General features: G+C 45.4%; 3 protein-coding genes across 3 annotated transcripts in view; all 3 read left to right on the forward strand.

Annotated features, from left to right (window-relative positions):
• Positions 1-9,774: 9,774 nt before the first annotated feature.
• Positions 9,775-10,965, forward strand: socs4 (suppressor of cytokine signaling 4; the record flags this gene model as incomplete). The annotated part of the gene is made up of 1 exon (XM_080503451.1): positions 9,775-10,965. One exon carries the CDS (start codon positions 9,775-9,777, stop codon positions 10,963-10,965), a length of 1,191 nt encoding a protein of 396 aa, XP_080359577.1.
• A 7,958-nt stretch (positions 10,966-18,923) lies between these two features.
• On the forward strand, positions 18,924-59,469 carry wdhd1 (WD repeat and HMG-box DNA binding protein 1). The gene is given in 27 exon segments (XM_080498341.1): positions 18,924-18,975; positions 19,238-19,339; positions 21,464-21,575; positions 21,664-21,681; positions 21,683-21,816; positions 23,285-23,396; positions 24,124-24,174; positions 24,257-24,352; positions 24,516-24,608; positions 25,827-25,933; positions 25,997-26,129; positions 27,842-28,043; positions 29,290-29,465; positions 30,142-30,326; positions 31,805-32,046; positions 33,091-33,228; positions 33,316-33,472; positions 33,606-33,720; positions 48,634-48,765; positions 48,863-49,089; positions 49,164-49,303; positions 49,376-49,420; positions 52,159-52,190; positions 52,745-52,951; positions 53,191-53,297; positions 53,371-53,506; positions 59,209-59,469. Coding segments are annotated over 26 exon segments (3,384 nt in total). The 5' UTR covers positions 18,924-18,975; positions 19,238-19,262; the 3' UTR covers positions 59,419-59,469.
• A 1,821-nt stretch (positions 59,470-61,290) lies between these two features.
• Positions 61,291-72,089, forward strand: part of gch1 (GTP cyclohydrolase 1) — a 19,249-nt gene continuing 8,450 nt past the window's right edge. The window contains exons 1-2 of the mRNA XM_080494187.1: positions 61,291-61,675; positions 69,920-70,029. Coding sequence (XP_080350313.1) covers positions 61,315-61,675; positions 69,920-70,029 — 471 coding nt within the window. The 5' untranslated portion in view covers positions 61,291-61,314. The remainder of the gene's footprint in view (positions 61,676-69,919; positions 70,030-72,089) is intronic.

Below are 72,089 nucleotides of genomic sequence, written 5' to 3' on the forward strand. Positions count from 1 at the left end.
AGTTTCAGCACCACAGACACTCTACATTAGTAGTTTCAGCACCACAGACACTCTACATTAGTAGTTTCAGAACCACAGACACTCTACATTAGTAGTTTCAGCACCACAGACACTCTACATTAGTAGTTTCAGAACCACAGACACTCTACATTAGTAGTTTCAGCACCACAGACACTCTACATTAGTGGTTTCAGAACCACAGACACTCTACATTAGTGGTTTCAGCACCACAGACACTCTACATTAGTAGTTTCAGAACCACAGACACTCTACATTAGTAGTTTCAGCACCACAGACAGTTCATTAGTGGTTTCAGCACCACAGACACTCTACATTAGTAGTTTCAGAACCACAGACACTCTACATTAGTAGTTTCAGAACCACAGACAGTTCATTAGTAGTTTCAGCACCACAGACAGTTCATTAGTAGTTTCAGCACCACAGACAGTTCATTAGTGGTTTCAGCACCACAGACAGTTCATTAGTGGTTTCAGCAACACAGACACTCTACATTAGTAGTTTCAGAACCACAGACACTCTACATTAGTAGTTTCAGCACCACAGACAGTTCATTAGTGGTTTCAGCACCACAGACACTCTACATTAGTAGTTTCAGAACCACAGACACTCTACATTAGTAGTTTCAGAACCACAGACACTCTACATTAGTAGTTTCAGAACCACAGACAGTTCATTAGTAGTTTCAGCACCACAGACAGTTCATTAGTAGTTTCAGCACCACAGACAGTTCATTAGTGGTTTCAGCACCACAGACACTCTACATTAGTAGTTTCAGAACCACAGACACTCTACATTAGTAGTTTCAGCACCACAGACAGTTCATTAGTAGTTTCAGCACCACAGACAGTTCATTAGTGGTTTCAGCACCACAGACACTCTACATTAGTAGTTTCAGAACCACAGACACTCTACATTAGTAGTTTCAGAACCACAGACAGTTCATTAGTAGTTTCAGAACCACAGACAGTTCATTAGTAGTTTCAGCACCACAGACAGTTCATTAGTAGTTTCAGCACCACAGACAGTTCATTAGTGGTTTCAGCACCACAGACAGTTCATTAGTGGTTTCAGCAACACAGACACTCTACATTAGTAGTTTCAGAACCACAGACACTCTACATTAGTAGTTTCAGCACCACAGACAGTTCATTAGTGGTTTCAGCACCACAGACACTCTACATTAGTAGTTTCAGAACCACAGACACTCTACATTAGTAGTTTCAGAACCACAGACACTCTACATTAGTAGTTTCAGAACCACAGACAGTTCATTAGTAGTTTCAGCACCACAGACAGTTCATTAGTAGTTTCAGCACCACAGACAGTTCATTAGTGGTTTCAGCACCACAGACACTCTACATTAGTAGTTTCAGAACCACAGACACTCTACATTAGTAGTTTCAGAACCACAGACAGTTCATTAGTAGTTTCAGCACCACAGACAGTTCATTAGTGGTTTCAGCACCACAGACACTCTACATTAGTCGTTTCAGCACCACAGACACTCTACATTAGTAGTTTCAGAACCACAGACACGATGTTATTAGATTAAAAGACTTTTATACCTCTTAAGCAGTGAAAATTAAATTACTCTCGTGTTTCCAGACTGGATTTCTGTTTTCCAGAGTCTGAATGAAAATAATAATAATTTATTTCGTTTTTCATTCCTGTTGATTACAGAAGGTTTATATTGTTTTCTCAGTTTATAACTTGCAGCTCACAAATCTTTCAGTCAAAACTTAAACTGATATTTTTACACTGGTCAGGTTATTCTTAATAAAGTGTTTGGGATTTGTATTTAATTTGCTTGTTTATTATGTATATATTTGTCACATTCAATCTAATATATTAACGTTGCTTTTAATACGAACTTATACATTTTAGTTTTGATTTATGAGTTTATTTTAGAGAATCAACATTCAATATGGAAATGAAAACATTACAGGCTTCTGAAATGTGAATTTATGATTTATGATTCATCATTTGATGATAATTCTGCTTCGTATTTCGCATCAAACTTGCAGATAGTTTTGTGAAAAAAAGTTAATATTTGCAGAAGTAGTTTCATTTGATCTTGTTTCTCTGCTGCCGCCTGCTGGTCACTGGTGCAAAACACAACCTGCTCTGAGCGCAGACCAGTAAACGTTACTGACCAGTAATCCCTTTTAACTTCTCTTTTCACTTTCCTTTCAACATTTTTCTGAAGCACTTTGAGATTGTTTTAATATAAAGTGTCTTATGAATATTATTAATAATAATAATTATGATTGTTATTATCATTATTACTATTATTGTTGTTATTATATTGCTATTATTGTTATTATTATCATTATCATTACTATTATCATTATTACTACTATTTTTTTTATTGTTATTACTATTATCATTTTACTATTATTATTATCATTATTATTACTACTTTTTTATTATTACTATTATTGTTATCATTATTATACTTTTTTATTATTACTATTATTGTTATTATTACTATTATCATTATTATGATTATAGAGTGAGGAAGTGAGAGAGATAAACAGTATGAGATTAAATATAAAGTCTAAAGGAAGAGGATGAATAATTGATGATGTAACATTGAGCTCAGGATCATCAGGATGTTTCCTTTTAAGCTTTGATTGATCGCTTTCATCTCCAATACGTCTTCCTCTGCAAAGCCTTCGTCAGTCGCATGTTATTAATAGTTACTCAATAATTCAGATATAAAGCAGCACTACACTAAAATGCAGCAGTAACATCGTGGCTGCTGCCAGCTGATGATCAGGATGAATAATAATAATTATAATAATAATAATAAAGGATTGCCTGATCGTGAAACGCTGCGTTTTGGTGAGACGTCGTTCAATCTGCTCACAAGTCAGTTTCATCAGATGTCAGCTTTCAGATTGAAAGTTTTAAAAAACGACTGGAAAACATTAAAGGACACGTCTACTGTCATTAAAATAAAGACAGTTTCCTAAATATTACACAGTAAAGATATAATATGTAGTATGTAGGAGTCCACAATAAAGCAGGTGAGGCGACATGCAGCTGATCTGGAGTCAGCAGCCCGGCTGTGACTGGGATTTTCCATCAGGTCATAAGACGCTAGTTATTGTAGAAATGATCAAAGAGTGACGGAGGTGAACTGAGCTGAAGCAGCTTCATCCTGACAGTCGTCTCCGTTTCCTCCTCCTCCTCCTCCTCCTGCTCCTCCTCCTCCTCCTCCTCCTCCTCCTGCTCCTCCTCCTCCTCCTCCTCCTCCTCCTCCTCCTCCTCCTCCTCCTCCTCCTCCTCCTCCTCCTCCTCCTCCTAGTATTGATCCAGAACCATGATGAAGTGTCAAACTGGGCTGACTCACATCCGGCTGCACCGCCTACTGAGATCATAGATCATAGATCATAGAGAATAGATCATAGATCATAGTATAGATAATAGATAACAGATAATAGATAATTATCTAGAGGGACTGTTAGGAGATAGGAGGGACAGTTAGGAGACAGGAGGGACCGTTAGGAGACAGGAGGGTCCGTTAGGAGACAGGAGGGACTGTTAGGAGACAGGAGGGACCGTTAGGAGACAGGAGGGACCGTTAGGAGACAAGAGGGACCGCTAGGAGACAGGAGGGTCTGTTAGGAGACAGGAGGGACTGTTAGGAGACAAGATGGTCTGTTAGGAGACAGGAGGGACCGCTAGGAGACAGGAGGGACCGCTAGGAGACAGGAGGGACCGTTAGGAGACAGGAGGGACTGTTAGGAGACAAGATGGTCTGTTAGGAGACAGGAGGGACCGTTAGGAGACAGGAGAGACCGTTAGGAGATAGGAGGGACCGTTAGGAGACAGGAGGGACTGTTAGGAGACAGGAAGGACTGTTAGGAGACAGGAGGGACCGTTAGGAGACAAGAGGGACCGCTAGGAGACAGGAGGGTCTGTTAGGAGACAGGAGGGACTGTTAGGAGACAAGATGGTCTGTTAGGAGACAGGAGGGACCGTTAGGAGACAGGAGAGACCGTTAGGAGACAGGAGGGACCGTTAGGAGACAGGAGGGACTGTTAGGAGACAGGAGGGACCGTTAGGAGACAGGAGGGACAGTTAGGACGCAGCCATGGAGTCTGGTTCAGAACAGTTGGAGGAAATCGAGACGACAACCTTCAAACCATGTTTCTCTTTATCTGCCACTGCAGGAACATACGGACACACACGTGTGTGTGTGTGTGTGTGGATCTTAGGTTACACTCTTCCCAGCGTTCCGGGGGGGGGGGGGGGTGAGGAGGCTCTCCGGCTGCACCTTGCTTGCGGGAAGCGAAGCGGCCGCGGGAATAAATAACCCTCCCCTGAGGAAAGTAGATCCGGCGGCTCGCGTGTCGGCGGCGGATCTCCGTCCAGGAGCGTCTGCGTCTTAATGGCTGCGACGCAGCGAACATCTGATAGCAGAAACATCCCATCGCTGTACATGAAGGAGCCACTCGGAGGAAAACAGCAGTGGAGCCGCGGCGGAAGCTGGACGAATAAAACGGATTAATTTTTAATTCATTTCTGTGATTCTGTTTCTCTCCACTGATCGTTTGGCTTCACATGAGAAAATGGAAGAATCACATGAAGGAAGAACAAGATAAGAGAAGACACATAGTCGGGATCAACTCATTTTTACTATTAAACATGAATAAAGTACTCAAATAAATGTAAATAAATAAATCAAATTGTGGTAACTATTCAAAAAAGTACCAAAAATAAAAATAAATGTGTGATTCATGTATTTTATTTACAAGTTCACTTTGTTTTGGAGGATTTTTGAGTTTAAAGTCGTTATATTGAACCGTTTGACACGATATATTGGAAAGAAACTGTTTTTAAACACCCGTCAGAAACGGAACACTATTTTCAATCGACACTTTTTTTTAATCTCTCGTAAGACAACAAACAAACCAAAGTATTGCTGAACATGAGGACATGAGACAGACTTTGTCTCATCTGATCACAAATCAATGCTGAAAACTGAATAAATGACTGAAGATTTATTCTTCTGATCGACATCAAGACAAATAAACGTTAATGACGGTTGAAGCTTAAGATTAAAACTTAAAGATCGAATTACTGTTACAGACTTTATTATTTACGTTCACGTCTTTTACCACGCGGCCTGAAAATATTATTATTCATTTTACTGTAAACAACGGAAGCTTAACTTTAAACTGAGCTTGTGTTTGTGATGTGCTGGTGAGAAGAACTGGAACTGTTGGACGATGAACCGGAAACACGTTCAAACATAAATCAATTTAAAAGCAAATGTAAACGAAAAATGATGAAGTTCTTTGTAAAGTGAAAGAAAAAGGAAGAGAATTGTGTCGTAATCTGCAGTCAACTGACATAAAGCATCTCTGTCTGTTCATTTACTGTTTGTGAGGTTAAATAAGACGTCGTCTTCACCCTGTGTGTGTTATATGTTCTATAAAAGAATGAATAGAATGAACGAGTGAATAAATGAATGAATGAAATCATTAATTACAGCTTAATAAACCAGCATCTCCTCAAACATTTCAAAATAAACAGGATTCAGTTACGGAATGGCCAGAAACCAACATAAAGCTTGAATTCACACACACACACACACACACACACACACACACACACACACACACACACACACACACACACACACACACACACACACACACACACACACACACACACACACACACACACACACACACACACACACACACACACACACACACACACACACACACACAAGTTCCACCTGTACAATAAAATAAAGGTCCGTTCCTCATGTCGATACTCAAACTTCAAAGAGTAACTCTGGAATCGCTTGTCAAAGAAAATGTCTTTCATCTCCTTTCATCACCACTTCCTGTCCTGAAGCCTCGTGTTGATCCGTGTTCATGGTGACGTGTTGATGGAGGTTTTTTGAGTACCTGAGTATCTGAAACGACGTGATTGGATCTAAAGGCAGGTGGGCGGACATCCTGGTTTCTTTTCCAGGATTGTGATTGGCTCTCACGGCTCCATGCTTCTGGCCACACTGCCCCCTACAGGCTCGTCAGGCTCACAGCAGCTCTGCATCGGTGTAAATAACGATGTTGTTTTATAACATAGAGAGGGAAATGTCCGTTCTTTTTAAAAACTGGTGTAAGCGTGTCCTCAGTTGTCTCAGCGTGTCCATCCGTCCCACTCTGGACGGCAACACGTCAATGAAAACTGTTTTAGCCTCCGAACAGAAATACAGGCGAGGACCAGCGTCTCCGCTCATCCAGACCTCGTCTATTATTCATGAGCGCTGCTGTGGACTGTGCTGCTCCGCCGATCGATGTCTCTGGGACGTCTCTGGAACTTTTCTATAGCGTCTCCGGAACGTCTCTGGGATGTCTCTATAGCGTCTCCGTAACATCTCTATAGCGTCTCCGTAACGTCTATATAGCGTCTCCGTAATGTCTCTATAGCGTCTCTGAAACGTCTATATACCGTCTCTGTAACGTCTCTATAGCGTCTCCGTAACGTCTATATAGCGTCTCTGAAACGTCTATATACCGTCTCTGTAACGTCTCCGTAACATCTCTATAGCGTCTCCGTAACGTCTATATAGCGTCTCTGTAACGTCTATATAGCGTCTCTGTAACGTCTCCGTAACATCTCTATAGCGTCTCCGTAACGTCTATATAGCGTCTCTGAAACGTCTATATAGCGTCTCTGTAACGTCTCCGTAACATCTCTATAGCGTCTCCGTAACGTCTCTATAGCGTCTCCGTAACGTCTCTATAGCGTCTCTGTAACGTCTCTATAGCGTCTCTGTAACGTCTCTATAGCGTCTCCGTAACGTCTCTATAGCGTCTCCGTAACGTCTCTATAGCGTCTCTGTAACGTCTCTATAGCGTCTCCGTAACGTCTCTATAGCGTCTCCGTAACGTCTATATAGCGTCTCTGTAACGTCTATATAGCATCTCTGGGATGTCTCTATAGCGTCTCTATAACATCTATATAGCGTCTCTGGGATGTCTCTATAGCGTAGTTTTATTTTGAAGAGTTCTCATCCTCATACTAAAGGTTCATTTCTCCACATATACAAGACTGTTTTTTTTTGGCTTGGTCAGCTTTTCCAGAAGCTGCGTGTTCTTGGTTGAGTAATGTGATTACATAATAATACTTATACTTAAGGGCGACTCCTCCAGAGCAACAGTTTCCTCCTGTCAATCATCGATTCTCAGAAACTCCTCGTTTACCGCAAACAATCAGCCTCTTCATTCAATAGTGGAGCCGATTGACCCGACGCAATAATGGACCGAGGACACACACACACACACACACACACACACACACACACACACACACACACACACACACACACACACACACACACACACACACACACACACACACACACACACACACACACACACACACACACACACACACACACACACACACACACAGGTCATGAGCTCCCCCAGACGTTTTCATTGGCCGACACTCGTTTCCTGCAGATTCACTCGACCACACTGACCCCAGTCGCGCCATAAAACTCGTCTTAAACGACTCTGACAAACGACAACTGAAACACACACACACACACACTTCTAAAATAATTTCCTCCAGCGTCTCCAAACTTTTGACTCTTGGGAGAAAAAACCCAAAAAGAGTGTTTGATACTTGTTAGGAGTCAAATGACTTGATCTTTGTTGAACATGTTATCGTCCCGCTGGCTGTGTGATAATGTGGAGATCATTAAATATTCAGTTGAGAGGAAGCAGAGCGTCACTATATTATCTGGGATGTCGGTCGTTTATTGACGACTCGCCTCCGTCTGCTGGAGAACAAAAGGACACAGAGAAACACTCTGCTGGGACTAATATTGTTTTGTTTCATGAATTATAGATCTTCTAAAATGTCCAAGTCTCTCGCATGACTTCATACTGGTGATGACTCCTCCCACTCACAGGTTTTAACTGGAATCTTAAAGCTTCTGGCTTTTTAACAGACCCATGGACTTTGATGTTTCATCATCAAAGAACTTTTTTCTCTCTCAAAGGGGAAAAAGTGTGGAACCACGTGGACGACATACAGCACATTTGTAAAAATGTCCCACTGGGCAGTTACTTCTGTTGTCGTCTGTCAGATTTGCTTCATGTCACAATATGGGTAAAATAATTGTTTGTTTTTTTTAAACATCCTGTGTTCGGGGGAAGCTTGGGGCAGCAGGAGGAAGATATTGTGTAACGTTCAGCTCTAAATGCCTCCTGAAGTTCAAATAACTCACATCAGCTCCTCAGAAATAGAATTAGCAGCCGGAATAATCCACTTTGTGAATGAAGAAGCACTTTGGCTGCTCTGCTTCTCCTCCATCTATTTATCTATTTTCCTAAAGACATGGACTGTGTCAGTCGATGTGTAAAAGGGGGATGTGGAGCGGAGAAGAGGATGTGTGACTCCGCCCTCCCCTCACTGCCTGGTTCATGCATACATTCATTCATTCATTCATTCATCCTGGGGTTGAGAGGAAGCCACTGCCCTCCTCAGGGACGAGGCACCATAACGATCTGGGAAGCAGAGGAGTCGGTCGTCTGGCGGAGGAAAGGAAGGCTGGAGGCTAGAGGGTGGAGGCTGGAGGCTAGAGGGTGGAGGCTGGAGGCTAGAGGGTGGAGGCTGGAAGTGCATGAGGAGCAGCCGACGACCGGCCGTCACGTCCACATGCTGCTTTTCCTGACAATGTTTAGGAGGTAAGATTCTATTTTATATATACATTTATAACAAGACTCTGTTCCAGCTGTGATCTTCAGCTTCCTGCTGCTTATTTTGAACTGTTTTTTTTTTTATTGTTAATTAGACTTTATTAGATTTGGGGACGAAGAGTGAATAAAACCTGTTTGAGAGCTGCTTTTTGAGCTTTTGCTCTTTGAAGATCAAAGTGAATCTGACACTTTGGTGAATTATTGTGCATCTGATGACTTGAAGCTCAAAAGGGAAACAGTGAATTTCAAGACGAGGTTTGTTACAAAAATGTAGAAATTAGATTAAGTCATGTTTTGTTTTTTTTACCTTACAACTTAAGAAAACCTCATATAATAAGAAAACCCAAGAGGAAAGAAGAGTATTAAAAAAACATCAAGATTTACAAGCAGTAAAACTAATTTACATGGACATTTAAAGATTTTTTTCATTATTGTTAGTGTTAATTTTATTTATTTACTTTTTTAATGAAATAAGTCTTATTTGTGACTTTTTTGTCACGCATGTCATCAAAATGATTAATATATATTTGTACGTTCTATTTTGTTTCATTCATTCATGCAAAGGTTCTTCCTGTTCGAGGGAGTTTTTCTTTTCCAGTCACAAATAAATCTGCTGCTCATGTGGATTCGTTGTTTTTCTCCGTTATAAAAGCACCGAGAGACGACTGTGTTGTATTTGGTGCTTTATAAATAAAGTTGAATTGTATTGAATTGAAATGGATCTCATAATGCTTGTGGAGGTGTCTAATTGCTGAAACTCCATGACAAAAATTTACTACGGTGGCTTGGAAGATTTAAAAAAAAAATTAAAAATAGCAAGCCACCAAATAGTTTTCTCTATTTGTAAGTATTTTCTCTATTCGGGATCGTTTTCTGTAGTTTCTAGTGTTTTGCCCTTCCAGGCCACCGTAGTTTAACTGTAAGTCTGACATAAAGTACGTCAGACTTCCTCCCGCGACCCTGAGACGGACTCATGCGTTTGCTTTGATCGTGTTGCAGGTAAAACCCGGACGCCGTGATGTCAGAGCAGAAACCCCGCGGCGCCGACACCCGACCCAAGAGCGGCCTCCGCAGCTGGAGCGCGGACAGCTACGTCTGGCGGGGCAAGAAACGCTCCCGCAGCGCCCGCGACGCCTCGAGCCCCGGCGGGCCGGAGGCGGACGGGGCGGAGGAGCCGGGCGTGCGCTCCACTTCCTGTCCGAGGCGGCGCAGGGACAGGAAGTGCAGCTGCGGCGCCCTGGGCGACGCGTTGACGGCGGCCGACGTGGTCGACGCGGCGTGCCGGAAGGCCTTGTCCCGCCGCTCCCTGCGGCAGAAGTTCCAGGACGCCGTGGGCCAGTGTTTGCCGCTGCGCTCCCCCCACCACCACCACCACCACCACCACCCCCATCACCACCCGGCCGGCTCCTCGCGGCCCTTCTCCGTGCTCTTCTGGTCCAAACGCAAGATCCACGTGTCGGAGCTCATGCAGGACAAGTGTCCGTTCTCGCCCAAGTCTGAGCTGGCCCGATGCTGGCACCTCATCAGGGACCAGACCGCCGAACCAGGAGCCCTCAGGGACGTTGAGGCGCCCCTCAAGCCCAGCGTTTCTTCTTCTACCTCCACGCCACTCTCCTGGGACGACGTCTGCTGCTCCCCCGGGGCCGGGAGCTCCAGCCTGGAGGACTGGGACCCGTCCGGTCCCCGCGGGGGACGAGGGGAGGGCCCCTGCAGCCACACCGACTACATCCTGGTGCCGGACCTGCTCCAGATCAACAACAGCTCCTGCTACTGGGGCGTGTTGAACCGCTTTGAGGCCGAGGAGCTGCTGGAGGGTCAGCCCGAGGGCACCTTCCTGCTCCGGGACTCCGCCCAGGACGAGTTCCTCTTCTCCGTCAGCTTCCGCCGCTACAGCCGCTCGCTGCACGCGCGCATCGAGCAGAACGGCAAGCGCTTCAGCTTCGACGTGCGCGACCCGTGCATGTACCGGGACGCTAGCGTGACGGGCCTGCTGAGGCACTACAGCGACCCGGAAACCTGCCTCTTCTTCGAGCCCCTGCTTTCGCGGCCGCTCGCCAGGAACTTCCCCTTTTCGCTGCAGCACCTGTGCAGGGCTGTGATCTGCAGCTGCACCACCTACCGGGGCGTCGACGCCCTGCCGCTGCCCCCCCAGCTCAGAGACTACCTCCAGCGGTACCACGTCAAGTGTGAAGGGGCCTGCGCTGTGTGACCGGACTGGACCGGACTGGATCGGACAGGATCGAACTGAGCCAGATTGGACCAAACCAGACTGGATGGATCGGACTGGAATCAGCCAGACAGGACCGGACCGGACCGGACTGGATTAGACTGGACAAAGCCAGAAGGGACAAGGACCGGATCGGACTGAGCCGGATTGGACCGAACCAAACTGGATGGATCGGACTGGGCTCAGCCAGACAGGACCGGACCGGAATATACCGGACTGAGCCGAGCCGAGCCGGACCGGACCACACTGCACACTCAAGAACTGCTTCTTACCACAAAGAGGCAAGAATACTGTGGTTATTTGGACGCGGCTTCCTGTTTCCCACCTTCCAGTGTAAAAGAGACAGGATGAGACTGAAGATTTTAAAGACTGAATAATAACCAGATGCATTTCCTGCAGCAAATGCGAGTGTGAATGCTGCAGTGGCCTGGACTCAGATCAAAGTGCGGTCAAAGCTTTGATTTCCCTATCTGCACTGAGATCAAAGTCTGATCGAAGTGAAAGTAGTTGCACAAAAGGCAAAATATCTCAAAAAGTTAGCTCGAATAGTTAGAACAGACCCACCATCTCCCGAAGAAGCTGCAAGTTTTGATATTTGAACGGTCAAGATCAGTCAAGGATTGAAGGAGGAGACGCGTGCCAAAGAAGTGGCCAGAATAATAAAGTTTTGAATCTCGAGTGTGAATGTCGTCGCATTCACACTAATAATAGTGTCATAATGTAATGATACAATACATTTTCTACTCATTATGTGATAAAGCCGCATTTTCTGACAAACTCTGCCGCATTTTGCAATAACTTGTTATATATTGTGACATTTAACCCGAAAGAAAATGTGATTATTTGGTGCGTTACGTAATAAATGTTGTCTTTTATTTGTATATATGGTTCTATGTTTGATAATGAGAGCAACATGAACATAATCCATTGCAATATGTCACAAGTTATTACAAAATGCATTCAAAGAATTTTATTACAAAATGCGACATTATTACATAATGAGTTGAAAATGCGTTATTGTTACATGTTGCACCGTTATTAAATAATATGGTGCAGCACAGACTGAAATGAAATTCAGTTTTCGACACTCCAGTTTCGCAAAATGCAAAGTCATTGGACTTTTTGTCTGACAGCATCGTAGCCAACGGAAAATAAGATTCCTGTAAAAACAAACGCTCTTCAGCCGTCCGATATATTCTCCTCTGGAAGTATTTAAAAGGAAATGAACACGGCCATCAAACTGCCCAATGCTTTTATTTTGAAGCCATTTGTCGGTTTAATGTCTCTGAACTTGGAGGTGTCCAACTTTTTTTTTTTTTTTTTTAAAGAGAATTAGAGGAAGTATCGATAGTTGATGGTGTTTTTTGTTTAATATATATAAAATGCACACATGATGATACGACCAAGAAAAAGAAAGGTGTTTAATAACTGGCCTTCCGCCTTGGAGAACTTTTATTTTGTAATAATAAACGAGACATCCTCTGTATTGCACTTGTTTTTTTTTTATACATGAGTTTGTATTCATCCGCTGCACTTTTATTATTTTCTCTTGGGATTTTCAATTAAATGTAATTTTTTCCCCTCATTTAATTCGAGTCGTATTTGTGAATCAGTTGCGTAGAAACAAGGTTCCTTCATCAGTTCAGAAGCCAGAGGCTGTTATTCCACTATAATAATAACAACAACAACAATAATGAACTATAATTCTTCTCTCTTTCACTTCTCTGTTTTACATTCAAACAAGTGAGCAGGGAGTTCCCAGGGTCACCTCTGACAAGTGTCACTCAACATGTATATATATAAATAAATAATTATTTAAATAAATAAATTAAATAAATACACCTATTGATAGATAAATAGATCTAATTAATTTTAGAATAAATAATAATAAATAAAAATAAATTGATAGATAAATAAGTTATATATATATATAATATATTGATCCGATACTGGGTGAAAACCGGCCAATACCGATCATTTTCTCTTGGAAAAGCCGCTCATCCTACTTTGGTGCAGGAAAAGAGCAACACGTCGTCATTTATGATGTGAATCCATCGTCGATATGCACATTTTAAGATTATGACCACAATAAACTGCAGGACGAAGCTTGTAGGCAAATGGAAGTTCTACATTTTAAATTTAAAACTAGTCATGTTTTTTGTTCATGAATGATAAAACACCAACAACAGAACCATCAAAGTCAAACTCTCACTGCCACAGTTTGTGCAGAATAAAGACATGGACTCCTCCTCTGGTGGACCTGCAGTGACCTGCAGTGACCTGCAGCCGCCGCTTGGGGCGCAGTGGGCAGATTCCCCGAGGCAACGTGAGACTGCAGCTGTTCAGGACGTTTCTCTGTGCGGCCAGCAGGGGGCGACACCACACCGTCACGTTTACAGAGGAATCCACGTGGAGCCTTTTTGCAGGGAGTGTCTGAAGGGAGGCAACTGGTTTCCTCCTCCTCCTCTCTCTATCTCTTCCTCCTCTCTATCTCTTCCTCCTCTCTCTATCTCTTCCTCCTCCCTCCTTCTCTTCCTCCACCTCCTCCTCCCTCCTTCTCCACCTTCCTCTCCTCCTCCCTCCTTCCTCTCCTCCTCCCTCCTTCTCTTCCTCCACCTCCTCCTCCCCCTTCCTCTCCTCCTCCCTCCTTCTCTTCCTCCCGCTCCTTCTCCTCTCTCCACCTCTTCCTCCCCCTCCTTCTCTTCCTCTCCCTCCTCCTCCCTCTCCTCCTCCTGCTCCCCTTGTCCCTCCTTTTCCTCCCTCCCCCTCCCTCTCCTCATCCTCCCTCCACCTCCCCCGTCCTCTCCTCCTCCTCCTCCCTCCCCCTTCTCCTCCCTCCTGCTCCTTCTCCTCCCTCTCCTCCTCCTGCGTCTGGAGTATGAGACGCAGTGAGACACAGTACGAGACAGTGTGAGAGACGGAGTGTGAGACAGTGTGAGACACAGTGTGAGACACAGTGAGAGACACAGTGAGAGACACAGTGAGAGACGGAGTGTGAGACGGAGTGTGAGACACAGTGTGAGACACAGTGAGAGACACAGTGAGAGACACAGTGAGAGACACAGTGAGAGACGGAGTGTGAGACGGAGTGTGAGACACAGTGAGAGACACAGTGAGAGACACAGTGAGAGACGGAGTGTGAGACAGTGTGAGACACAGTGTGAGACGGAGTGAGAGACACAGTGAGAGACACAGTGTGAGAGACACAGTGAGAGACGCAGTTTGAGACGGAGTGTGAGACACAGTGAGACGTGTCATACCGAGACGGCCTAATGATGTGGAAAAAGGCGCTTTTGAAGAATTTCCCCTGAAATCGTCTCGTCACGGAGCCGAAGGACGGAAATGTCACGAGGACAGATAAGGACATGAAAACACCGTTTCTCTGCTTTGACTGATTTGTTTTGTTCTTTCGCCCTTCAGGGTTTATCTGGTGAACAAAGTGAAGAAACGTGACGGAGGAAGAGAATTTCAGCTGCACAACTTTGACACAAATATATACATATATACATATATATGTATAGTCGTGAGACAGGTTAGTTTTACCCTACTGATGATGCGTTGTTGCAATAGTTATATATATATATATACACACATCCATCCATCTATTTATAAGAGAGGTCAACCGACTTGTGTCAGATGTTTATTAATTAATTAATGTTTTATTATTTTGCTGATCTTGGAGAAAACGATTCACCAAAAACTAACAGAAAGTCACAAAAATAGTCTTTTAATTTAAATAAAGTCCATTAATTCTGTGGTTTTCCCTCAATAAACATCATCACAAGCTTCAGGAGAAAAAAAACCCACTGTGATTAATCACGATTAATCACAGGCTATTGGGGAGTTAATGAGTTAATTAATCGTTATTCTGAAATAGATTTAAAGGGAATATTTCCTGGAACCGGTCCAGAAGTGTGGATCCTCACCTGAGAGCCCAGCTGTTCACAGGAGCTCCGCCCCAACATCGAGGAGGAGGAGGAGCAGCGAGGAGGAGGAGGAGCAGCGAGGAGGAGGAGGAGCGACGAGGAGGAGGAGGAGCAGCGAGGAGCGGCGGTGAGGAGGAAGAGGAAGAAAAGGAGGATGAGAAAGAGGAGGAGGAAGAAGAGGAGGGAAATAAGGAGGAAGAGGAGGAAGAGAAAGAGGAGGGAAAAAAGGAGGAAGAGAAAGAGGAGGAGGAAGAGGAGGGAAAAAAGGAGGAAGAGGAAGGGGAGGGAAAGAAGGAGGAAGAGGAGGGAATGAAGGAGGAGGAAGAAAAGGAGGAAGAGAAACAGGAGGAAGAAAAGGGAAAGGAGGAAGAGAAAGGAAGAGGAAGAGGAGGAAGGAAGAGAAAGAGGAGGGAAAGAAGGAGGAAGAGGAGGGAAAGGTGGAAGAGGAGGGAAAGAAGGAGTTAGAGAAAGAGGAAGAGGAGGGAACGGAGGAGGAAGAGAAAGAGGAGGAAGAGGAAGAGAAAGAGGAGGAAGAGGAAGAGAAAGAGGAGGGGAAAAAGGGGAGGGAAAGAAGGAGGAGGAAGAAAAGGAGGAAGAGAAAGAGGAGGAAGAGGAGGGAAAGAAGGAGGAAGAGAAAGTGGAGGAGGAAGAGGAGGGAAAGGAGGAAGAGGTAGGGGAGGGAAAGAAGGAGGAAGAGGAGGGGAAGAAGGAGGAAGAGGAGGGAATGAAGGAGGGAAAGGAGGAAGAGGGAAAAAAGGAGGAAGAGGAGGGAAAGAAGGAGGAAGAGAAAGAGGCGGAAGAGAAGGGGGAAGAGGAAGAGAAAGAGGAGGGAAAAAAGGAGGAAGAGGAAGGGGAGGGAAAGAAGGAGGAAGAGAAAGTGGAGGAGGAAGAGGAGGGAAAGGAGGAAGAGGAGGGGGGAAGAGGAAGAGAAAGAGGGAAAAAAGGAGGAAGAGGAGGGAGGGAAAAAGGAGGAAGAGGAGGGAAAGAAGGAGGAAGAGAAAGAGGAGGAAGAGGAGGGAAAGAAAGAGGAAGAGGAGGAGGAGAGGAGGGAAAGAAAGAGGAGAGGAGGAGGAGGAAGAGGAGGGAAAGAAGGAGGAAGAGAAAGGAAGAGGAAGGATGATATTGAATGTACTTTAAACGACCAGCCTGAGGCTCCTCCCACCTGGACGCGGCGGCGACCCTGGACCCGCTGAGGTCAAAGGTCAGGAGGGTGGGGTTGGTGGTGAAGCGGGTGACGACGCCGTCCAGCTCTCCGTCAGGGAAGGGGGGAAATGGTCGTTTTTCACAAATGTACCTTCGTGTTTCACAATAAAAGAACCTTGTTCTTCTCTCAGAACCTCACCTGTGATTCTACTAGTATTTATTCCTTTTGACACATAAAAACACAAAAATCAGAAAATGAAAGTTAGATTTTTTTTTACTCCGACAACCATAAACATGAATTTCTCATTTTCACACTAGTTACACACAAAAAACAAGCGTTTTTCTGGAACTATTTAAAGAACCACTCAGGACATTTATTTACGTGGCCTCGTTTATTAAAAAATTAAAATAAAAAGGAACCGTCTGGCAGCATAATTCGCTCCTTTGATCTATTTGATCTCCAAAAGCAGCAGAACAGTTGATGCCAGAAGTGAAAACAATCGAGGAAAAAACGGTCTTTGATTATTTTTCACAAGTTAAAGTAAAAGTATCAGAGAAAAACAAAAGAAGAAAGTTGAAGGTCACATGAATAGAAGCTTAAAAAAAAAAAAAAAGTAAAGTTCGGAGTTACGTGATGCCCCTGAACGCATCACCAGACTCTAGAAATACAGTAGAACCTGATGATTGAAGAATTACAGTGAAGATATGAGACGATAAAGAAACATCACTATTCTTTGGAAGTTCAAAACCCGAAGCACAAAAATATAAATTATTTAAATGTGTATTTCGGGGGAGGGGATCAGATCACGATAGTAATATTCAACAAAAAACCTATACGACTCCTTCAAACATCTGTGGTACTTTTTAAAGCAGCTTCTTCACAGAAAACAAAATGATCGACTGGATTTTGCTGGAACATCAGTTTTGACTCGTTTTCTAACATATATTCCTCGTGTTTCAGTCTATTTTTCGACGTGGGAGAATTTATTCCTTATAAATAACTACCGGTTACAGTAAACAATATGCAGCCTTAGTTCGTCACACAAACAGAGAGAACTTCTTGTGATTCAGTACAAACGTACGATTTATTTCAGCCGGACAGAGAACATGTTCATGTTGACATTTTTAATGAAAGTCATTGTTGTTTTGGCCTGGATTGGCTGCACTTTACCACCAATATCAACACAACTTGATGATAAAAGAATCGGTACTCATAAAACCTCGTTGTAGTGTAAACACAACATTTTGCCAGAGTTTCAGTAAATATATTTAATTGCGCCAAAGTTTAAAGAGGACACCACAAAACGTGATTAAAGGTAGATTTTTTTTAATGATTGTTAATATTAAAAGTTATCTTATTATGATTATCTCACATCGTCGGCTGCAAAATCGCACATTTATTTAAAGGTTTAATACAATGGAAAGAGTTAACTGCGCTTTTATTAGCGCCTTTACGGTAAAACACAAGCCAGCGTATGGCTGGAACAGTCTGTTTACAATTTGTCATGAAACACAAGTGTTCATAGGTTTACACCCATTTTTACTTCAGTGTGATACCAGACATACTCCTTTATTACTACAAGAAATATGAAAGAACATTACTGTAGAAATTCGGAGTAAAGTACTCTTAAACTCGTTGTGTTTTTGCCGTAAAGGCGGTAATAAAAGCGCAGTTGAAATCAAGTGCAGTCACATTTAACAGGAATGATTCTGCTCGTCAGGAAATCATTGGATGAGACCGAAAATACACCAAGAAGAGCCCGAAACGCTTCAGGTCAGCCTTCTTAACACACCAGCTTGAGGATAAATCAGATTATGTTAAATGATAAACTCACTTTCCCGTGTCGTCGAAGCAGACCTCGGTGTGTCCCTCCGAGTGGCCGTAGCGCATCGGCCTCCTCTCGCACGGCATTTTCACGAACCTCCAAACTGTCGAGCTGGAAAACACGAACTTATTTAATCATTTCAGGAGAGGAAAACTTGTTTCTCACAAAGTTCCCGTCTCGTCTCGTCATATTCCACCGAGCTAAGCTAGCAGCTAGCAGCGCTAACGGAAAACAGCCGTTTCACCTCCGCGTCTGCAAACTTCACATTTCGAGGATGAAACTCGACACAACCGGGTCTTGGTCGACAGAAGAAACGATGCGGCGGCGATGCGTCGCGAAAGGGAGTTAAAAAAACAAACAAAAGACAACTTACTTCTAACTTCTCCGCAGATTCGTCTCCCTCCCGGAGCGTCTCCTCGATTTCCCGCGCTGCGTTGAAAACAAGGAAGTCGCGTCATGAAGAACTTCCGCCAGTGACGTCAGGACGCACTGACGCAAACCCCGCCCTCGTTACAGTCCCGTTCGGAAATGACTGGAAATAAATGCATGAATGAATGAATAAATAAATACAGGAATGGCTGTATAAATAAATAAATAAATATTTAAAAAAATAGGCAAATAAACAGATGGATGGATATATATCTATATATATATATATATATATATATATATACTTATATCTATATATATCCATCCATCCATCTATCTATTTACCTAGTTATTTAAATATATGCACATATATACATACACACACATATATATATATCCATCCATCTGTTTATTTACCTACTTATTTAAATATTTATTTATATATTTATATATTTATGCAACCATTCATGTATTTATTTATTCATTCATTCATTCATTTATTTCTTTAGTTATGAGTGTGTTCATTGATGTATACATTAAAAATACAAATTGCTTGCATTTATTACCAGTCATTTCCGAACGGGACTGTAACGAGGGCGGGGTTTGCGTCAGTGCCTCATGACGTTTCTGGCGGAAGTTCTTCGTGACGCGACTTCCTTGTTTTCAACGCAGCGCGGGAAATCGAGGAGACGCTCCGGGAGGGAGACGAATCTGCGGAGAAGTTAGAAGTAAGTTGTCTTTTGTTTGTTTTTTTAACTCCCTTTCGCGACGCAGCGCCGCCGCATCGTTTCTTCTGTCGATCAAGACCCGGTTGTGTCGAGTTTCATCCTCGAAATGTGAAGTTTGGAGACGCGGAGGTGAAACGGCTGTTTTCCGTTAGCGCTGCTAGCTGCTAGCTTAGCTCGGTGGAATATGACGAGACGAGACGGGAACTTTGTGAGAAACAAGTTTTCCTCTCCTGAAATGATGCAATAAGTTCGTGTTTTCCAGCTCGACAGTTTGGAGGTTCGTGAAAATGCCGTGCGAGAGGAGGCCGATGCGCTACGGCCACTCGGAGGGACACACCGAGGTCTGCTTCGACGACACGGGAAAGTGAGTTTATCATTTAACATAATCTGATTTATCCTCAAGCTGGTGTGTTAAGAAGGCTGACCTGAAGCGTTTCGGCCTGACAGGAACTCTTCTTGGTGTATTTTCGGTCTCATCCAATGATTTCCTGACGAGCAGAATCATTCCTGTTAAATGTGACTGCACTTGATTTCAACTACGCTTTTATTAGCGCCTTTACGGTAAAAACACAAGACAGTTTAAGAGTACTATACTCCACATTTCTACAGTAATATTATTTCATATTTCTTGTGGTAATAAAGGAGTGTGTCTGCTATTGCACTGAAGTAAAAATGGGTGTAAACCTATGAATACCTGTGTTTCATGACAAATTGTAAACAGACTGTTGCGGCCGTACACTGTCTTGTGTTTTACCGTAAGGGCGCTAATAAAAGCGCAGTTAACTCTTTCCATTGTATTAAACCTTTAAATAAATGTGCGGTTTTGCAGCCGACGATGTGAGATAATCATAACAACATAACGTTTAATATTAACAGTCATAAAAAAAATCCGTTTTTAATCACGTTAATTAAATATATTTACTGGAACTCTGGCAAAATGTTGTGTTTACACTATAATGAGGTTTTATAAGTACCGATTCTTTTATCATCAAGTTGTGTTGATATTAGTGGTAAAGTTCCTCTTCCTCCTTCTCCCCCCCTCCTCTTCCTCCTCCTCCTCTTTCTCTTCCTCCCTTCCCTCCTCCCTTCTTCCTCCCTCCTCAACCCTCCTCTTCCTCCTCTTCAGAACAGAAACATTAAACTTTAGTTAAAGTGACAGATTCACAAGTTGTTTCTCTAAAAGTCACAACATCTGGAATGAAGAAAGAGAAGAAATGTAGAAATAATGACGCTGCATGTTTCATCGCTGTGATTTTCTGATTTTTCTGTTTTTATGTGTCAAAGGAATAAACACTAGTAGAATCATAGGTGAGGTTCTGAGAGAGGAAAACAAGGTTCTTTTATTGTGAAGGAGGACCTCCTCCTTCTCTTCCTCCTCCTCTTCCTCCTTCTCCTCTTCTCCTCCTCTCTTCCTCTCTTCTCCTCCTTCTCCTCTCCTTCTCCCTCTTCCGCCTCCTCTTCTCCTCTTCGCTCGCTCTTCCCTCCTCCTTCTCCTCTTCCTCCTTCTCCTCTTCCTCCTCCTCCTTCTCCTCTTCCTCCTCCTTCTCCTCCTTCTCTTCCTCCTCCTCCTCCTCCTCTTCTCCTCCTCCTCCCTCTTCCTCCCTCCTTTCTCCCTTCCCTCTTCTTCCTCTTTCCCCTTCTCCTCTTCCTCCTCCTCCTCTCCTCTCTCTCCTCCTCTCCTCCTTCCCTCCTCCTCCCTTCTTCTCCTCCTCAACTCTCCTCCTCCTCCTTCTCCCCCTCCTCTTCTTCCTCTTCCTCCTCCTTCTCTTCCTCCTCCTCTTCCTCCTCCTCCTCCTCTTCCTCCTCCTTCTCCCCCTCCTCTTCTCCTCTTCCTCTCCTCTTCCTCTCCTCTTCCTTCTCCTCTTCTCTCCTCTCCTCCTCCTTTCCTCTCCTCCTTCCTCCTCCTCTCCTCAACCCTCCTCTTCCTCCTTCTCCTCTTCCTCCTCCTTCCTCCTCCCCTCTTCTTCCTCTTTTCCTCCTCTCCCCCTCTTCTTCTCTTTCTCCTTCTCCTCTTCCTCCTCTTCCTCCTCCTTCTCCCCCTCCTTCTTCCTCTTTCCCTCCTTCTCCCTTCTTCCCTCTTCCTTCTCCTCTTCCTTCTCCTCTTCCTTCTCCTCTTCCTTCTCCTCTTCTCCTTTCCCTCCTCCTTTCCCTCCTCCCTTCTTCCTCCCTCCTCAACCCTCTTCCTCCTTCTCCTCTTCTCTTCTCCTCCTTCTTCTCCCCCTCTTCTTCCTCTTTTTCCTCCTTCTCCCCCTCTTCTTCCTCTTTCTCCTTCTCCTCTTCCTCCTCCTCCTCTTTCTCTCCCTCCTTTACCTTCTTCCTCCCTCCTCTTCCTCCTCACTTCAGAACAGAAACATTAAACTTTAAGTTTAAGTAGAATCACACAGGTGAGGTTTCTGAGAGGAAAACAAGGTTCTTTTATTGTGAAAAACGTCCATTTCCCCCCAAGATGCTGAGAAGCGAAGCTGTAGAAGTGTATTTCCTCCCTCAGGTTGCTGGTGACGTGCGGGAGTGACGGAGACGTCCGGATCTGGGCGGGTCTGGACGACGACGACCCCAAGTCCTTCTCGGTGGGGGAGAAGGCCTTCTCCCTGGCGGTCAAGGTTCGCTCGCCGCTCTCTCGCCTTCTTCTTTCCCCCGCCGTCGTCGGGGGCGACGGCGGGGGACTGACCGGTCGGCTGTGGTCCTCAGGGCGCCAGGCTGGTCACCCGCCGCCTCCAACAACACGGTGCAGATACACACCTTCCCTGACGGAGAGCCGGACGGAGTCGTCACCCGCTTCACCACCAACCCCACCCACGTGACCTTTGACCTCAGCGGGTCCAGGGTCGCCGCCGCGTCCAGGTGGGAGGAGCCTCAGGCTGGTCGTTTACTTTGAAGTACATTCAATATCATCCTTCCTCCTCTTCCTCTTCCTCCTTCCTCCTTCCTCCTCTTCCTCCTTCTTTCCCTCCTCTTCTTCCTCTTTCTCTTCCTCCTCCTCCTCTTCCTCCTCTTTCTCTTCCTCCTCCTCCTCTTCCTCCTCTTTCTCTTCCTCCTCCTCCTCTTCCTCCTCTTCCTCTTCCTCCTTCTTTCCCTCCTCTTCTTCCTCTTTCTCTTCCTCCTCTCCTCTTCCTCTTCCTCCTTCTTTCCCTCCTCTTCTTCCTCTTTCTCTTCCTCTTCCTCCTCTTTCTCTTCCTCTTCCTCCTCTTCCTCTTCCTCCTTCTTTCCCTCCTCTTCTTCCTCTTTCTCTTCCTCCTCCTCCTCTTCCTCCCTCCTCTTTCTCTTCCTCCTTCTTTCCCTCCTCTTTCTCTTCCTCTTCCTCCTTCCTCCTCTTCCTCCTTCTTTCCCTCCTCTTCTTCCTCTTTCTCTTCCTCCTCCTCCTCTTCCTCTTCCTCCCTCCTCCTCTTTCTCTTCCTCCTTCTTTCCCTCCTCTTCCTCCCTCCTCCTCTTTCTCTTCCTCCTTCTTTCCCTCCTCTTCCTCTTCCTCCCTCCTCCTCTTTCTCTTCCTCTTCCTCCTTCCTCCTCTTCCTCCTTCTTTCCCCCTCTTCTTCCTCTTTCTCTTCCTCCTCTTCCTCTTCCTCCCTCCTCCTCTTTCTCTTCCTCCTTCTTTCCCTCCTCTTCTTCCTCTTTCTCTTCCTCCTCCTCCTCTTCCTCCTCTTCCTCTTCCTCCCTCCTCCTCTTTCTCTTCCTCCTTCTTTCCCTCCTCTTCCTCCTCTTTCTCTTCCTCCTTCTTTCCCTCCTCTTCCTCTTCCTCCTCCTCCTCTTCCTCCTTCTTTCCCTCCTCTTCCTCTTTCTCTTCATCCTCCTCTTCCTCCTCCTCCTCTTTTCCCTCCTCTTCCTCCTCTTCCTCCTCTTCCTCCCCCTTTCCCTCCTCTTCCTCCTCCTCTTTTCCCTCCTCTTCCTCCCTCCTCCTCTTCCTCCCTCCTCCTCTTCTTCCTCTTCCTCCTCCTCACTTGAGAACAGAAACATTAAACTTTAGTTAAAGTGACAGATTCACAAGTTGTTTCTCTAAAAGTCACAACATCTGGAATGAAGAAGAAGAAGAAATGTAGAAATAATGACGCTGCATGTTTCACAGCTGGATTTAGAAATATTTCATATTTTTATTAGATTTTTCCCCCAATTTCAGCAGTTTTTCCAGGTTTTCTCTCCACGTTCCTTCTGCTTCCATCAGTTTTCACTGTCGGCAATTTTAACCTTTTTCCAGCGTCTTTTAAATGAAACATTTAAGCTGTAGTTTAGTGGCGCTCACCGATTGGCCGCGTGGCGGCGGGGGGGCGGGGCTTGTTCTCCCCGGGTCGTGGCTGACGGGCTCTCCCCTCCCCCGCAGCGACTTCCTGGTGAAGGTGGTGGACGTGGAGGACAGCAGCCGGCAGAAGACGCTGCGGGGACACGAGGCGCCGGTCCTCAGCGTGACCTTTGACCCCAAAGACCAGTTCCTGGTGGGTGGAGGCGTTTCCTCACACGGTGTGGCGGGTGGAGTTCTGGTGGAGTTCTGGGTGGAGTTCTGGGTGGAGTTCTGGGTGGAGTTCTGATGGAGTTCTGATGGAGTTCTGGGTGGAGTTCTGATGGAGTTCTGGGTGGAGTTCTGATGGAGTTCTGCGTGGAGTTCTGATGGAGTTCGGGTGGAGTTCTGCGTGGAGTTCTGGGTGGAGTTCTGGTGGAGTTCTGGGTGGAGTTCTGGGTGGAGTTCTGGGTGGAGTTCTGGGTGGAGTTCTGGGTGGAGTTCTGGTGGAGTTCTGGTGGAGTTCTGGGTGGAGTTCTGATGGAGTTCTGGGTGGAGTTCTGCGTGGAGTTCTGCGTGGAGTTCTGGGTGGAGTTCTGATGGAGTTCTGGTGGAGTTCTGGTGGAGTTCTGCATGGAGTTCTGCGTGGAGTTCTGATGGAGTTCTGATGGAGTTCTGATGGAGTTCTGGGTGGAGTTCTGGGTGGAGTTCTGGGTGGAGTTCTGGTGGAGTTCTGGGTGGAGTTCTGCGTGGAGTTCTGGGTGGACTTCTGATGGAGTTCTGGTGGAGTTCTGGTGGGGTTCTAGTGGAGTTCTGGTGGAGTTCTGGTGGAGTTCTGGTGGAGTTCTAGCGTGGAGTTCTGGGTGTAGTTCTGGTGTAGTTCTAGCGTGGAACCAGGCTGAAGAGACTCCAGAACCAGCAGAATAAAGCGTTTCCTCCTCCAGGCCTCGTCCAGCTGCGACGGTTCCGTCGTCGTGTGGAACGTGGAGGATCAGGTAACGCCTCCGCCCCTCCGACCCTCCGCCCCTCTGAACCTCCGCCAAAGAAGTGATGACTGGACGTTTGTTCTCCACCCAGACCCGCGTGACCAGCTGGTCTCTGCTGCAGAAGACCAACGACGTGGACGCCGCCAAGTCCCTGTGCCGCCTGGCCTGGCAGCCGGGCGCCGCCCAGGTGAGCCTCGCCGCCGCCGCTCCTCGCCGCCGCCGCTCCTCGCCGCCGCGCGCTCCTCGCTGTCGCTGCTCCTCGCCGTTGCTGCTGCCACTCGTTTCCGCCGCCGCTCCTCGCCGCCGTCTCGGAGAACCCCCTGCTGACTGTCCGGCTTCCTGTCCCGCAGCTCCTGGCCGTTCCCGTGGAGACGGAGGTTCACCTGTACGGGCGGAGCTCCTGGGAACATCTGGGCACTCTGGCTGACGAGCGGCTCACTCAGGTGAGGATCCACACTTCTGGACCGGTTCCAGGAAATATTCCCTTTAAATCTATTTCAGAATAACGATTAATTAACTCATTAACTCCCCAATAGCCTGTGATTAATCGTGATTAATCACAGTGGGGTTTTTTTTCTCCTGAAGCTTGTGATGATGTTTATTGAGGGAAAACCACAGAATTAATGGACTTTATTTAAATTAAAAGACTATTTTTGTGACTTTCTGTTCGTTTTTGGTGAATCGTTTTCTCCAAGATCAGCAAAATAATAAAACATTAATTAATTAATAAACATCTGACACAAGTCTGTTGACCTCTCTCGCTCTCTCTCGCTCTCTCTCTCTCTCACTCTCTCGCTCTCTCACTCTCTCGCTCTCTCTCTCTCGCTCTCTCTCTCTCTCTCGCTCTCTCTCTCTCTCTCGCTCTGTCCCTCTGTCACTCTCCCTCTCTCTCTCTCTCGCTCTGTCCCTCTGTCGCTCTCTCTCTCTCTCTCTGTCTCTCTCTCTGTCTCTCTGTCTCTCTCTCTCTCTCTCTCTTTGTCCCTCTGTCACTCTCGCTCTCTCTCCCTCTCTCTCGCTCTGTCGCTCTCTCTCTCTCTCTCTCTCTCGCTCTGTCACTCTCGCTCTCTCTCTCTCTCTCTCTCGCTCTGTCGCTCTCTCTCTTTCTCTCTCTCTCTCTCTCTCTCTCTCTTTCTCTTTCTCTTTCTCTCTCTCTCTCTCTTTCTCTCTTTCTCTCTCTCTCTCTCTCTCTCTCAAATCGGTTTCAAATCAGTTAATGAAATTAGCATGTTATTTTTAACGGCACTAAAAATAACCATTAATGTATTAATGTATTGACTGGACCTTCGTGGATCTTCATGACATCATCATGACATCATGACATTTTTCTTTAACCTTCATGAGACTATTTTTACTTCCTTCTTTTCCAGCAGAACAAACTTTGTTCTAAATCGACGTCAACAAGCTCATTAAACAATAAGATGTTGTTGTAAACAATCTCGTAAGAAATTATTATATAACTATAAAAAATAGTTTTGCTCAGTTTCAAACAATGTGGTGTTTTTACATCGGTGAAATATTTGATGAAGAAAAAAGTTTTAAAATCAACTTTTCTTTTATTTCCACTTCATCAGAACCAGTTTGTTTATTTACAAGTGTGTCACTTCCTCCCTGCTCCTGATTGAAACTCCTCCCCCTCCTGGCCCCGCCCCCTCCCCCCACAGCCCCTGAACGTGGTGGCGTGGTCTCCGTGTGGACGCTTCCTGGCGGCGGCCAGCGTCGGAGGCTTCCTGACGGTGTGGGACGTGAGCAGCAGGCAGTGTGTCGAGAGGTGAGCGGCGCTTCCTGTCCCGAGCGCCGCCGCCGGTCTCCATGGTAACGGTTTCCTCCGCAGGCAGAAGCACGAGAAGGGCTTCACGGTGTGCTCGCTGGCCTGGCATCCCTCCGGCCGCCAGATCGCCTACACCGACACCGAGGGCTGCCTGGGCCTGCTGGACGGCCTCGGAGCGCCGCCCGCCGCCGCCAAGGTGAGGCCCGGGTCGCGCTCTCATACCGCCGTGTTGGACCGCCAGCCGCCATCTTGGCAGAACTTTAGCTTCTGCACGTCCTTTTCTGTGACGGTTTCCTGTTGGAGGAGTCATGTGACCTGGAACCTTCTGGTGTGGCTCTGCTGAGCCGACCTGTAATAACACTGTAATAGGATATAACACGTTTATAACTCGTCATGTAATAACACTGTAATAGGATGTAACCGGCCCATGTTACATATGAGTGTTATAGTGTAATAACACTGTAATATGGTGTGATACGTTTAAAACTCATTGTGTTGTAACACTAATATGTAGTAATGTAATACATTTTAAACTCGTGTAATAACACTAATATGTAATATATTTTAAACTCATTGTGTTATAACACTAATATGTAATAATGTAATACATTTTAAACTGGTTGTGTAATAACACTAATATGTAATATATTTTAAACTCATTGTGTTATAACACTAATATGTAGTAATGTAATACATTTTAAACTGGTTGTGTAATTAAACTAATATGTAATATACTTTAAACTCGTGTAATAACACTAATGCGTAATAATGTAATACATTTTAAACTCATGTAATAACACTAATATGTAACATGTTTTAAACTCATTGTGTTATAACACTAATATGTAGTAATGTAATAGTTTAAACTGGTTGTGTAATAACACTAATATGTAATAATGTAATACATTTTAAACTGGTTGTGTAATAACACTAATATGTAATAATGTAATATACTTTAAACTCGTGTAATAACACTAATATGTAATATATTTTAAACTCATTGTGTTATAACACTAATATGTAATAATGTAATACATTTTCAACTGGTTGTGTTATAACACTAATATGTAATAATGTAATACATTTTCAACTGGTTGTGTTATAACACTAATATGTAATAATGTAATACATTTTCAACTGGTTGTGTTATAACACTAATATGTAATAATGTAATACATTTTCAACTGGTTGTGTTATAACACTAATATGTAATAATGTAATACATTTTTAACTGGTTGTGTTATAACACTAATATGTAATGTAACACATTTTAAACTCATTGTGTTATAACACTAATATGTAGTAATGTAATACATTTTAAACTCATTGTGTTATAACACTAATATGTAGTAATGTAATACATTTTAAACTCATTGTGTTATAACACTAATATGTAGTAATGTAATACATTTTAAACTCATTGTGTTATAACACTAATATGTAATGTAACACATTTTAAACTCATTGTGTTATAACACTAATATGTAATAATGTAATATACTTTAAACTCGTGTAATAACACTAATATGTAATATATTTTAAACTCATTGTGTTATAACACTAATATGTAATAATGTAATACATTTTCAACTGGTTGTGTTATAACACTAATATGTAATAATGTAATACATTTTCAACTGGTTGTGTTATAACACTAATATGTAATAATGTAATACATTTTCAACTGGTTGTGTTATAACACTAATATGTAATAATGTAATACATTTTCAACTGGTTGTGTTATAACACTAATATGTAATAATGTAATACATTTTCAACTGGTTGTGTTATAACACTAATATGTAATGTAACACATTTTAAACTCATTGTGTTATAACACTAATATGTAGTAATGTAATACATTTTAAACTCATTGTGTAATAACACTAAAGACTGAACGTCTTCCAGGTCCCAGTGAAGGATTACGACTCCTTGTTTGACGATGACGATGACGACCGTGTTCTGGATGAAGGCCTGAGTGAGACGGCGTCGCCGGCGAAGAAAGTCTCCGCCGCCGTGGACGAGGAAGACGAGGACGAGGACTTCCTGGTTCCCGCCACCGGGCGGGTGAGGAACCGAGGAGCGTTCCTGGATGACGACAACTCCATGGGTGAGAGACGCTCAGAAGTTCAACGTAGACGGTCGTCACGGCGACGGTCGTCACGGCGACGGTCGTCTGTCTTTAGCGTCTCATTGGGGGTTTTGTTGTGAGACAAACTAGGGAAGCGCCGATCCGCCTGCTTGTTATCGATCCCGATGCCTGCATGTGGATTTCTTAGCAAACATTGCACGTTGCTGCGTTGCTTTACAAACATTGCACGTTGCTGTGTTGCTTTACAAAAGTTGCTGCATTGCTTTACAAACATTGCACGCTGCTGCGTTGCTTTGCAAACATTGCACGTTGCTGTGTTGCTTTACAAAAGTTGCTGCATTGCTTTACAAACATTGCACGTTGCTGCGTTGCTTTGCAAACATTGCACGTTGCTGTGTTGCTTTACAAAAGTTGCTGCGTTGCTTTACAAACGTTGCACGTTGCTGCGTTGCTTTACAGAAGTTGCTGCGTTGTTTTGGAAACATTGCACGTTGCTGTGTTGCTTTACAAAAGTTGCTGCGTTGCTTTACAAACATTGCACGTTGCTGCGTTGCTTTACAAAAGTTGCTGCGTTGTTTTGCAAACATTGCACGTTGCTGCGTTGCTTTACAAACATTGCACGTTGCTGCGTTGCTTTGCAAACATTGCATGTTGCTGTGTTGCTTTACAAAAGTTGCTGCATTGCTTTACAAACATTGCACGCTGTTGCGTTGCTTTGCAAACATTGCACGTTGCTGTGTTGCTTTACAAAAGTTGCTGCATTGCTTTACAAACATTGCACGTTGCTGCGTTGCTTTGCAAACATTGTACGTTGCTGTGTTGCTTTACAAAAGTTGCTGCGTTGCTTTACAAACGTTGCATCTTTCTGCGTTGCTTTACAGAAGTTGCTGCGTTGTTTTGGAAACATTGCACGTTGCTGTGTTGCTTTACAAAAGTTGCTGCGTTGCTTTACAAACATTGCACGTTGCTGCGTTGCTTTACAAAAGTTGCTGCGTTGTTTTGCAAACATTGCACGTTGCTGCGTTGCTTTACAAAAGTTGCTGCGTTGCTTTACAAACATTGCATGTTACTGCGTTGCTTTACAAACATTGCACGTTGCTGTGTTGCTTTACAAAAGTTTCTGCGTTGCTTTACAAAAGTTGCACGTTGCCGTTGCTTTGCAAACGTTGCCGACGGCGCCGTTGCTTCTGAGTCCAGTAGAAACGTTTCATGTGAAGCGAGGAAACGTCTGACGGAAGTTTAGCTAACGCCGCTCGTCACGCAGACACGGCGTCGCTGAAGCTGGGCCGGGACAACCTGCTGGACGAGGACGCCGGCAGCGCCGCCCCGGCCGCCCCTCCCCCGCCGCCACGCCCCGCCTACGACGGTCCGCTACCGACGCCGCCGCAGAAGGCCTTTCAGCCCGGCTCCACCCCCGCTCACCTCACACACCGCTTCATGGTAGGACCCAGCTTCCTGTTTAGTAAATACATGAATGAATGAAAAAATAAATAAATGAAAAAATGAATAAATGAATGAAAAAATGAATGAATGAAAAAATAAATAATTAATTGAAAATAATGAATGAAAAAATAAATAATTGAAAAACTAAATGAAAAAATGAATGAATGAATGAATGAAAAAATAAATAAATGAAAAAATGAATAAATGAATGAAAAAATTAATAATTGAAAAAATAAATGAAACAATGAATGAATGAAAAAATGAATGAATGAAAAAATTAATAATTAATTGAAAATAATGAATGAAAAAATAAATAATTGAAAAACTAAATGAATGAATGAATGAAAAAATAAATAAATGAAAAAATGAATAAATGAATGAAAAAATTAATAATTGAAAAAATAAATGAAACAATGAATGAATGAAAAAATTAATAATTAATTGAAAATAATGAATGAAAAAATAAATAATTGAAAAACTAAATGAATGAATGAAAAATAAATAAATAATTGAACAAATGAATGAATGAAATAAATAAATAATTGAAAAAATAAATAAATGAATAAATCAAATAATGAAAAAAAGAAACAGGAAAAAAAAATGATTTAAAAAAATTAAGAAAGAATAACTAAAAAAAGGAAGAGAGAAAGTGAAGAACTGGTCGGCGCTGCAGGTGTGGAACTCGGTGGGAATCGTGCGCGGCTACAACGACGAGCTGGACAACGCCATCGACGTGGAGTTCCACGACTCAGCCGTGCACCACGCCATGCACCTCACCAACTCGCTGGGCCACGCCGTCGCCGACCTTTCCCAGGAGGCCGTGCTGCTGGCCTGCCCGAGCACCGAGGAGCTGGCCAGGTGAGCTCATCCTCCTCTTCTTCCTTTGTCCCTCCTGTCTTCCTGTGTCCCTCCTGTCTTCCTTTGTCCCTCCTGTCTTCCTTTGTCCCTCCTGTCTTCCTGTGTCCCTCCTGTCTTCCTTTGTCCCTCCTGTCTTCCTTTGTCCCTCCTGTCTTCCTGTGTCCCTCCTGTCTTCCTTTGTCCCTCCTGTCTTCCTGTGTCCCTCCTGTCTTCCTTTGTCCCTCCTGTCTTCCTGTGTCCCTCCTGTCTTCCTTTGTCCCTCCGTCCTGCAGAGACGCAGCTCTAGAGCGTCTCTGCAGGACGTTGTCACGTTGCCACATGTTGTCATGAACAGTCTGATGGAAGCCGGCTGCAAACTGTGGAAAGGATTTCCTGACTCGTGACTCCGCGTCTCATTGAGATCCGGTCCACAGTTTGCAGCCGGAGCAGAAAACCTCCGCAGGTCGGATCAGGAATTTCTGATCCGTGGATTTTGTTTATATCAGAACCTGATACTGGATCGGATCCATCCGGTCCCTACTTTCAGTAACTCCTCCTCTTCCTCTTCCTCTTCCTCCTCTTCCTCTTCCTCTTCCTCTTCGTCCTCCTCCTGCTCCTCCTCATCTACCTCTTCCTCCTCCCTCCCTCCTCCTCCTCCCCCTCCTCCTCATCTTCCTCTTCCTCTTCCTTCCTCCCTCCCCCCTCTTCCTCTTCCTCTCCCTCCCCCCTCTTCCTCTTCCTCTCCCTCCCCCCTCTTCCTCTTCCTCTCCCTCCCCCCTCTTCCTCTTCCTCCTCCCTCCCCCCTCTTCCTCTTCCTCCTCCCTCCTCCCTCCCCCCTCTTCCTCTTCTTAATCCTCCTCTTCCTCTTCCTCCTCTTCCTCTTCTTAATCCTCCTCTTCCTCTTCCTCTTCCTCTTCCTCTTCCTCCTCCTCCTCCTCCTCTTCCTCTTCCCCCTCATCTTCCTCGTCCTCCTCTTATTCCTCGTCCTCCTCCTCCTCCTCTTCCTCTTCCTCTTCCTCCCTCTTCCTCGTCCTCCTCCTCCCCCTCTTCCTCTTCTTAATCCTCCTCTTCCTCTTTCTCTTCCTCCTCCTCCTCCTCCTCCTCCCTCCCCCCTCCTCTTCCTCTTCCTCTTCCTCTTCCTCCCCCTCCTCTTCCTCTTCCCCCTCATCTTCCTCCTCCTCCTCTTATTCCTCCTCCTCGTCCTCCTCCTCCCCCTCTTCCTCTTCTTAATCCTCCTCCTCGTCCTCCTCCTCCCCCTCTTCCTCTTCTTAATCCTCCCCCTCTTCCTCTTCTTAATCCTCCTCCTCTTCCTCTTCCTCCCCCTCCTCTTCCTCTTCCTCCTCCTCTTCCCCCTCATCTTCCTCCTCCTCTTATTCCTCCTCCTCGTCCTCCTCCTCTTCCTCTTCCTCCTCCTCCTCCTTACTCCTCCTCCTCCTCTTCCTCTTCCTCTTTCCCTCCCCCCTCCTCCTCTTCCTCCCCCCCCCCCCCCCCCCCCCCAGTAAGCTGCAGTGCCTCCACTTCTCCTCCTGGGACACCAACAAGGACTGGATGTTGGACCTGCCGGCGGGCGAGGACGCCCGGGCGTTGTGTCTGGGGCGTGGCTGGGCGGCCGTCGCCACCAGCTCGCTGATGCTCCGCCTCTTTTCCATCGGGGGGGTCCAGAGGGGGGTGTTCAGCCTGCCGGGGCCCGTGGTGTGTCTGGCGGGCCACGGGGAGCAGCTGCTCATCGTCTACCACCGAGGTGCACACACACACACACACACACACACACACACACACACACACACACACACACACACACACACACACACACACACACACACACACACCAGTTGTAAAGATAAGATCAGACCCTCACATGCTCATTTAATTCTTTGTCTTTCTGCGTCTTGGTTTTTCTTCCTTGTTTCTCCTCCTCTTCTTCTCTCCTTCACCTGTTTTTAAAACATTATATGATTTAAACGTTGTGCCGACTGAACGAATCACATTTAAAACATCCGACAGGCACATTTCTTCTGCTTCTTTTACATCATTTTTAAAAACATTTTTATTTATCCAATTCATATTTTTTTCATTCTTTCTTTCCATTCCACCCTTTCCTTTTCATTCACTGTTTTTCTTTTCTCTTTCTCTGAACTGTCATATTAATCTTTTTCTTTTTTGTCACTTCTCATTTTTCTTCTCATATTTTCCCACCTTTTCACATTTAAAAAATATTTTCTATTATTTTCTTTATTTTTTTATTTTTTTATTTAATATTTATTATTTCTGTATTTAATTTATTTTTTTATTGAATTAAATGTTGTATCATTTTATTATTGTACATGGTCTCTGGAAAAACAACTGATCTTAAACAAAAGATGCTTCGTACCAGATTTTAGCCGTCGCTAGTTTCCATCTGCAAGAACACAATATAATAATAATAATAATAACACAGAGAAAATGAAATGTATAACATAGCTTTCATAAAAACTCCTGCAGATATAAACAATCTCACGGAACACATTATGAATTAAAACACCCATTATAAATATAAGCAACAGTAAAATCAGTCACATTATTAACATCAACCATAACATTAAAATTTAACACCTGAGTTCCTAAAATGTGTCCAGAATATTAAAATACCTGTGAAAACAACAGTGGGCAGTTAAAATAGACGAATACGACGCCGCTGGTATTTCAAAATGCTGTTTTCTTTAACTTCATTGTTCTGATGACGATGTTAGTCCAGTGTTCGTGTCGCTCGTCTGACGAAGCCTCACTCGGCTTGTCGTTCCTCCAGCGACGGGCTTCGACGGCGACCAGGCGCTGGGCGTCCAGCTGCTGCAGCTCGGCCGGAGGAAGAGGCGGGTCCTGGGCGGCGAGCCCCTCCCCCTCTCGCTCAGAGCCCACCTGTCCTGGCTAGGCTTCACTGCAGAGGGTGGGTGTGTCCCCCCCCCCCCCCCCCCCCAAGTCCAGCTTCCCTATGTCAACCCGCCCGTTCTCACCTGTTGAACCCCGCCTGCAGGCACGCCGTGCTACGTGGACTCGGACGGCGTGGTGCGCCTGCTGAACCGCTCGCTGGGCAACAGCTGGACGCCGGTGTGCAACACCAGAGAGACGTGCAAGAGCCGGTCCGACCACTACTGGGTGGTCGGCGTGCACGAGAACCCCCAGCAGCTCCGGTAAAACACGGGATGGATTTAAATGGAGGCTGATCCGTCGTTGGTGGATTCCAGCTGCAGTCTGCATGCTGGACGTCCAGTTGTATGCTGTAAATGTTCTGTAGAGGTTAATCTCCTCCTCTTGCTCCTCCAGGTGTATCCCCTGCAAGGGCTCCCGCTACCCCCCCACCCTGCCCCGGCCGGCCGTGGCCATCCTGCCCTTCAAGCTGCCGCTCTGCCAGACGGCCACCGAGAAGGGCCAGATGGAGGTAGAGAAACACTCCAGCAACTTCTGGAAGTTAATGTGTTGGCAAGTACAGTAGCGGCAAAAGCAACACTGAAGCCGCAAAAGCAACACTGTCGCCATAAAAAGCAACTCTGTAGCAACACTTGAGCCGCAAAAGCAACACTGTAGCAACACTGGAGCCGCAAAAGCAACACTGTAGCAACACGGGAGCCGCAAAAGCAACACTGTAGCGGCAAAAGCAACACTGGAGCCGCAAAAGCAATTCTGTAGCAACACTGTAGCAACACTGGAGCCGCAAAAGCAACACTGTAGCAACACTGTAGCGGCAAAAGCAACACTGGAGCCGCAAAAGCAACACTGTAGCAACACTGTAGCGGCAAAAGCAACACTGGAGCCGCAAAAGCAACACTGTAGCAACACTGTAGCGGCAAAAGCAACACTGAAGCCGCAAAAGCAACACTGTAGCAACACTGTAGCGGCAAAAGCAACACTGGAGCCGAAAAGCAACACTGTAGACATAAAAAGCAACATTGTAGCAACACTGTAGCGGCAAAAGCAACACTGGAGCCGCAAAAGCAACACTGTCGCCATAAAAAGCAACTCTGTAGCAACACTTGAGCCGCAAAAGCAACACTGTAGCAACACTGTAGCAACACTGTAGCAACACTGGAGCCGCAAAAGCAACACTGTAGCAACACGGGAGCCGCAAAAGCAACACTGTAGCGGCAAAAGCAACACTGGAGCCGCAAAAGCAACACTGTAGCAACACTGTAGCGGCAAAAGCAACACTGGAGCCGCAAAAGCAACACTGTAGCAACACGGGAGCCGCAAAAGCAACACTGTAGCGGCAAAAGCAACACTGGAGCCGCAAAAGCAACACTGTAGCAACACTGTAGTGGCAAAAGCAACACTGGAGCCGCAAAAGCAATTCTGTAGCAACACTGTAGCAACACTGGAGCCGCAAAAGCAACACTGTAGCAACACTGTAGCGGCAAAAGCAACACTGGAGCCGCAAAAGCAACACTGTAGCGGCAAAAGCAACACTGGAGCCGCAAAAGCAACACTGTAGCAACACTGTAGCGGCAAAAGCAACACTGAAGCCGCAAAAGCAACACTGTAGCAACACTGTAGCGGCAAAAGCAACACTGGAGCCGAAAAGCAACACTGTAGACATAAAAAGCAACATTGTAGCAACACTGTAGCGGCAAAAGCAACACTGGAGCCGCAAAAGCAACACTGTAGCAACACTGTAGCGGCAAAAGCAACACTGGAGCCGCAAAAGCAACACTGTAGCAACACTGTAGCGGCAAAAGCAACACTGAAGCCGCAAAAGCATCACTGTACCAACACTGTAGCGGCAAAAGCAACACTGGAGCCGCAAAAGCAACACTGTAGCAACACTGTAGCGGCAAAAGCAACACTAAAGCCACAAAAGCAACACTGTAGCAACACTGTAGCGGCAAAAGCAACACTGGAGCCGAAAAGCAACACTGAAGCCGCAAAAGCAACACTGTAGCCATAAAAAGCAACATTGTAGCAACACTCTAGCGGCAAAAGCAACACTGAAGCCGCAAAAGCAACACTGTAGCCATAAAAAGCAACATTGTAGCAACACTGGAGCCGCAAAAGCAACACTGTAGCCATAAAAAGCAACATTGTAGCAACACTGGAGCCGCAAAAGCAACACTGTAGCCATAAAAAGCAACATTGTAGCAAACCTCTAGCGGCAAAAGCAACACTGAAGCCGCAAAAGCAACACTGTAGCAACACTGTAGCGGCAAAAGCAACACTGGAGCCGCAAAAGCAACACTGTACCAACACTGTAGCGGCAAAAGCAACACTGTAGCGGCAAAAGCAACACTGTAGCGGCAAAAGCAACACTGAAGCCGCAAAAGCAACACTGTCGCCATAAAAAGCAACTCTGTAGCAACACTGTACCAACACTGTAGCGGCAAAAGCAACACTGAAGCCGCAAAAGCAACACTGTAGCCATAAAAAGCAACATTGTAGCAACACTGTAGCGGCAAAGGCAACACTGAAGCCGCAAAAGCAACACTGTAGCAACACTGTAGCGGCAAAAGCAACACTGTACCAACACTGTAGCGGCAAAAGCAACACTGAAGCCGCAAAAGCAACACTGTAGCCATAAAAAGCAACATTGTAGCAACACTGTAGCGGCAAAGGCAACACTGAAGCCGCAAAAGCAACACTGTAGCAACACTGTAGCGGCAAAAGCAACACTGTACCAACACTGTAGCGGCAAAAGCAACACTGAAGCCGCAAAAGCAACACTGTCACCATAAAAAGCAACACTGGAGCCGCAAAAGCAACACTGAAGCCGCAAAAGCAACACTGTAGCAACACTGTAGCGGCAAAAGCAACACTGAAGCCGCAAAAGCAACACTGTAGCCATAAAAAGAAACATTGTAGCAACACTGTAGCGGCAAAAGCAACACTGGAGCCGCAAAAGGAACACTGTAGACATAAAAAGCAACATTTTAGCAACACTGTAGCGGCAAAAGCAACACTGGAGCCGCAAAAGCAACACTGTAGCCATAAAAAGATACATTGTAGCAACACTGTAGCGGCAAAAGCAACACTGGAGCCGCAAAAGCAACACTGTAGACATAAAAAGCAACATTTTAGCAACACTGTAGCGGCAAAAGCAACACTGAAGCCGCAAAAGCAACACTGAAGCCGCAAAAGCAACACCGTAGCCATAAAAAGTAACTCTGTAGCAACACTGTAGCGGCAAAAGCAACACTGAAGCCGCAAAATCAACACTGTAGCAACACTGTAGCGGCAAGAGCAACACTGAAGCCGCAAAAGCAACACTGTAGCAACACTGTAGCGGCAAAAGCAACACTGAAGCCGCAAAAGCAACACTGTAGCAGCACTGTAGCGGCAAAAGCAACACTGAAGCCGCAAAAGCAACACTGTAGCAACACTGTAGCAACACTGTAGCGGCAAAAGCAACACTGAAGCCGCAAAAGCAACACTGTAGCAACACTGTAGGGGCAAAAGCAACACTGGAGCCGCAAAAGCAACACTGGAGCCATAAAAAGCAACACTGTAGCGGCAAAAGCAACACTTGAGCCGCAAAAGCAACACTGTAGCAACACTGTAGCAACACTGTAGGGGCAAAAGCAACACTGGAGCCGCAAAAGCAACACTGGAGCCATAAAAAGCAACACTGTAGCGGCAAAAGCAACACTTGAGCCGCAAAAGCAACACTGTAGCAACACTGTAGCGGCAAAAGCAACACTGGAGCCGCAAAAGCAACACTGTACCAACACTGTAGCGGCAAAAGCAACACTGAAGCCGCAAAAGCAACACTGTAGCAACACTGTAGCGGCAAAAGCAACACTGGAGCCGCAAAAGCAACACTGTACCAATACTGTAGCGGCAAAAGCAACACTGAAGCCGCAAAAGCAACATTGTAGCAACACTGTAGCGGCAAAAGCAACACTTGAGCCGCAAAAGCAACACTGTAGCCATAAAAAGCAACATTGTAGCAACACTGTAGCGGCAAAAGCAACACTGAAGCCGCAAAAGCAACACTGTACCAACACTGTAGCGGCAAAAGCAACACTGGAGCCGAAAAGCAACACTGTACCAACACTGTAGCGGCAAAAGCAACACTGGAGCCGAAAAGCAACACTGTACCAACACTGTAGCGGCAAAAGCAACACTGGAGCCGAAAAGCAACACTGTACCAACACTGTAGCGGCAAAAGCAACACTGAAGCCGCAAAAGCAACACTGTAGCAACACTGTAGCGGCAAAAGCAACACTGAAGCCGCAAAAGCAACACTGTAGCAACACTGTAGCGGCAAAAGCAACACTGAAGCCGCAAAAGCAACATTGTAGCAACACTGTAGCGGCAAAAGCAACACTGGAGCCGAAAAGCAACACTGTAGACATAAAAAGCAACATTTTAGCAACACTGTAGCGGCAAAAGCAACACTTGAGCCGCAAAAGCAACACTGTAGCAACACTGTAGCGGCAAAAGCAACACTGAAGCCGCAAAAGCAACACTGTAGCAACACTGTAGCGGCAAAAGCAACACTGTAGCCATAAAAAGCAACATTGTAGCAACACTGTAGCGGCAAAAGCAACACTGAAGCCGCAAAAGCAACACTGTAGCAACACTGTAGCGGCAAAAGCAACACTGAAGCCGCAAAAGCAACACTGTAGCAACACTGTAGCAACACTGTAGCGGCAAAAGCAACACTGAAGCCGCAAAAGCAACACTGTAGCAACACTGTAGGGGCAAAAGCAACACTGGAGCCGCAAAAGCAACACTGGAGCCATAAAAAGCAACACTGTAGCGGCAAAAGCAACACTTGAGCCGCAAAAGCAACACTGTAGCAACACTGTAGCGGCAAAAGCAACACTGAAGCCGCAAAAGCAACACTGTAGCAACACTGTAGCGGCAAAAGCAACACTGGAGCCGCAAAAGCAACACTGTACCAACACTGTAGCGGCAAAAGCAACACTGGAGCCAAAAAGCAACACTGTAGACATAAAAAGCAACATTTTAGCAACACTGTAGCGGCAAAAGCAACACTTGAGCCGCAAAAGCAACACTGTAGCGGCAAAAGCAACACTGAAGCCGCAAAAGCAACACTGTAGCCATAAAAAGCAACATTGTAGCAACACTGTAGCGGCAAAAGCAACACTGAAGCCGCAAAAGCAACACTGTACCAACACTGTAGCGGCAAAAGCAACACTGAAGCCGCAAAAGCAACACTGTAGCAACACTGTAGCGGCAAAAGCAACACTGGAGCCGAAAAGCAACACTGTACCAACACTGTAGCGGCAAAAGCAACACTGAAGCCGCAAAAGCAACACTGTACCAACACTGTAGCGGCAAAAGCAACACTGGAGCCGAAAAGCAACACTGTACCAACACTGTAGCGGCAAAAGCAACACTGTAGCAACACTGTAGCGGCAAAAGCAACACTGTACCAACACTGTAGCGGCAAAAGCAACACTGTACCAACACTGTAGCGGCAAAAGCAACACTGTACCAACACTGTAGCGGCAAAAGCAACACTGGAGCCGCAAAAGCAACACTGTAGCAACACTGTAGCGGCAAAAGCAACACTGAAGCCGCAAAAGCAACATTGTAGCAACACTGTAGCGGCAAAAGCAACACTGGAGCCGAAAAGCAACACTGTAGACATAAAAAGCAACATTTTAGCAACACTGTAGCGGCAAAAGCAACACTTGAGCCGCAAAAGCAACACTGTAGCAACACTGTAGCGGCAAAAGCAACACTGAAGCCGCAAAAGCAACACTGTAGCAACACTGTAGCGGCAAAAGCAACACTGTAGCCATAAAAAGCAACATTGTAGCAACACTGTAGCGGCAAAAGCAACACTGAAGCCGCAAAAGCAACACTGTAGCAACACTGTAGCGGCAAAAGCAACACTGGAGCCGAAAAGCAACACTGTAGACATAAAAAGCAACATTTTAGCAACACTGTAGCGGCAAAAGCAACACTTGAGCCGCAAAAGCAACACTGTAGCAACACTGTAGCGGCAAAAGCAACACTGAAGCCGCAAAAGCAACACTGTAGCAACACTGTAGCGGCAAAAGCAACACTGGAGCCGAAAAGCAACACTGTAGACATAAAAAGCAACATTTTAGCAACACTGTAGCGGCAAAAGCAACACTTGAGCCGCAAAAGCAACACTGTAGCCATAAAAAGCAACATTTTAGCAACACTGTAGCGGCAAAAGCAACACTGAAGCCGCAAAAGCATCACTGTACCAACACTGTAGCGGCAAAAGCAACACTGGAGCCGCAAAAGCAACACTGTAGCAACACTGTAGCGGCAAAAGCAACACTAAAGCCACAAAAGCAACACTGTAGCAACACTGTAGCGGCAAAAGCAACACTGGAGCCGAAAAGCAACACTGAAGCCGCAAAAGCAACACTGTAGCCATAAAAAGCAACATTGTAGCAACACTCTAGCGGCAAAAGCAACACTGAAGCCGCAAAAGCAACACTGTAGCCATAAAAAGCAACATTGTAGCAACACTCTAGCGGCAAAAGCAACACTGAAGCCGCAAAAGCAACACTGTAGCCATAAAAAGCAACATTGTAGCAACACTGGAGCCGCAAAAGCAACACTGTAGCCATAAAAAGCAACATTGTAGCAACACTGGAGCCGCAAAAGCAACACTGTAGCCATAAAAAGCAACATTGTAGCAACACTCTAGCGGCAAAAGCAACACTGAAGCCGCAAAAGCAACACTGTAGCAACACTGTAGCGGCAAAAGCAACACTGGAGCCGCAAAAGCAACACTGTACCAACACTGTAGCGGCAAAAGCAACACTGTAGCGGCAAAAGCAACACTGTAGCGGCAAAAGCAACACTGTAGCAGCAAAAGCAACACTGAAGCCGCAAAAGCAACACTGTCGCCATAAAAAGCAACTCTGTAGCAACACTGTACCAACACTGTAGCGGCAAAAGCAACACTGTAGCGGCAAAAGCAACACTGTAGCCATAAAAAGCAACATTGTAGCAACACTGTAGCGGCAAAGGCAACACTGAAGCCGCAAAAGCAACACTGTAGCAACACTGTAGCGGCAAAAGCAACACTGTACCAACACTGTAGCGGCAAAAGCAACACTGTAGCGGCAAAAGCAACACTGAAGCCGCAAAAGCAACACTGGAGCCGAAAAGCAACACTGTACCAACACTGTAGCGGCAAAAGCAACACTGTAGCAACACTGTAGCGGCAAAAGCAACACTGTACCAACACTGTAGCGGCAAAAGCAACACTGTACCAACACTGTAGCGGCAAAAGCAACACTGTACCAACACTGTAGCGGCAAAAGCAACACTGGAGCCGCAAAAGCAACACTGTAGCAACACTGTAGCGGCAAAAGCAACACTGAAGCCGCAAAAGCAACATTGTAGCAACACTGTAGCGGCAAAAGCAACACTGGAGCCGAAAAGCAACACTGTAGACATAAAAAGCAACATTTTAGCAACACTGTAGCGGCAAAAGCAACACTTGAGCCGCAAAAGCAACACTGTAGCAACACTGTAGCGGCAAAAGCAACACTGAAGCCGCAAAAGCAACACTGTAGCAACACTGTAGCGGCAAAAGCAACACTGTAGCCATAAAAAGCAACATTGTAGCAACACTGTAGCGGCAAAAGCAACACTGAAGCCGCAAAAGCAACACTGTAGCAACACTGTAGCGGCAAAAGCAACACTGGAGCCGAAAAGCAACACTGTAGACATAAAAAGCAACATTTTAGCAACACTGTAGCGGCAAAAGCAACACTTGAGCCGCAAAAGCAACACTGTAGCAACACTGTAGCGGCAAAAGCAACACTGAAGCCGCAAAAGCAACACTGTAGCAACACTGTAGCGGCAAAAGCAACACTGGAGCCGAAAAGCAACACTGTAGACATAAAAAGCAACATTTTAGCAACACTGTAGCGGCAAAAGCAACACTTGAGCCGCAAAAGCAACACTGTAGCCATAAAAAGCAACATTTTAGCAACACTGTAGCGGCAAAAGCAACACTGAAGCCGCAAAAGCATCACTGTACCAACACTGTAGCGGCAAAAGCAACACTGGAGCCGCAAAAGCAACACTGTAGCAACACTGTAGCGGCAAAAGCAACACTAAAGCCACAAAAGCAACACTGTAGCAACACTGTAGCAACACTGTAGCGGCAAAAGCAACACTGGAGCCGAAAAGCAACACTGAAGCCGCAAAAGCAACACTGTAGCCATAAAAAGCAACATTGTAGCAACACTCTAGCGGCAAAAGCAACACTGAAGCCGCAAAAGCAACACTGTAGCCATAAAAAGCAACATTGTAGCAACACTCTAGCGGCAAAAGCAACACTGAAGCCGCAAAAGCAACACTGTAGCCATAAAAAGCAACATTGTAGCAACACTGGAGCCGCAAAAGCAACACTGTAGCCATAAAAAGCAACATTGTAGCAACACTGGAGCCGCAAAAGCAACACTGTAGCCATAAAAAGCAACATTGTAGCAACACTCTAGCGGCAAAAGCAACACTGAAGCCGCAAAAGCAACACTGTAGCAACACTGTAGCGGCAAAAGCAACACTGGAGCCGCAAAAGCAACACTGTACCAACACTGTAGCGGCAAAAGCAACACTGTAGCGGCAAAAGCAACACTGTAGCAGCAAAAGCAACACTGAAGCCGCAAAAGCAACACTGTCGCCATAAAAAGCAACTCTGTAGCAACACTGTACCAACACTGTAGCGGCAAAAGCAACACTGTAGCGGCAAAAGCAACACTGTAGCCATAAAAAGCAACATTGTAGCAACACTGTAGCGGCAAAGGCAACACTGAAGCCGCAAAAGCAACACTGTAGCAACACTGTAGCGGCAAAAGCAACACTGTACCAACACTGTAGCGGCAAAAGCAACACTGTAGCGGCAAAAGCAACACTGAAGCCGCAAAAGCAACACTGTAGCCATAAAAAGCAACATTGTAGCAACACTGTAGCGGCAAAGGCAACACTGAAGCCGCAAAAGCAACACTGTAGCAACACTGTAGCGGCAAAAGCAACACTGTACCAACACTGTAGCGGCAAAAGCAACACTGAAGCCGCAAAAGCAACACTGTCACCATAAAAAGCAACACTGGAGCCGCAAAAGCAACACTGAAGCCGCAAAAGCAACACTGTAGCAACACTGTAGCGGCAAAAGCAACACTGTAGCGGCAAAAGCAACACTGTAGCCGCAAAAGCAACACTGTAGCAACACTGTAGCGGCAAAAGCAACACTGAAGCCGCAAAAGCAACACTGTAGCCATAAAAAGAAACATTGTAGCAACACTGTAGCGGCAAAAGCAACACTGGAGCCGCAAAAGCAACACTGTAGACATAAAAAGCAACATTTTAGCAACACTGGAGCCGCAAAAGCAACACTGTAGCCATAAAAAGATACATTGTAGCAACACTGTAGCGGCAAAAGCAACACTGGAGCCGCAAAAGCAACACTGTAGACATAAAAAGCAACATTTTAGCAACACTGTAGCGGCAAAAGCAACACTGAAGCCGCAAAAGCAACACTGAAGCCGCAAAAGCAACACCGTAGCCATAAAAAGTAACTCTGTAGCAACACTGTAGCGGCAAAAGCAACACTGAAGCCGCAAAATCAACACTGTAGCAACACTGTAGCGGCAAAAGCAACACTGAAGCCGCAAAAGCAACACTGTAGCAACACTGTAGCGGCAAAAGCAACACTGAAGCCGCAAAAGCAACACTGTAGCAACACTGTAGCGGCAAAAGCAACACTGAAGCCGCAAAAGCAACACTGTAGCAACACTGTAGCGGCAAAAGCAACACTGAAGCCGCAAAAGCAACACTGTAGCAACACTGTAGCAACACTGTAGCGGCAAAAGCAACACTGAAGCCGCAAAAGCAACACTGTAGCAACACTGTAGGGGCAAAAGCAACACTGGAGCCGCAAAAGCAACACTGGAGCCATAAAAAGCAACACTGTAGCGGCAAAAGCAACACTTGAGCCGCAAAAGCAACACTGTAGCAACACTGTAGCGGCAAAAGCAACACTGAAGCCGCAAAAGCAACACTGTAGCAACACTGTAGCGGCAAAAGCAACACTGTAGCGGCAAAAGCAACACTGTACCAACACTGTAGCGGCAAAAGCAACACTGAAGCCGCAAAAGCAACACTGTAGCAACACTGTAGCGGCAAAAGCAACACTGAAGCCGCAAAAGCAACATTGTAGCAACACTGTAGCGGCAAAAGCAACACTTGAGCCGCAAAAGCAACACTGTAGCCATAAAAAGCAACATTGTAGCAACACTGTAGCGGCAAAAGCAACACTGAAGCCGCAAAAGCAACACTGTACCAACACTGTAGCGGCAAAAGCAACACTGGAGCCGAAAAGCAACACTGTACCAACACTGTAGCGGCAAAAGCAACACTGAAGCCGCAAAAGCAACACTGTACCAACACTGTAGCGGCAAAAGCAACACTGGAGCCGAAAAGCAACACTGTAGACATAAAAAGCAACATTTTAGCAACACTGTAGCGGCAAAAGCAACACTTGAGCCACAAAAGCAACACTGTAGCAACACTGTAGCGGCAAAAGCAACACTGAAGCCGCAAAAGCAACACTGTAGCAACACTGTAGCGGCAAAAGCAACACTGTAGCCATAAAAAGCAACATTGTAGCAACACTGTAGCGGCAAAAGCAACACTGTAGCAGCAAAAGCAACACTGAAGCCGCAAAAGCAACATTGTAGCAACACTGTAGCGGCAAAAGCAACACTGGAGCCGAAAAGCAACACTGTAGACATAAAAAGCAACATTTTAGCAACACTGTAGCGGCAAAAGCAACACTTGAGCCGCAAAAGCAACACTGTAGCAACACTGTAGCGGCAAAAGCAACACTGAAGCCGCAAAAGCAACACTGTAGCAACACTGTAGCGGCAAAAGCAACACTGTAGCCATAAAAAGCAACATTGTAGCAACACTGTAGCGGCAAAAGCAACACTGAAGCCGCAAAAGCAACACTGTAGCAACACTGTAGCGGCAAAAGCAACACTGTAGCCATAAAAAGCAACATTGTAGCAACACTGTAGCGGCAAAAGCAACACTTGAGCCGCAAAAGCAACACTGTAGCAACACTGTAGCGGCAAAAGCAACACTGAAGCCGCAAAAGCAACACTGTAGCAACACTGTAGCGGCAAAAGCAACACTGGAGCCGAAAAGCAACACTGTAGACATAAAAAGCAACATTTTAGCAACACTGTAGCGGCAAAAGCAACACTTGAGCCGCAAAAGCAACACTGTAGCCATAAAAAGCAACATTTTAGCAACACTGTAGCGGCAAAAGCAACACTGGAGCCGCAAAAGCAACACTGTAGCCATAAAAAGCAACATTGTAGCAACACTGTAGCGGCAAAAGCAACACTGGAGCCGAAAAACAACACTGTAGACATAAAAAGCAACATTGTAGCAACACTGTAGCGGCAAAAGCAACACTGGAGCCGAAAAGCAACACTGTAGACATAAAAAGCAACATTTTAGCAACACTGTAGCGGCAAAAGCAACACTGAAGCCGCAAAAGCAACACTGTAGCCATAAAAAGCAACTCTGTAGCAACACTGTAGCGGCAAAAGCAACACTGAAGCCGCAAAATCAACACTGTAGCCATAAAAAGCAACTCTGTAGCAACACTGTAGCGGCAAAAGCAACACTTGAGCCGCAAAAGCAACACTGTAGCAACAGTGTAGCGGCAAAAGCAACACTGAAGCCGCAAAAGCAACACTGTAGCAACACTGTAGCGGCAAAAGCAACACTGGAGCCGCAAAAGCAACACTGTACCAACACTGTAGCGGCAAAAGCAACACTGAAGCCGCAAAAGCAACACTGTACCAACACTGTAGCGGCAAAAGCAACACTGAAGCCGCAAAAGCAACACTGTAGCAACACTGTAGCGGCAAAAGCAACATTGGAGCCGAAAAGCAACACTGTAGACATAAAAAGCAACATTTTAGCAACACTGTAGCGGCAAAAGCAACACTTGAGCCGCAAAAGCAACACTGTAGCCATAAAAAGCAACATTGTAGCCATAAAAAGCAACATTGTAGCAACACTGTAGCGGCAAAAGCAACACTGAAGCCGCAAAAGCAACACTGTAGCCATAAAAAGCAACATTGTAGCAACACTGTAGCGGCAAAAGCAACACTGAAGCCGCAAAAGCAACACTGTAACCATAAAAAGCAACATTGTAGCAACACTGTAGCGGCAAAAGCAACACTGAAGCCGCAAAAGCAACACTGTAGCCATAAAAAGCAACTCTGTAGCAACACTGTAGCGGCAAAAGCAACACTGAAGCCGCAAAATCAACACTGTAGCCATAAAAAGCAACATTGTAGCAACACTGTAGCGGCAAAAGCAACACTGAAGCCGCAAAAGCAACACTGTAGCCATAAAAAGCAACTCTGTAGCAACACTGTAGCGGCAAAAGCAACACTTGAGCCGCAAAAGCAACACTGTAGCAACACTGTTGCGGCAAAAGCAACACTGGAGCCGCAAAAGCAACACTGTAGCTGCAAAAGCAACACTGTAGCTGCAAAAGCAACACTGAAGCCGCAAAAGCAACACTGTCGCCATAAAAAGCAACACTGTACCAACACTGAAGCCGCAAAAGCAACACTGTAGCCACAAAAAGCAACTCTGTAGCAACACTGTAGCGGCAAAAGCAACACTGAAGCCGCAAAAGCAACACTGTACCAACACTGAAGCCGCAAAAGCAACACTGTAGCCACAAAAAGCAACTCTGTAGCAACACTGTAGCGGAAAAAGCAACACTGGAGCCGCAGAAGCAACACTGTAGCTGCAAAAGCAACACTGAAGCCGCAAAAGCAACACTGTCGCCATAAAAAGCAACTCTGTAGCAACACTGTACCAACACTGAAGCCGCAAAAGCAACACTGAAGCTGCAAAAGCAACACTGTAGCCATAAAAAGCAACATTGTAGCAACACTGTAGCGGCAAAAGCAACACTTGAGCCGCAAAAGCAACACTGTAGCCATAAAAAGAAACATTGTAGCAACACTGTAGCGGCAAAAGCAACACTTGAGCCGCAAAAGCAACACTGTAGCCATAAAAAGCAACATTGTAGCAACACTGTAGCGGCAAAAGCAACACTGAAGCCGCAAAAGCAACACTATAGCCATAAAAAGCAACACTGTAGCGGCAAAAGCAACACTTGAGCCGCAAAAGCAACACTGTAGCAACACTGTAGCGGCAAAAGCAACACTGAAGCCGCAAAAGCAACACTGTAGCAACACTGTAGCGGCAAAAGCAACACTGGAGCCGCAAAAGCAACACTGTACCAACACTGTAGCGGCAAAAGCAACACTGAAGCCGCAAAAGCAACACTGGAGCCGCAAAAGCAACACTAGAGCCGCAAAAGCAACACTGTACCAACACTGTACCAACACTGTAGCGGCAAAAGCAACATTGAAGCCGCAAAAGCAACACTGTAGCGGCAAAAGCAACACTGGAGCCGCAAAAGCAACACTGTACCAACACTGTAGCGGCAAAAGCAACACTGAAGCCGCAAAAGCAACACTGTAGCAACACTGTAGCGGCAAAAGCAACGCTGTAGCCATAAAAAGCAACATTGTAGCAACACTGTAGCGGCAAAAGCAACACTGAAGCCGCAAAAGCAACACTGTAGCGGCAAAAGCAACACTGAAGCCGCAAAAGCAACACTGTACCAACACTGTAGCGGCAAAAGCAACACTGGAGCCGCAGAAGTAACACTGTAGCAACACTGTAGCTGCAAAAGCAACACTGAAGCCGCAAAAGCAACACTGTCGCCATAAAAAGCAACTCTGTAGCAACACTGTACCAACACTGAAGCCGCAAAAGCAACACTGTAGCCATAAAAAGCAACATTTTAGCAACACTGTAGCGGCAAAAGCAACACTGAAGCCGCAAAAGCAACACTGTAGCCATAAATAGAAACATTGTAGCAACACTGTAGCGGCAAAAGCAACACTACCAACACTGTAGCGGCAAAAGCAACACTGAAGCAGCAAAAGCAACACTGTAGCAACACTGTAGCGGCAAAAGCAACACTGGACCCGCAAAAGCAACACTGTACCAACACTGTAGCGGCAAAAGCAACACTGAAGCCGCAAAAGCAACACTGTAGCAACACTGTAGCGGCAAAAGCAACACTGAAGCCGCAAAAGCAACACTGTACCAACACTGTAGCGGCAAAAGCAACACTGGAGCTACAAAAGCAACACTGTACCAACACTGTAGCGGCAAAAGCAACACTGAATCCGCAAAAGCAACACTGTAGCAACACTGTAGCGGCAAAAGCAACACTGTAGCCGCAAAAGCAACACTGTAGCAACACTGTAGCGGCAAAAGCAACACTGAAGCCGCAAAAGCAACACTGTAGCAACACTGTAGCGGCAAAAGCAACACTGGAGCCGCAAAAGCAACACTGTAGCCATAAAAAGCAACATTGTAGCAACACTGTAGCGGCAAAAGCAACACTGGAGCCGAAAAGCAACACTGTAGACATAAAAAGCAACATTTTAGCAACACTGTAGCGGCAAAAGCAACACTGAAGCCGCAAAAGCAACTCTGTAGCAACACTGTACCAACACTGAAGCCGCAAAAGCAACACTGAAGCCGCAAAAGCAACACTGTAGCCATAAAAAGCAACATTGTAGCAACACTGTAGCGGCAAAAGCAACACTGAAGCCGCAAAAGCAACACTGTAGCCATAAAAAGCAACATTGTAGCAACACTGTAGCGGCAAAAGCAACACTGAAGCCGCAAAATCAACACTGTAGCCATAAAAAGCAACTCTGTAGCAACACTGTAGCGGCAAAAGCAACACTTGAGCTGCAAAAGCAACACTGTAGCAACACTGTAGCGGCAAAAGCAACACTTGAGCCGCAAAAGCAACACTGGAGCCGCAAAAGCAACACTGGAGCCGCAAAAGCAACATTGTAGCAACACTGTAGCGGCAAAAGCAACACTTGAGCCGCAAAAGCAACACTGAAGCCGCAAAAGCAACACTGAAGCCGCAAAAGCAACACTGGAGCCGCAAAAGCAACACTTGAGCCGCAAAAGCAACATTTTTGCTGCAACATTGTAGAAGCTGTACTTCGTCACCATCATTGATCAGCGTCTTATCGACTTTCATTAAACTCCCCCATAATTTAAATGCATCTACTGCAGGTTGACTTGTACTGCAGTAGCTGTGCCCCTTGTGGGCCACCGTACTCTCAATACTGCAGTAGCTGTGCCCCTTGTGGGCCACCGTACTCTCTATACTGCAGTACCTGTGCCCCTTGTGGGCCACCGTACTTTCAATACTGCAGTAGCTGTGAGCGTTGTGTAGACGTGCCGTTTCCCTCCCCAGGAGCACTTCCTGCGCTCCGCCCTCTTCCACAACCACCACAGCTTCCTGTCCTCCAGCGGCTACGAGGTGGACGAGGAGGCCAGGAGCCGCTCCCAGAAGGAGCAGCAGGAGCTGCTCATGAAGATGTTCGCGGTGAGCAGCAGCGCCTCCTTCCCCTGGAGGAGGAGCACCTCTGACGTTGTTGTTGTTGTTGTTGTTGTTGACGACGTTGTTGTTGTTGCTCCTCCAGCTCTCCTGCAAGCTGGAGCGGGAGTTCCGCTGCGTGGAGCTGGCGGAGATGATGACCCACAGCGTGGTGACGCTCGCCATTCGCTACGCGTCGCGGTCCAGACGCCTGGCGCTCGCCCAGCGGCTCAGTGAGCTCGCCCTGGAGAGGGCCGGCCAGGAGGAGGAGCATGAGGAGCAGCAGGAGGAGGAGGAGCAGGAGGAGGAGCAGGAGACCAGACACACCGTCAGGTAGCTCCAGCAAACATCGGAATTCAACCTTCAGCCTTTGAGACACTTTGACCTTAAAGCTCCTGGTCTGACAGGAGGAGACGGACGGCGTCTGCAGGACGACATCATCAGGAGGAGGAAGAGGAGGAGCAGGAGGAGGAGGAGGAGGAGGAGCAGCAGCCCGGGGAGGAGGAGGACCAGCAGGAGGCGGAGGAAGCAGCAGAAAGCAGAACACGTGGGTTCTACGTCGTTCTTCTCCTTCCTCCTGATGGAGAGTCGAGGTTCACGTCGTCTCGTTTCTCTGCAGGTTTGAAGACGTTGGACCCAGAAGACGTTCCTCCTGCGGCGCCGGGTCAGCGAAACAAACACACCTTCATCTAATGCACACTTTACATGAATGCTATTTCTTTATTCCCTTTTAATCATATTTAGGATGAATATTCACTATAAATGTGATGCTGCTCATTTTAAAAGACGTCCTGCTGTTAATGCTGACAGGTGGTCTTAATGTTAATGCTGACAGGTGGTCTTAATGTTAATGCTGACAGGTGGTCTTAATGCTAATGCTAATGCTGACAGGTGGTCTTAATGTTAATGCTGACAGGTGGTCTTAATGTTAATGCTAATGCTGACAGGTGGTCTTAATGTTACTGCTGACAGGTGGTCTTAATGTTACTGCTGACAGGTGGTTATAATGTTAATGCTGACAGGTGGGCTTAATGTTAATGCTGACAGGTGGTCTTAATGTTACTGTTAATGCTGACAGGTGGTCTTAATGTTAATGCTGACAGGTGGTCTTAATGTTAATGTTGCTGCTGACAGGTGGTTATAATGTTAATGCTGACAGGTGGTCTTCATGTTAATGTTACTGCTGACAGGTGGTTATAATGTTAATGCTGACAGGTGGTCTTAATGTTAATGCTGACAGGTGGTCTTAATGTTAATGCTAATGCTGACAGGTGGTCTTAATGTTAATGCTGACAGGTGGTCTTAATGTTAATGTTGCTGCTGACAGGTGGTTATAATGTTAATGCTGACAGGTGTTCTTAATGTTAATGCTGACAGGTGGTCTTAATGTTAATGCTGACAGGTGGTCTTAATGTTAATGCTGACAGGTGGTCTTAATGTTAATGCTGACAGGTGTTCTTAATGTTAATGCTGACAGGTAGTCTTCATGTTAATGTTGCTGCTGACAGGTGGTTATAATGTTAATGCTGACAGGTGTTCTTAATGTTAATGCTGACAGGTGGTCTTAATGTTAATGCTAATGCTGACAGGTGGTCTTAATGTTAATGCTGACAGGTGGTCTTAATGTTACTGCTGACAGGTGGTCTTAATGTTACTGCTGACAGGTGGTTATAATGTTAATGCTGACAGGTGGGCTTAATGTTAATGCTGACAGGTGGTCTTAATGTTACTGTTAAGGCTGACAGGTGGTCTTAATGTTAATGCTGACAGGTGGTCTTAATGTTAATGTTGCTGCTGACAGGTGGTTATAATGTTAATGCTGACAGGTGGTCTTCATGTTAATGTTACTGCTGACAGGTGGTTATAATGTTAATGCTGACAGGTGGTCTTAATGTTAATGCTGACAGGTGGTCTTAATGTTAATGCTAATGCTGACAGGTGGTCTTAATGTTACTGTTAATGCTGACAGGTGGTCTTAATGTTAATGCTGACAGGTGGTCTTAATGTTACTGTTAATGCTGACAGGTAGTCTTAATGTTAATGCTGACAGGTGGTCTTAATGTTAATGTTGCTGCTGACAGGTGGTTATAATGTTAATGCTGACAGGTGGTCTTCATGTTAATGTTACTGCTGACAGGTGGTTATAATGTTAATGCTGACAGGTGGTCTTAATGTTAATGCTAATGCTGACAGGTGGTCTTAATGTTACTGTTAATGCGACAGGTGGTCTTAATGTTAATGCTGACAGGTGGTCTTAATGTTACTGTTAATGCTGACAGGTGGTCTTAATGTTAATGCTGACAGGTGGTCTTAATGTTACTGCTGACAGGTGGTTATAATGTTAATGCTGACAGGTGGTCTTAATGTTTCTGCTGACAGGTGGTCCTAATGTTAATGCTGACAGGTGGTCTTAATGTCAATGCTGAAAGGTGGTCTTAATGTTGCTGCTGACGGATGGTCTTAATGTTAATGCTGACAGGTGGTCTTAATGTTACTGCTGACAGGTGGTTATAATGTTAATGCTGACAGGTGGTCTTAATGTTAATGCTGAAAGGTGGTCTTAATGTTGCTGCTGACCGATGGTCTTAATGTTAATGCTAACAGGTGGTCTTAATGTTACTGCTGACAGGTGGTCTTCATGTTAATGCTGACAGGTGGTCTTAATGTTAATGTTAATGCTGACAGGTGGTCTTAATGTTAATGCTGACAGGTGGTCTTAATGTTACTGCTCACAGGTGGTTTTAATGTTAATGCTGACAGGTGGTCTTAATGTTTATGCTGACAGGTGGTCTTAATGTTAATGTAAATGCTGACAGGTGGGCTTAATGTTAATGCTGACAGGTGGTCTTAATGTTAATGCTGACAGGTTGTCTTAATGTTAATGTTAATGCTGACAGGTGGTCTTAATGTTACTGCTGACAGGTGGTTATAATGTTAATGCTGACAGGTGGGCTTAATGTTAATGCTGACAGGTGGTCTTAATGTTAATGCTGACAGGTGGTCTTAATGTTAATGCTGACAGGTGGTCTTAATGTTAATGCTGACAGGTTGTCTTAATGTTAATGTTAATGCTGACAGGTGGTCTTAATGTTACTGCTGACAGGCGGTTATAATGTTAATGCTGACAGGTGGTCTTAATGTTAATGCTGACAGGTGGTCTTAATGTTACTGCTGACAGGTGGTCTTAATGTTAATGTTAATGCTGACAGGTGGTCTTAATGTTAATGCTGACAGGTTGTCTTCATGTTAATGCTGACAGGTGGTCTTCATGTTAATGCTGATCAGCGTTTCTATAAAAGTCACCGGCTGCTGTTCTTTTTTTGTTGTGGATTTTATTCTCATTCATGTTTTAAATGTTTTAATGTCAAACAATCAAACTTCTTCATAACGTTTGTTTTCCAGGCGGCAGAGCAGGACGAGCGAATCCTTTCAAGGTGGGAAGTTTTTATTCTACTAAATTACTCAACTTACATTTATTTTCCCTCTGAATTTCACATAAAAATCACTATTAAAGAATAAACACTATTAAAGAATAAACACTATTAAATATTCACTGTTAAAAATGTTCACTGTTAAAGAATATTCACTATTAAAATGTTCACTTGTAAAGAATAAACACTATTAAAGAATATTCACTTAAAGAATATTCACTATTAAATATTGACTGTTAAAAAATGTTCACTACTAAAGAATATTCACTATTAAAAAATTTCACTATTAAAGAATATTCACTATTAAATATTCACTGTTAAAAATGTTCACTATTAAAGAATATTCACTATTAAATATTCACTGTTAAAAATGTTCACTATTAAAGAATATTCACTAAAAAATTCACTACTAAAATGTTCACTATTAAAAAATGTTCACCGTTAAAGAATAAACACTTTTAAAGAATATTCACTATTAAAGAATGTCACTATTAAAGAATGTTCACTATTAAATAATAAACACTATTAAAGAATCTTCACTATTAAATACTATGCAGGTTGCAGCAGCGGGGAAGCCTCCACCCTCCTCCACCCAGCCCCGGGCCTCAAACATCCTGGACAACATGGCCGCCGGCAGGAAGTCGGCGCCGCTCGGCGGCTCTGGGGGGAAAACCAGCAAAACCCCCGTCCTCAAACCGCTGGAGCCCAAGACCAAGACCAAGACCAAGACCAAGACCCAGACCCAGACCCAGACCCAGACCAAGGTAGCGCCTCCTACTGCAGAACGCCGGCACTACACCCAGTCACACCAGCAGTTTATAGAACGTGTGGTTCTAATGGAACAAGTCAGAAATAATATCTTAGGATAGGATGTAATGTAATATAATGTGATATAATGTGATAAACTTTTATTTAATAAAATTAAATAAAACACTCCGTGTGTGTGTGTGTGTGTGTGTGTGTGTGTGTGTGTGTGTGTGTGTGTGTGTGTGTGTGTGTGTAGACTCAGTCCACGCTGAGCAGCTGCTACAAGGCGCCTCAGAAGAAGAAGAGTCAAGAAGCTCCGCCCCGTCCTGAAGCTCCGCCCCCAGAAAACACTGAGAACCAGAGGTGAGACTCTTCACGTGTGTGAGAGTGTGTGTGTGTGTGTGTTTTCTCTAAACGTGTGTGTGTGTGTGTTCAGGCCGAGGACGGGCTTCCAGCTGTGGCTGCAGCAGAACAGGAAGAACATCCTGGCCGAGCAGCCGGACCTGCAGGAGACGGACGTCATCAGAGAGGCTGTGGGACGATTCAGGACGCTGTCGGGGGACGAACGTCTGGTGGGACATGGAGCACTACTGACTACTGTATCACTACTGACACTCTTATCACTACTGACTCCTGTATCACTACTGACACTCCTGTATCACTACTGACTCCTTTATCACTACTGACACTCTTATCACTACTGACACTCTTATCACTACTGACACTCTTATCACTACTGACTACTGTATCACTACTGACACTCTTATCACTACTGACTACTGTATCACTACTGACACTCTTATCACTACTGACACTCTTATCACTACTGACTCCTTTATCACTACTGACTCCTGTATCACTACTGACACTCTTATCACTACTGACACTCTTATCACTACTGACTACTGTATCACTACTGACACTCTTATCACTACTGACACTCTTATCACTACTGACTCCTTTATCACTACTGACTCCTGTATCACTACTGACACTCTTATCACTACTGACTACTGTATCACTACTGACACTCTTTTCACTACTGACACTCTTTTCACTACTGACACTCTTTTCACTACTGACTACTGTATCACTACTGACTCCTTTATCACTACTGACACTCTTTTCACTACTGACACTCTTTTCACTACTGACACTCTTATCACTACTGACTCCTTTATCACTACTGACACTCTTTTCACTACTGACACTCTTATCACTACTGACTCCTTTATCACTACTGACACTCTTTTCACTACTGACTCCTTTATCACTACTGACACTCTTTTCACTACTGACACTCTTATCACTACTGACTCCTGTATCACTACTGACACTCTTTTCACTACTGACTACTGTATCACTACTGACTCCTTTATCACTACTGACACTCTTTTCACTACTGACACTCTTATCACTACTGACTCCTTTATCACTACTGACACTCTTTTCACTACTGACTCCTTTATCACTACTGACACTCTTTTCACTACTGACTCCTTTATCACTACTGACACTCTTTTCACTACTGACACTCTTATCACTACTGACTCCTTTATCACTACTGACACTCTTTTATCACTACTGACACTCTACTTTATCACTACTGACACTATTGTATCACTACTGACACTACTTTATTACTACTGACACTATTTTATCACTACTGACACTCTTATCACTACTGACTCCTGTATCACTACTGACACTCTTTTATCACTACTGACACTCTACTTTATCACTACTGACACTATTTTATCACTACTGACACTCTTATCACTACTGACTCCTGTATCACTACTGACACTCTTTTCACTACTGACACTCTTTTCACTACTGACACTCTTTTATCACTACTGACACTCTACTTTATCACTACTGACACTCTACTTTATCACTACTGACACTATTTTATCACTACTGACACTCTACTTTATCACTACTGACACTTTTATCACTACTGACACTCCTTTATCACTACTGACTACTTTATCACTACTGACTCTCATTTATCACTATTGACTCTCATTTATCACTATTGACTCTCATTTATCACTACTTCAGACGATGAAATAATGAATGAAATAGTGAATTCTGACACATTGAGCCAAATTGTTTATTGAACAATTAATATGCATCTTTTCTCAAACCACTTTTAGCCGTCAGGTCCAACGACGTCACTTTCAAAATGTGCTTTTCCCAAATCGGCCTTCAGTTTTGAATTTCAGTGTAAAAGTCCCTCTCGGGTCTCTGGTGAGAACAGGCTGACTCCAGGTCAGTTTAGGAAGAAAGTCGGGCACCAAGTAACAGGGAAGCCAGTTCATCCATAACACCTGCATGTGTTGCTCACTTTGGTCTGTGTCCTGCTGGGCACCAGGCAGCAGGGAAACCACTGAATCTGAAACACCCGGGAGCTCCTCCCCCTGGAGTGGGCGTGGCCAGATGGACACCTGTTCTCAGTAGAGACACCAGAGGGGCTTTTATACTGAAACTCATTTTTTGTTTGTTTGTTTCTGCTTTTTGTTGTGGTTTTGGTCTTTGAATGAATGAATGAATTTTTTTTTTTTTTTTACATGAACATGATTATTAGTAACGAGACATATTTTAGTAAAAAATAAGAAAATGAAAAGCCTCAGCATGTAAAAAAAAAAAAATCTTTATCGGTGTGGCAACTGAAAAAAAGACAAATGTCAAGAATAATGGATCTTAAACTCTTGAAGAGAAGATCTTAAAAAAATGTTTTATTAATTAATAAAAATGACTCCAGAAACTCAAGACGACAGGATTTTTAGAAAAAAAACAACATGAAACCACATTTCTAAACATTAATTCCTGAAAATAAGAAGAATTCAGTGTAAAACATGACTCTGTAATAAACATTAGATTTTTCTAACGTATGTGGCCTCAGCTGCAGGAGGTGAACCCCCCCCCCCCCCCCCAAGCTTTCTATAATCAATTTGTGTACACACACACACACACACACACACACACACACACACACACACACACACACACACACACACACACACACACCTGGTCCTGACCCTGCATACATCAACTCTCATCACAGCCAATGATGAACAAATGACAGAAACAGTTTTGGGGGGGTGGAGAGGGGATGGGGGGGGGGGGGGGGGTGTTGTTGTTGTTGCCTAGCAGCCTCTCCAGTGTTTTGCCTTCGAGGCACAAAGCATCGATCTTCAGATAATGACCCGCCGAGCAGAACCGTCCTGACATTCACAGTCCAGATCAGGAGGATTTCAGTTTTCTGACGTTCGTGGTCGTTTTCATGTCGTCGTCTCGTCTCGTCTCGTCCAGAACGATCTGCTCCGGGGTTTTTTCACTGATGTTCAGTCGCTCGTCCCTCCGACTCGTCTCCAAGGTTCTTCTCTCAGCGGAGAACCCACATTTAATTATCACTTTATCACAGCGTGGAACTTTATTTATTTCATCTGGTTGTTGAAAGCACAGCGACTGAAATATTCATAAATGGCTGCGTGTGTGTGTGTGTGTGTGTGTGTGTGTGTGTGTGTGTGTGTGTGTGTGTGTGTGTATGTGTGTGTGTGTGTGTGTGTGCGTGCGTGCGTGCGTGCGTGCGTGCGTGCGTGCGTGCGCATTGTTGTTTTTTTGTGTGTTTGTGTTTTTGTGCATTTTTGTGTGTTGCTGTTTTTGTGCGTTTTTGAATGTTGCTGTTTGTTTCTGTGCATTTTTGTGTTTTTGTATGTTGCCGTGTTTTTGTGCATTTTTGCGTGTTTTTGTATGTTGCTGTATTTTTGTGTTTTTGTGCATTTTTGTGTTTTTGTAAGTTGCTGTATTTTTTGTGTGTTTCTTCATTTTGTGTGTTTTTGTAAGTTGCTGTATTTTTTGTGTGTTTCTTCATTTTGTGTGTTTTTGTAAGTTGCTGTATTTTTGGTGTGTTTCTTCATTTTGTGTTTTTGTAAGTTGCTGTATTTTTTGTGTTTCTTCATTTTGTGTGTTTTTGTATGTTGCTGTATTTTTGGTGTGTTTCTTCATTTTGTGTGTTTTTGTAAGTTGCTGTATTTTTTGTGTGTTTCTTCATTTTGTGTGTTTTTGTAAGTTGCTGTATTTTTTGTGTGTTTCTTCATTTTGTGTGTTTTTGTAAGTTGCTGTATTTTTTGTGTTTCTTCATTTTGTGTGTTTTTGTATGTTGCTGTGTTTTTTGTGTGTTTCTTCATTTTGTGTGTTTTTGTAAGTTGCTGTATTTTTTGTGTGTTTCTTCATTTTGTGTGTTTTTGTAAGTTGCTGTATTTTTTGTGTGTTTCTTCATTTTGTGTGTTTTTGTATGTTGCTGTGTTTTTTGTGTGTTTCTTTTTGTGTGTTTTTGTAAGTTGCTGTATTTTTTGTGTGTTTCTTCATTTTGTGTGTTTTTGTAAGTTGCTGTATTTTTTGTGTGTTTCTTCATTTTGTGTGTTTTTGTAAGTTGCTGTATTTTTTGTGTGTTTCTTCATTTTGTGTGTTTTTGTATGTTGCTGTGTTTTTTGTGTGTTTCTTTTTGTGTGTTTTTGTAAGTTGCTGTATTTTTTGTGTGTTTCTTCATTTTGTGTGTTTTTGTAAGTTGCTGTATTTTTTGTGTGTTTCTTCATTTTGTGTGTTTTTGTAAGTTGCTGTATTTTTTGTGTGTTTCTTCATTTTGTGTGTTTTTGTAAGTTGCTGTATTTTTTGTGTGTTTCTTCATTTTGTGTGTTTTTGTAAGTTGCTGTATTTTTTGTGTGTTTCTTCATTTTGTGTGTTTTTGTATGTTGCTGTGTTTTTTGTGTGTTTCTTCATTTTGTGTGTTTTTGTAAGTTGCTGTATTTTTTGTGTGTTTCTTCATTTTGTGTGTTTTTGTAAGTTGCTGTATTTTTTGTGTGTTTCTTCATTTTGTGTGTTTTTGTAAGTTGCTGTATTTTTGGTGTGTTTCTTCATTTTGTGTGTTTTTGTAAGTTGCTGTATTTTTGGTGTGTTTCTTCATTTTGTGTGTTTTTGTAAGTTGCTGTATTTTTGGTGTGTTTCTTCATTTTGTGTGTTTTTGTAAGTTGCTGTATTTTTGGTGTGTTTCTTCATTTTGTGTGTTTTTGTAAGTTGCTGTATTTTTGGTGTGTTTCTTCATTTTGTGTGTTTTTGTAAGTTGCTGTATTTTTGGTGTGTTTCTTCATTTTGTGTGTTTTTGTAAGTTGCTGTATTTTTGGTGTGTTTCTTCATTTTGTGTGTTTTTGTAAGTTGCTGTATTTTTGGTGTGTTTCTTCATTTTGTGTGTTTTTGTAAGTTGCTGTATTTTTGGTGTGTTTCTTCATTTTGTGTGTTTTTGTAAGTTGCTGTATTTTTGGTGTGTTTCTTCATTTTGTGTGTTTTTGTAAGTTGCTGTATTTTTGGTGTGTTTCTTCATTTTGTGTGTTTTTGTAAGTTGCTGTATTTTTGGTGTGTTTCTTCATTTTGTGTGTTTTTGTAAGTTGCTGTATTTTTGGTGTGTTTCTTCATTTTGTGTGTTTTTGTAAGTTGCTGTATTTTTGGTGTGTTTCTTCATTTTGTGTGTTTTTGTAAGTTGCTGTATTTTTGGTGTGTTTCTTCATTTTGTGTGTTTTTGTAAGTTGCTGTATTTTTGGTGTGTTTCTTCATTTTGTGTGTTTTTGTATGTTGCTGTGTTTTTGTGCGTTTGTGTGTTTCTGTTGGTGTGAATGTGTGTGTTGCTGTGTTTTTATGTGTTTTTGTATGTTGCTGTTTTTATGTTTCTGTGTGTTTTAGTGTGAACGGACATCAAGTTGCTTCTGATCACATGATTCTGTAGAAACAGGTTGAATATTGAGGCGTCGCCACTCGAATGGTGTTTGGGCGAATATGTATGAGGTGTGTGTGTGTTCATGTGTGTGTGTGTGTGCGTGTGTGTGTCTGTGTGTGTGCATGCATGTGTGTGTTCAGACCCGATGATTCATCTCGGCTCCATTACGTCCAGGAAACGTTTTTCCTTTTGTCTCGACTCGGCGAGAGAGAAAAAAAAAATGAAAGCGTTGAGGAGGGAAAGCGCCGGCGGCCGAAGAGACGCAGCCTGTCGATAGTGATTATCCACGACAGGATGCAATTTCCACGCCACGCCTGAGCGCACGTGTGTGTGTTCATGTGTGTGTGTGTGTGTGTGTGTGTGTGTGTGTGTGTGTGTGTGTGTGTGTGTGTGTGTGTGTGTGTGTGTGTGTGCAGTGCTGGTCATGTCAGCCCTGAGCGGAGGAACAATGTGACTTTTGACTTGTGTGATGGACGAGTGCGTCTCTTCCTGTTTCAGTCGTGGACGGAACGAGCGAAAGGCCCGACTGGAGACGAGGCGGACGGGAAGAAGAGGAAGAGAGTGGAAGGAGGAGAAGAAGAAGAAGGAGGAGGAGGAGGAGAAGAGGTAGAAAAGGAAAAAGCGGAAGACGAGGAGAAAGAGGCCAAAAAGAAGAGGCCGGCCGCCGCGTCCTCCAAACTGTCGGCCTTCGCTTTTAACAAGAGCTGAACCCGCCGTCCTCCGTGTCCCCTGCTGTCTGTCCTCCGTGTCCCCTGCTGTCTGTCCTCCGTGTCCTCTGCTGTCTGTCCTCTGTGTCCCCTGCTGTCTGTCCTCCGTGTCCCCTGCTGTCTGTCCTCCGTGTCCTCTGCTGTCTGTCCTCCGTGTCCCCTGCTGTCTGTCCTCCGTGTCCCCTGCTGTCTGTCCTCCGTGTCCTCTTCTGTCTGTCCTCCGTGTCCCCTGCTGTCTGTCCTCCGTGTCCTCTGCTGTCTGTCCTCCGTGTCCCCTGCTGTCTGTCCTCCATGTCCCCTGCTGTCCGTCCTCCATGTCCTCTGCTGTCTGTCCTCCATGTCCCCTGCTGTCCGTCCTCCGTGTCCCCTGCTGTCTGTCCTCCGTGTCCCCTGCTGTCTGTCCTCCGTGTCCCCTGCTGTCTGTCCTCCGTGTCCTCTGCTGTCCGTCCTCCGTGTCCCCTGCTGTCTGTCCTCCGTGTCCTCTGCTGTCTGTCCTCCATGTCCCCTGCTGTCTGTCCTCCGTGTCCTCTGCTGTCCGTCCTCCATGTCCCCTGCTGTCTGTCCTCCGTGTCCTCTGCTGTCTGTCCTCCATGTCCCCTGCTGTCTGTCCTCCGTGTCCTCTGCTGTCTGTCCTCCATGTCCCCTGCTGTCTGTCCTCCATGTCCCCTGCTGTCTGTCCTCCGTGTCCCCTGCTGACTGTCCTCCGTGTCCCCTGCTGTCTGTCCTCCGTGTCCTCTTCTGTCTGTCCTCCATGTCCTCTGCTGTCTGTCCTCCATGTCCCCTGCTGTCCGTCCTCCATGTCCTCTGCTGTCTGTCCTCCATGTCCCCTGCTGTCTGTCCTCTGTGTCCTCTGCTGTCTGTCCTCCATGTCCCCTGCTGTCTGTCCTCCATGTCCTCTGCCGTCTGTCCTCCATGTCCTCTGCCGTCTGTCCCTGGTTCTGATGCACGTCTCTGGTTTAACTAGTTTATTACCTGTAATGTTTGTTTATTTCCCTTTTTTTTATTTGGGGTGGAAAATAAAAGTTGAAAGTTGAGATTTGATGGATTTTTACACAAAATCGGATCCTGAAGCAGAGAAGATGGTTAAAGAAGACAGTTTAAAAAAAATATATATAAAAATGTTTGCGGGACAGAAAACTAACTGTGGGCGGAGCCTGTGGTGTGGGTGGAGCCACACGAACCAAAACCAAAAAAAAAATTCTCCTCTTCATTCTTAAAATTTCCCGTCCACACGGGACACTGAACACGACTCAATATAAATATATATATTTATATGCCAGGCCAATAGGTGGCGTTGTGAGAAAACAGCTGTGTTTTGCTGTATTCGTCTTCAGGCAGGTGACCCCCCCCCCTCCCCCCCCCCCACACCTGCACAGTTTACCTGTCACTTCGCACGTTTTCAAAAAGAAAGTTTCTCCAAACTTTCAGTCATAAAAGAGAAAGTTTGAGTCTGAACCTCCTTGTTTAACTTGGAGCGGAATGATGCGTTCAGGGGCATCACGTAACTCCAAACGTGGCACGTTAAGGAGCTCCTGCAGCAGCTAGGCTACATGCTAAACACGAGTAAAACACAGCTTGCAGCGCCACCAGGAGTATAAATCCACTCTTTTTTTTTTTTTCTACCTTGTTTTTTTGGTCCTAAAACATTAAATCTACATGATTACTACTGCGTGTGTGTGTGTGTGCGCGTGCGCGGCCAGAGTGACTTGTTGATGTGTTGGAGGGCGTGGCCCCGCCCCCCCCCCCACCCCCCCTCCACGGGTCCCCGCCCAGCCAATAGCAGCGCTCCCCGGATTACCCGCCGGTATAAAGCGTGCGGATGCTGAGGCTGCGCGAGCAGCGCGAGCAGCAGCAGCGCGGGACGTCAGTCAACAAGTGTCCAGCGGACGAAGCAGCGATGGAGCAGCGCCCCGAGCAGCCGCAGCCGCAGCCCGCCAAGGCGGACGCCGCCGCCGCCGCGGACACTTCCTCCGCGCTGAACGGACTCCTCGACGGGCCGGTGAAGCGGCCGTCCGGGTCGGGCCGGCCCGCGGCTCCCCGGGGGCCGGGGGCCGGGTCCGGGCCGGAGAGCTGGAAGGAGGAGCGGACCCGCAGCGTGGAGGACAACGAGATGAGCCTGCCGTCGCTGGCCGCCGCCTACACCACCATCCTGCGGGGGCTCGGGGAGGACCCGCAGCGGCAGGGGCTCCTGAAGACCCCCTGGAGGGCCGCCACCGCCATGCAGTTCTTCACCAAGGGCTACCAGGAGAAGATCGTCGGTGAGTCCGAACCCGCGGGGAGCCGCGGCGCGAGGCGAGGCTCGTCCCGCGGTCAACAGGTGTCCTGGAGGGGGGAGGGGGGGCAGCAGCGCTTTAAACACTTTTTATCACGCGCCTTTAAAGGTTTTAACTGGAAAAGTGGGGAAAGTTCAGTTTCTAAACTTCTTTATTTATTTATTTTTACTTCTTTGTACTTGAGTTTCGCTGCTTTTAAAGTGTCGGATTAATGACGGAACTCCCCTCCTGTCGTTTTAATTTAATTTTGTTTTGGTTTTTTTAATTTGTTTTGTTTATATTTTTTATTTTATTTAATTCATTTGATTAAATTATTATTTTTTTTATTTGTTTTGTTTTGTTTACATTTTTTATTTTCTTTAAGTAATTTGATTTAATTGCTCACCCGAGGTCTGGTCGGTACTTCGGGCTGGAACGAGACGAGCTTTACAGGCTCAGCAGGGAGAACCGTTCTCACCAAACTGCCGTAGTTTGTCATTATGTCACATTTAGATTGATGAACGAGTGAATGACTGAAGCTTTCACTTCACATATTCAGCTGTGATACTGTAGTAACCTACATGAATCAGATTTAAAGCGGCTGCTTATAATAAAACTAACCCATCTCTTTTTTGATATACATTTAAATATATATATATTAGTTGTTTTTTTTGACAATCCTATAGGTACTTGTTTGCAATTTCCTGGGAAAGTATAAGAAGTACTTGTAGGTGAGAAGCAACGTGCAACACGTCACATACATTTCCAGATGTTAATTAAAGTCACACTTGTGTCACGTTTTCTTTCAAATAGAACAAAAATAAAAAATCAGCTGACGGAGAAACATCAAAGTCTTTTTTCTATTTATTAATTTTTGTGGCTCCAGCTTTTAAAACCTCATTATTTTGCGTGTCGTCCTCTAAAAGCGTGGCGAGGGGGGGACGGACCTGTCCTCCAGGGTTCACATGATGGAGGACGGACGGGACAGACAGGACAGATACGATGGAGGACAAACATGACAGACACGATGCAGGACAGACACGATGCAGGACAGACAGGACAGACACGATGCAGGACAGACACGATGCAGGACAGACAGGACAGACACGATGCAGGACAGACACGATGCAGGACAGACAGGACAGACACGATGCAGGACAGACACGATGCAGGACAGACAGAACAGACACGATGCAGGACAGACACGATGCAGGACAGACAGGACAGACACGATGCAGGACAGACACGATGCAGGACAGACAGGACAGACACGATGCAGGACAGACAGGGCAGACACGATGCAGGACAGACAGGGCAGACACGATGCAGGACAGACAGGACAAACACGATGCAGGACAGACACGATGCAGGACAGACACGATGCAGGACAGACACGATGCAGGACAGACAGAACAGACACGATGCAGGACAGACAGGACAGACACGATAGACACGATGCAGGACATACAGGATGCAGGACAGACACGATGCAGGAAAGACAGGACAGACACGATGCAGGACAGACACGATGCAGGACAGACAGGACAGGTTTGGTCTCCGTCAGCCTCAGACGTTCTGCTGCCTGTTCAGGTCCTCGTCCTCCCAACGTCTCCATCTGGAGGTAGTTTGTTTTGTTTTGACCCTGAACGCCAAACAACAGGAATGCAGGCTGGAGGAACTCTCCGGGGGGGTGGGGGGGGGGGGGGGGGGGGGAGTAACAGATCATGTATGTTTTCTAGAAGCACCCGTCCAGCAGGCCCGCTGTCCTCTGGCCCCTGGACGGTCCTCTGGCCCCTGGACGGTGGACGGTACCGACAGTGACAGTCTCTCAGAATTCTGTCCAGGCGGCGGAGCTCCATCCGCCTGCTGATTGGCTGGCGGCCGGCGCCGCCCCCTCACTGGGAAGAATAGAAACACATGTGGACTGTGTTGGTGGAGCGTTGACGGCGTGTTTGATCAGGAACCTCGCCGGTTCTCACCTCGCATCAAATCCTGTTTTCCAACACGACCGGAGGAACTGAGAAGTTGTGCAGATTAAAAGTGGCTTTATGATTTTCCTCATGTGTTTCACTCCAGTTAGTCACGACGGCCTGCAGGGGAATCAAATCAGGGCTTTGCTTCTCTCGTAAATCAAGTTGATTTATGACAAAGCCAAGAAGGAATGTTGTTAATAAGCTATTAAAGTTATGAAACATTAAAACAAAGGGATTAAAAACGGCTGAAAACAGAGAATTAATAACCGGAGAAACGAAACGAACTCTTCATTACGTGAAAGAAAATAAGTTAGTCGATGTCTTGAAAGGTGGTAGGAGGCTTCCTCAAGGAGGTAGGAAAGGTGGTAGGAGACTTCCTCAAGGAGGTTAGGAGGCTTCCTCAAGAAGGTAGGGAAGGTGTTAGGAGGCTTCCTCAAGAAGGTAGGGAAGGTGTTAGGAGGCTTCCTCAAGGAGTTAAGGAAAGGTGTTAGGAGACTTCCTCAAGGAGGTAGGAAAGGTGTTAGGAGACTTCCTCAAGGTGTTAGGAGGCTTCCTAAAGGAGGTAGGAAAGGTGTTAGGAGGCTTCTTCAAGGAGTTAAGGAAAGGTGTTAGGAGGCTTCCTCGAGGAGTTAAGGAAAGGTGTTGGGAGACTTCCTCAAGGAGTTAGGAAAGGTGTTAGGAAGCTTCCTTAGTTAAGGAGTTAAGGAAAGGTGTTAGGAGACTTCCTCAAGGAGGTAGGAAAGGTGTTAGGAGGCTTCCTCAAGGAGGTAGGAAAGGTGTTCGGAGACTTCCTCAAGGTGTTAGGAGGCTTCATAAAGGAGGTAGGAAAGGTGTTAGAATGCTTCCTCAAGGAGGTAGGAAAGGTGTTAGGAGGCTTCCTCAAGGAGTTAGGAGGCTTCCTTAAGGAGTTAGGAAAGGTGTTTGGACACTTCCACCAGCGTAACGTCTGATTGACCAGCCAGCTGCTTGTGCAGCTTCTCCTCCAGATCAAAGCGACGGCGAAGCAGCAGGATGAAAACGACGGCGAATCAGCAGGATGAAAGCGACGTTAAGCAGCAGGGGGTCTCCAGACCCTCTGGACGTCTTTTCAAATGAGCAGTTCTCTTGAGACTGAGCAGAGATGAGCAGATCTAATCTGATAGCTTGTGAGTCTGGGAAGGAGGCAGCTGCTGATAAATCAACCCGACTGTCAGTCTGGAGACAGGAAGTGAAGCAGTGAGTCATGAACAGGCCTGGGGGGGTGAACGTACGTATGGGGGGGTTTACGTACGCATCGCTGTGACGATTCTCAGAACCACCAGTGTGTTCAAAACACGCTGTTCTGGTTTTGTTGCTTCCTTTCTGAACGTTGCAGCGCCACGTGACTCCGTGTAGCTTTTTCCTGGTCTTGAAGTAATATAATGGTAAATAATATAATCTGTGTGCTGCGGTGCGTTCAAGGACCTCCAGGAAAAGTCCGTCTTCAAAACAGTTTTGACAATAAATCTGCAACCAAACGTCTTTATCTTCTCCTTTAGTCATTGTAGATATGTAAAACCACTATTAAATAAACTATATTTTTGTTGGTGCAGCTAGCTGCAGATGCTACTAGCTAGCTAGCTAGCTAGCTGGAGAGTGACTCTCTGACAGCCAATCAGACGACTTGAATACAGTGATGTCACACTTCTTAATGAACTTTAAACATGTCTGTTTATTAATTTTCTCTCTATATTTGTTCTCGCTCCCAAGACATGATTTATTATTATTCTTATGTAAAATCGGTTTTACGCATCTTCTTCTGTTTAAAAAGGAAACTTTTTCTCCCTGATTACATGAATTACTTAAATATATTCAAGGATTTTTTTATTTTTTTTAAGAATCGTCATATCATATTATTAAAATCTGTTCCCGGGGCCACAAACATAAATAATGACGAATAAAATATAATAACAAACTAATATAAAAGAGAGATCAAGCAGTTTAAAATGAATATTTGGGAGAAACTGTGACGATTCATGTTGAAGTTTGACAAACGTTACAAATTTGACAGTTTATTTGATTTTGTTTGAGTTGATGTGACGTGAACAACCTGGAAGATGAAATGATCAAAGCGTCGTCACTCTTTAGAAGGACAAAGGAGCTTTTTCTTTCTTTCTTTTTGTTTGTTTTTTTTCTTTCTCTTTCCAACAGTGGAGCGTCTCTGGGTGAACCGAGTCACACGTTTAGTTATTTATTCACTTCACTGTTCCTATAGAACGAGTCAACATGAAGCTCTAACACACACACACACACACACACACACACACACACACACACACACACACACACACACACACACACACACACACACACACACACACACACACACACAGATGATAGTGATGAATAAGTCTGTCAGTACCTGATAACCACAGCTGCACTTTATTTAACCAAGCCCCGCCCCCATCATGTCCACCTTTTACCAGAGCCCCGCCCCCATCATGTCCACCTTCTACCAGAGCCCCGCCCCCATCATGTCCACCTTCTACCGTAGCCCCGCCCCCATCATGTCCACCTTTTACCGTAGCCCCGCCCCCATCATGTCCACCTTTTACCGTAGCCCCGCCCCCATCATGTCCACCTTTTACCAGAGCACCGCCCCCATCATGTCCACCTTTTACCGGAGCCCCGCCCCCATCATGTCCACCTTCTACCAGAGCCCCGCCCCATCATGTCCACCTTCTACCAGAGCCCCGCCCCCATCATGTCCACCTTCTACCTGAGCCCCGCCCCCATCATGTCCACCTTTTACCGGAGCCCCGCCCCCATCATGTCCACCTTTTACCGGAGCCCCGCCCCCATCATGTCCACCTTTTACCGGAGCCCCGCCCCCATCATGTCCACCTTTTACCGGAGCCCCGCCCCCATCATGTCCACCTTTTACCGGAGCCCCGCCCCCATCATGTCCACCTTTTACCGGAGCCCCGCCCCCATCATGTCCACCTTCTACCAGAGCCCCGCCCCATCATGTCCACCTTCTACCAGAGCCCCGCCCCCATCATGTCCACCTTTTACCAGAGCCCCGCCCCCATCATGTCCACCTTTTACCGGAGTAAAATTAATTAATTGTAATCAATAATCAATTATTTCTCTAACCTGTATATTTCTAGCCTGTGAAATTCTTTGTGTGAGAAAAAACCTCTGAACACTTTTGCAAAACTCTGAAGGAGTTAAATACATTTATTGACATTTTTGAGTTTAAGATGTAAAAGAAAATTATATATTTATTCTATTAAAACACATTTCTACAATTGAATGTCATGAAAATATTGATGACTGAATTAGACGCATAAGCCTTAATAAAAAAAATATATATTTATGATACGTTTAATAGTGATCCTCTTATTTATAATAAAAGCTTAATTTTTTTGTCAGTGGGTCCTGGCAATAACTTGAAACATAAAAAAATTTGGAAATTCCACTCCGCATGGATGAGTTTCCGGTTTTTAGACGTTAAAACACAATTATTTGATGTTTTGCTGTAAAATGAAAACATGAAACTAAACATGTCAAGCAGTCGTTAAGGAACATTTCCAGTAAAGTTGCTGCAGGATGTTTCTTTGACAGTCGCTGTGTTTCCCTGCTGCACAGCAGATGAAGCACTTTTATCAACATGTTGATTTAAGGTCTTACTTTGTTCCTGATTACAAAAACTCCCAAACGAGATTCCAGCTTTATTACGTCCTGGAGGGAAACCTGGTCTCTGGAGGAGGAGGGACAACCAGGTTCCAGCTGCGACGCATCAATAAACACTAATTCTACTTTATTTCATCTCCAACAGAAGAACTCGGCTATTTATACCTCTAAAGAATATATATATATTTTTCGCAATGTTGTTTTCTTGCTATTGCGTCATCAAGAGGAAATCATTAGCGGCTCTGTGGAAGGTGGTGTTGCTGAGGGGGCGGAGTTAACAGACGGCAAAGACACAACCTGCACAGTGACAGGAAAAACATCTGGACTCCTCCACATCACACATTTATGTTTCCTTTGAAGTCACTGTACCAGAAAGAAATCTGCTTTTCCACGACGCCGATTTCTGTGTTTTTATGAGCGTAATGATGAAAGAAAATGACGTCAACAACTAAAACTGCCTCCTATGTATTTAAACCTGTCTGTTTTAGTTTGTAATGTTACTGAAACCACGACGAACAAAGCGACTTGCTGAGAAATGCAGGACGTCCAGAAGATAATGTTTTATAAACGGAAGGAAAAAAAATATTGAAGAAACCGAATTAGATCCATAAAACCTTCCTTCAAACTTCAAAACATGGCGGAGGCACCATCTGAGCCTGAATGCACTAAATGCATTAAGAAAGTGAATAAACATGAATATTAACATTTCAGAGAGAAATCTATGAGCCAGAGTGAGAAAATTCAATTTGAGGTAAAGCTCACGTTTAATTATATATATTTTTTTCTTTCATCTTGAACGATGAGCATTAAACATCGCTGCAACATCTTTTTTATCCGTATTTATAAATACATTCAATCTATTTAACTTCATTTCATTCTGACCTGTCCTGAAGTCACGGGGCTGCTGGGAGTCCCGTCAATATTTGTATTTAATGTGGATCCGTGACGTGAAGCTGCAGAGCGACAGACTTGTTCAGGCTCCTTTGAAGTCACCAAGTTCCCGAACTCACAGGCCACGCCCCCTCAAAGCAGGCCACACCCCCTCACAGCAGCCTCCTTTCTTCTTGTTCTTATGGAGGATGAAAGGGCCTCAAAGACGTCACGGTGCTGCAGAACCGATCTCAGATTCATCACAGCCGGGACGAATGCTGAACACGAGGAGAATAAAAAGTAAATAATAATAATAAAAGAGGGAAATGTTTTATAAAAAAAAACAACAGTTTTTCATGATTGGTTCGGTGAAACCAGCCACACGTTCGAGTCTGTATGAGACTGAGGCGACCGTCCGTCCTCTTTACACTCAGAAGCAACAAGTCCTCCTCCTCCTCCTCCACCTCCCCCTCTTCCTCCTCCTCCTCCTCCTCCTCCTGCAGATAACCTGTCAGGAAATTAAAAGCCTGCAGCGGTGAGAGCGCGAGGCGTCTGCGTCGCCACAAACAGATAAAGCCGTTTATTGAAACGCCCGGCAACCAAAAAAAAAAAAAAAAAAGAGAAAACCTCAATAAAGCGGCGGCAGGAAGGAGGAAGCCGGGTTATAATTAGACTTGTTTGCTGTTGAGAAACACTGAAGTCCACAATTTCCACCCGTCTGTCCTCCAGCGCACACAGAGAGCTAAATATGGACGAGGTGCATGAATGAACCAGCCCTTCATTCATTCATTCATTCATTCATTCATCGGCTCCCTGCTGACGGGTTCTTTCCATTTTAAATTAAACTGTTAAACATCCTTGACGGCCATAATTCTTTCTATGACGTCAACTTTAAGGACGATATATTTCCTCGTCGTTCCAGTCCCCCCCCCCCCCCCCCCCCCCGGCCAGCAGGGGGCGGAGAAGGTGACGATCAACGTGACTGACTGACGCCACACTTTGCTCCTTTCATCTCTATGATGGCCACAGGGGGGCACTGCGACCTCCGATAGTCACTCTGTCATCGCCTTCACCCAGTGGCGACTGGTCACTGGGGGCGGGTGGGGGGGGGGGGGGGGGGGGGTGCTGAGCGCCACCTGGTGTCATCAGAAAGCTCCCCAGCTAGCTCACCCACGAGCCCACCGCTAGTTCCCCCGCGTGAACTCCCCGCTAGCTGCCCCGCAATCCCCCTCTAGCCGCCCCGCTAGCTCCTGCTAGCCCCCCACTAGCTCCCGCTAGCCCCCACGAGCCCCCCACTTGCCTCCGCGAGCCTCGCGCTAGCTCCCCGGCCAGCTCCCCCGCTAGCCCCACCTCACCATGCAGTGTGTATTGCGGCAGTAAAGTGTTCATGCTAGGCTGTGGCTCCGTTCATTCAGGTCACGTGATTCTGATGCCTCGCGGGGGGGGGGGGGGGAGGCCTGAAGCCCCGCCCACTAACGACGCCGTTAGAAGCTCAGAGCCGATTGGCCGGTGCCGATTGAGATGCAGCTTCACGGAACCGGTGGAGTCGTCAACGAACACCAGCTCGTTAGCGGCTAAAGCTAACAAACACTTCAGAGTAGAAGTAACGCTGGTCGTTGGTCCACAGACTCGCCAGTCCTCCGGCTTCTGCAGACACACGTTGCTCTTGTCGTAACCTCTCTCTCTCTCTCTCTCTCTCTCTCTCTCTCTCTACCTCTCTCTCTCTCTCTCTCTCTCTTCCTTCCCCCCGCAGACGTTCTGAACGACGCCATCTTTGACGAGGACCACGACGAGATGGTGATCGTCAAAGACATCGACATGTTTTCTATGTGCGAACATCACCTGGTTCCCATCTTCGGCAGGGTGAGACACACACACACACACACACACACACACACACACACACACACACACACATACTTATTATTATTCTATTTGAGTTTTTAATCTATTTAATTTTGTTTTCTCTAATACTTCTTTGCCAGTAATTTCTGATGAATCCTTTTCAAATATTATTATATTAACGGCATTTCATCCCTTAAATGTTGTTTATTGTCGCCACGACCTCACTTTCTTTTGCAGATAAAGAATTTATTTGTAAACGTTTCGTTTCCATGGTAACCATTTCAATACGGAACGTTGCCGTCTTTTTAAAACTTGTGCAGGAGGTTCCGTTTCCTTTGAAACTAGTAATGTTCGATTAAATCCTATGAATACTAGAACTGTGTGAGGTTCTATACGGAGTGTGTTTCCTCTAATAGCAGCCGGTCGTTGGATTTATCCGTTTTATCTGAGAGCTCTGCACAAAATAGCTCCTTTTTTTTATTTTTTAAACACAACCAATGAATCTAAAAGTTCATATTCAGTGTAATTTTTTTCCCTACATAACATATTGACTAGTGAGACGATAATAATCAGTCAAAGAGTTTTTTATTACCACAAGAAATCCTGGATTCTGTGTGAATCGAGTCAGTTTTCGTTCCGTGAGGTTCGATTGGCTGTAAACAGTGAAACACATTGTTGTTATTGACTTCAATCCTCCTCCAACCGGGATCTTGTGATGTTATTTGATTTAACGTCCGAGCGTCTGAATGAAAAACACTTTATTCTCAGTCCAGCTTCTGTTCGGAGCCCGGAAACCATCTGAGCAAGACGAGCGTCTGAGTCCAGAACGACAGGCGGCTTCACAATCAGATTAGCTGGGGTCTGGGCTTTTTATTTTATTTATTTATTTTCTTGTTGTTGTTGTTGTTTCCGGCCTCTCTGGCCGTTTCACATGGTTATCGCCGGCCCGCAGGTGCACGTCGTTTAAGACAATAGAGGCTCTGGCAGCTGATCCGTTTCCACCGTGGAAATGGGCTCTGATGACAGCAGTGACTCACCACCCCTCCCCCCCCCACCCCACCCCCCCCTCCCCCCCCACCCCCCACCACCCCCCCCCCCATCATCCTCAGCCTCCTCCAGTTGCAGGTAGCTGCAGCTGGCCGACCCGCCGCCACGCAACACTTCATTGCACGTTGTCACTCGGACTCGTTTCAAACGGGGGAAAAAAAACAACAAAACAAAACAAAAACCATCTGTCACTTGTCGTCGGGCGGATTAACGTGTCGGGTGAAAAACCTGCAGGAACGAGAACAGAGACGACCTCGGTGTCGAGAGGAATGAAAATTCTAAACAACCAGTTGGCTTGCTCAAGGGCAGAGGGGAGTCGTTCCCAATGTTGACGTCGGCTTGCGTGCGTGCGTGCGTGCATGTGTGCTCGTGCGTGTGTGTGTGTGTGTACGTGCGTGCGTGCGTGTGTGTGTGTGTACGTGCGTGCGTGCGTGTGTGTGTGTGTATGTGTGTGTGTGTGTGTGTGTGCGTGCGGCTTCATGGTCGTAGTTTTCACATGTTCTGGACATTTTAAGTGGAAAGTGTTTTAGATTAATTTTAAATTAGTTTTAGTCTGTTTTTACACTAACTTTATAACTAGTTTTAGACTAACTTTATAACTAGTTTGACTCATTTTAAACTAGTTCTAGGTTAATTTTAAACTAGGAGGAGAAGAACAAGGTGAGCAGATGAGTGCAGGAGAACAAGGTGAGCAGGAGAACCAGGTGAACAGACGAGTGCAGGAGAACAAGGTGAGCAGGAGAACCAGGTGAACAGACGAGTGCAGGAGAACAAGGTGAGCAGGAGAACCAGGTGAACAGACGAGTGCAGGAGAACAAGGTGAGCAGGAGAACCAGGTGAACAGACGAGTGCAGGAGAACAAGGTGAGCAGGAGAACCAGGTGAACAGACGAGTGCAGGAGAACAAGGTGAGCAGATGAGTGCAGGAGAACCAGGTGAGCAGGAGAACCAGGTGAGCAGACGAGTGCAGGAGAAGAACCAGGTGAGCAGGAGAACCAGGTTTCACCCGGACCGACGTTCCTCCGGCTGAAG

The sequence above is a fragment of the Blennius ocellaris genome (genome assembly GCF_963422515.1).
Source record: "Blennius ocellaris genome assembly, chromosome: 1".
NCBI lineage: Eukaryota > Metazoa > Chordata > Actinopteri > Blenniiformes > Blenniidae > Blennius > Blennius ocellaris.